The 69,755-nt window shown below is 36.8% G+C and overlaps 9 protein-coding genes across 9 annotated transcripts in view; 4 read left to right on the forward strand and 5 right to left on the reverse strand.

Moving 5' to 3' along the window:
* Nucleotides 1–6,396: 6,396 nt before the first annotated feature.
* LOC113763496 lies at nt 6,397–8,077 on the reverse strand. Its single transcript, XM_027307324.1, has 3 exons — nt 7,773–8,077; nt 7,403–7,467; nt 6,397–7,178 (listed from the first exon to the last, which is right to left on the reverse strand). Exons 1-3 carry the CDS (start codon nt 7,941–7,943, stop codon nt 6,539–6,541), a joined length of 876 nt encoding a protein of 291 aa, XP_027163125.1. The 5' UTR covers nt 7,944–8,077; the 3' UTR covers nt 6,397–6,538.
* Nucleotides 8,078–11,549: 3,472 nt separating this feature from the next.
* Nucleotides 11,550–15,871, forward strand: LOC113763392. The gene is made up of 7 exons (XM_027307177.1): nt 11,550–11,756; nt 11,912–11,933; nt 15,026–15,082; nt 15,177–15,258; nt 15,400–15,495; nt 15,597–15,721; nt 15,819–15,871. The coding sequence occupies exons 1-7, from the start codon at nt 11,657–11,659 to the stop codon at nt 15,862–15,864; spliced, it is 528 nt and encodes a 175-aa protein (XP_027162978.1). The 5' UTR covers nt 11,550–11,656; the 3' UTR covers nt 15,865–15,871.
* Nucleotides 15,872–15,988: 117 nt separating this feature from the next.
* LOC113763391 (extensin-1-like) lies at nt 15,989–17,085 on the forward strand. The gene has a single exon (XM_027307176.1). It carries the CDS (start codon nt 16,005–16,007, stop codon nt 16,575–16,577), a length of 573 nt encoding a protein of 190 aa, XP_027162977.1. The 5' UTR covers nt 15,989–16,004; the 3' UTR covers nt 16,578–17,085.
* A 1,837-nt stretch (nt 17,086–18,922) lies between these two features.
* Nucleotides 18,923–19,926, reverse strand: LOC113762021 (E3 ubiquitin-protein ligase RHA1B-like). The gene has a single exon (XM_027305257.1). The coding sequence runs from the start codon at nt 19,631–19,633 to the stop codon at nt 19,085–19,087; it is 549 nt and encodes a 182-aa protein (XP_027161058.1). The 5' UTR covers nt 19,634–19,926; the 3' UTR covers nt 18,923–19,084.
* Nucleotides 19,927–24,675: 4,749 nt separating this feature from the next.
* Nucleotides 24,676–37,709, forward strand: LOC113761881 (RAB6A-GEF complex partner protein 1-like). The gene is made up of 23 exons (XM_027305048.1): nt 24,676–25,039; nt 25,160–25,267; nt 26,121–26,269; nt 27,991–28,072; nt 28,301–28,716; nt 29,553–29,985; nt 30,073–30,296; nt 30,709–30,904; nt 31,072–31,214; nt 31,291–31,465; nt 31,549–31,602; nt 32,629–32,808; nt 33,358–33,470; nt 33,945–34,124; nt 34,275–34,332; nt 34,754–34,813; nt 35,113–35,154; nt 35,254–35,384; nt 35,495–35,627; nt 35,716–35,793; nt 36,498–36,614; nt 37,103–37,165; nt 37,269–37,709. Exons 1-23 carry the CDS (start codon nt 24,887–24,889, stop codon nt 37,368–37,370), a joined length of 3,390 nt encoding a protein of 1,129 aa, XP_027160849.1. The 5' UTR covers nt 24,676–24,886; the 3' UTR covers nt 37,371–37,709.
* A 648-nt stretch (nt 37,710–38,357) lies between these two features.
* LOC113759495 (ferric reduction oxidase 2-like) lies at nt 38,358–43,952 on the reverse strand. Its single transcript, XM_027302072.1, has 7 exons — nt 43,647–43,952; nt 43,289–43,568; nt 42,960–43,194; nt 40,045–40,384; nt 39,705–39,948; nt 38,898–39,604; nt 38,358–38,812 (listed from the first exon to the last, which is right to left on the reverse strand). Exons 1-7 carry the CDS (start codon nt 43,849–43,851, stop codon nt 38,673–38,675), a joined length of 2,151 nt encoding a protein of 716 aa, XP_027157873.1. The 5' UTR covers nt 43,852–43,952; the 3' UTR covers nt 38,358–38,672.
* Nucleotides 43,953–46,674: 2,722 nt separating this feature from the next.
* Nucleotides 46,675–51,536, reverse strand: LOC113763532 (ferric reduction oxidase 2). The gene is made up of 8 exons (XM_027307365.1): nt 51,366–51,536; nt 51,155–51,260; nt 50,821–51,012; nt 50,404–50,638; nt 48,990–49,317; nt 48,182–48,425; nt 47,352–48,058; nt 46,675–46,982 (listed from the first exon to the last, which is right to left on the reverse strand). The coding sequence occupies exons 1-8, from the start codon at nt 51,499–51,501 to the stop codon at nt 46,843–46,845; spliced, it is 2,088 nt and encodes a 695-aa protein (XP_027163166.1). The 5' UTR covers nt 51,502–51,536; the 3' UTR covers nt 46,675–46,842.
* A 5,743-nt stretch (nt 51,537–57,279) lies between these two features.
* LOC113760350 (probable receptor-like protein kinase At5g24010) lies at nt 57,280–58,749 on the reverse strand. The gene has a single exon (XM_027302899.1). It carries the CDS (start codon nt 58,747–58,749, stop codon nt 57,280–57,282), a length of 1,470 nt encoding a protein of 489 aa, XP_027158700.1.
* A 5,277-nt stretch (nt 58,750–64,026) lies between these two features.
* The window catches only part of LOC113761699 (CAAX prenyl protease 1 homolog), a 6,045-nt gene continuing 316 nt past the window's right edge, over nt 64,027–69,755 (forward strand). The window contains exons 1-14 of the mRNA XM_027304798.1: nt 64,027–64,225; nt 65,163–65,310; nt 65,421–65,505; nt 65,583–65,678; nt 66,502–66,567; nt 66,703–66,801; nt 66,912–67,025; nt 67,163–67,273; nt 67,462–67,524; nt 67,947–68,039; nt 68,653–68,766; nt 69,207–69,278; nt 69,394–69,459; nt 69,678–69,755. The exon at nt 69,678–69,755 is cut by the window's right edge and continues 316 nt beyond it. Of these exons, the coding sequence (XP_027160599.1) occupies nt 64,195–64,225; nt 65,163–65,310; nt 65,421–65,505; nt 65,583–65,678; nt 66,502–66,567; nt 66,703–66,801; nt 66,912–67,025; nt 67,163–67,273; nt 67,462–67,524; nt 67,947–68,039; nt 68,653–68,766; nt 69,207–69,278; nt 69,394–69,459; nt 69,678–69,755 (1,236 nt within the window). The 5' untranslated portion in view covers nt 64,027–64,194. The remainder of the gene's footprint in view (nt 64,226–65,162; nt 65,311–65,420; nt 65,506–65,582; nt 65,679–66,501; nt 66,568–66,702; nt 66,802–66,911; nt 67,026–67,162; nt 67,274–67,461; nt 67,525–67,946; nt 68,040–68,652; nt 68,767–69,206; nt 69,279–69,393; nt 69,460–69,677) is intronic.

The raw sequence follows: 69,755 nt of genomic DNA on the forward strand, positions 1-69,755 counted from the left end.
TCTCCTCAATATGGCCCCGTTTGACAAGTAAGTTTTTTGGGTGTTTGTCTAAAATTTGACTGTAACTCACTGTAGAAATTTTTAAAAAATTGTTTGAAGTGTGTAAATTTTTGAATATTTTGAAGTGTATAGTTTAAAATTTTTGAAAAGTTTTTTGAGATTACTATAGCTAAAAAAAACTTGTAACAGATAAACTTGGCAAAAAACTCAAGTGCCAAATAGGGGTATGGTTTTAGAAAGGGAAAACAACCAAAATGGTCCTTTATATTAAAAAAAATTTTTGGTCCCCCACATTTAAAATAATGTAAAATAATCTATCATATATAGCAAATCGTATCAATTTGGACCCCGATTCTAACTATCACCAAATTTTCAATAAAAAGAAAAAGTGCACACTCAAGTCGCATGCTCATGTTTTCAATGACAAAAAAGGAATAAAAGTAACGTTCTCTTGAAAAAAAGCCTCCCCACCCTCACTTCTACGAGGGAAAGAGGTTTTTTTTCAAGGAAAATATTGTTATTGTTATTCCTTTTATTCCTAAAAGTACAAACGTGTGATTTGGACATACATTTTCTAGCCAAAATTTTGGTCGAGAATAGATTATGGAACCAAATTAATACATTTGTGATTTGTTATATGTGAAGGACAATTTGTGCATCATTTAAAATGTGATAGACCGAAATAGTAATTTTTTTTTAAAAAAAAAAAAGCGTGAGGGACCATTTTGGTAATTTTTCCTTTAAAAAAAAGTAATCAAGAAGAGTAAATTTCTTATTTTTGTGATTAACCCCTATTTTCTTTGAAGTATTGAGCTCCATATATACGACTATATATATATATATATATATTTTTTTTTTTTAGTTTCCAAGCACCAAACTGTCACTTTTTTTTTCTTTCTTTTTTTCAAAAGACAGCAACCTTGTCATTTAGCCCAAAATTGCTTGCTTTATGGTGTCGGGTTGTCAACTCATAAGTTTCTCTCGAGTACGTGCGTCTACCTAAGTCACAAGATCACGATTCAACATGCCTAACTTCAAAAAAGCAACGCAAGAAAACGTAGCTAAGTTCAAAAAAGCAACAAAATTATGCAAGAAAACGTGTAAAAAAAAGATTTGAACAGCCTACTTTTACATTCCATAACTTTTAAAATTGATCAAACCCTAGTTCAAATTCGATTTAACAAATGAATAAGTCATTAAAATAACCAAATAAATTTGAATAAATATTACGATGTTCACTTTAATTACATTCGTTTACATCCTGTGCAGGTAATATTTTGAGCTGCCAATTAAGCAGTTTTGCTAGGTTCCCTTGTCGTCTCCGTCACCGTTCAGACGATAATTTACAACGACAAGATCAATGGGGAAAGCCTCGAGCCGGTGAAACAGTATGCTGAGGGGGACTAGTCTCATACACAGAAATAGCAGGCAGCTGGTTCAAACTGCTCCACGAGATAATTTACCGATAAACTGCAACCGGAAAATGGAAAACCATATACTCCCGCTCATGAGGATTGGAGGGATGATCCTTACAAGTGTGAACGTAATACTAAGATTCAAAGAGACAATGAGTACGAGAAGTACGATGTTGAGAAGCAGAGGGATGCATGTGGACACCAACCTTGTGTCTGCCCATGACGATGCTGCTTTTGCCTGTTTATATATACGGTGTCGTACGTGGTCGCGGAGGCCGACCTCCATCAAGCCCTCCAAGTACGATGCCTACTTTTCTTCATTACAGTAATATGTACTGTCTATTTTTAAGTACATTGCATGCTTATATATATATATATATATATATTTTGGAATGGTGAGTTGGTAGAAACTAGAAAGCAGACGAGGCAGTGGCCACGGAGAGAAAGAAACAGATCGCTAGAGCTGTAGCCGTAAATGCCGCAATAATTAAGAAGATCAAAGGCTCGTTTGGTTCGTTCAGCAATTTCTTTCTCAGGTTACAGACGCTTGCTTTCAAGAAGGTTTGATCATCTCCCCTTCTTTGTTCTTTCCTTTTCCTCAGAAAAACGGAAAACAAAAGAAAAAGACTTTTGTTCGTTGACCATGGTCTTGAAATCTTACATGCCTCTTAGAAGACTTTTGGGAGATGGTATCGAAGGGTTGTATCCCCTAGATTTATACATAGTCCTTAGAATTGGGTCACAATGGCCCTCCATTATGTCAAAAGAAAGTAGTACAAAAAAGAAAAATATATAAAAGGGCACTGCCAAATTCTTAAAAGCGTGAAATATATTCATCTAATCAAAACTGGATTTAGCACGCCTTCTTTTGCCCCATGAAGGCGTGCAGCGGTGTCTCGCTACGTCATGAGTTAAGACTCGCGCCTTCACTACTCATCGGGTCAGGCGATGTGAAAGGATTGAAGCAAATCCCAGATGGGTCAACAGCTGCAGTTAAACAACAAACAGTAATGACAAGGAAACTTCAACATTCCCATCAAGAATTAAAACCAACTCCCCTTCAGCTAATTACTACTAACTTAATTACTATCTGAACTTGGTGGATATACAATACAATTAATCAGCACCAAGAGGAAGTGATGAACTTAATTTATTTTCTTATGCCAACTACAGGCAATGGGGATGTGGACTTATTCATTTACCTGAACATCAAGGAAAATTCAACAATGAATACTTTCAAGAGACAGAGGAAGCCAACAAGTTTAGGCAGGACTGCGAAATGCGGAGAATGAGACAGGCATGCATGTTTGCCCTGTCCATCGGTGTCTTGTTTTAATTAAGTACGCTGCATTCTGGTTTTTTCTGTCAAATGCAAAAATTTTGCTGTTTTCGATTTGCAAAATTTATGTCATCTTAAGAAGGATAGTTTGGATTCTAGATTGGTTGGGTTCTGAAATTTTGACCGCATGCATTCGGGATCAAGGTTTGGATGTTATAGCGGAAGGATTGGATAGAGTAAAGAACATGGCCCCTGATATGAATGAGGTTCAGTTCCTTTTCTTTCTCTTATTTCTTCAGAAAGTCTAGTTCTCTGTAGCAAGTGCCATTTTGTTCCTATACTGCGTCATCTTGCTGCTTCTTCACCCTAAATTATCTGCTGGAGTTGGATAGACAAACAATATTGTTGGATGAGATAGGTGACAAGGTAACCTGCCATATAGTAAAATTTTAGCCTGCCATTCTCAGAAAATCTAGATATACAGTTTCTCCTATATATGGCCGTTGCATTTTATCCTATGGTTAGCGAAATCGAACTCATACATGCTTGGAGGCACTTGCATTGCCCGGTATTGAAGTCGTAAGTTGAACTGCTATTAATTAATCAAAAACTTCAAAGTTACCTATTAGCAGTGCTTCTCATGAGGCACTGCTTTATTAAACCTTCACTAAAACTTACCAAATGATAAATTCCAGGTTGGCAGGGCAACCTCAGACCTTAGAAACACTAACTAATGTCAAGCTCAAGGATACGGTGACACGGGTATATTGATTACCCTTTGAGGCCAAAATAGAACTATTAGCTACTTTTTGTGTTTCACTGCAATTGTTCATATTGTCGAAAGCGCTTTTATGTCTCAGCTAAGATCGAGTCGCAAGTGCTGCATCGACATCATCCTCGTGTGCATAGTTTTGGGCATATCTTTGCAAGTACCCTTTTAGTCCCCCATTCTTTTCCATGTTCTATTAACACGAGTAATTAGAGCATTACTTCCATTAGATGATGCAGTTTTTGTCTGAAACTATCTTTCTTGCGGGCTTATCTTTGGGCAATATGGGCATTTACGCGCCTTTGCAGTTTGCTCTCCAGCCCTCCCCTAAAAATCCTTCCCCTTTGGAAAGCAAAAATTTTCCCTAAAGGATTCATGCATGCATATTACTAGCATCAGATATGCATCAGAATACTAAGAAATGTATTATCCTTTCTCTTTCTTTTTTCTCCCCTTAAATATGCCTTGTTTGGTTGCTTTAGGGTCCCTTCTCTTTTTTTGCAGTGTGCTCAAGTGAGATTCTGATTCTCTTGGCTGTTTGTGGCTTCTGTGAAGCTCAGCTCCTGGCTTCCTGTTTCTCAAAAGTCCTCCAAGATTCAATTCAGTTCCTATTATTGTATTAACAAAGCATGGGAATTAGTATCTGCACATAAAATAGGGATAATTTCAGAAACCTCCCTGAGGTTTCAAACAATTTCAGTACATACCCCTAAGATTTGAATAATTACACTTACCTCCGCTAGAGTTATGAAAAGACATTCTTGCCCTTATCCAATACTATTTATTTTTAAACCTAAAACTTAAAATACCAAAAAAAAAAAAAGGAAATTTGAAGCAATCAACACAAAAGGATTCATAGTTTTGCCCTCTTGCACTAACCTCACATTACATTCCTCTTCGACAACACCCCTTGGGAAACTCTATTCCACAGCTCATAACCCTCCTAAATTAGTTTCATCCTTTAAATTAGTTGATGAAATCTATCTCTTTTGGAAATTATTTATTGGCTATGACTGATTTCAGTAAAGAAGAGAAGTAAATTAATTTGCAAGATGTTGCAGTTCCGAAGGTTACCTTTTGTCATTGATGCTAGACAAAAGTTCTTGGATTGGGCCTTAAAATTGAGATTGTCAAGCTCCTGTAGGACATTACTTGAGATCATATTTGGAAGCTTTATTTCTGTGCATTGATTTTGAAATTGGAAGCAACCGTTGTTTAGAGGCAAAAGGGAATGTAGATTGTTCTTTGCTAGTAAAAAAGGGGCGGTGGGATCAGTGAAAATTATACCCAAAAAAGAAGAAAAAAGCAAGCAAGCAAGCAGAAGTGATGTTGGGAAACAATGGTTGTTAGTATTGAAAGAGTAGTTTAGGGTAATCAATGAACTATTTTGGGCAAATGATGAGTTTTGTTAGCATTAGATTTGTCATCCATCAACTGCCTCAGTACTCTTCCAGTACTTAGTCTTTTGCGAATTCATAAACAGTGACAAACTGCTCCCTTGGATAATATTCTTCATAATTTCTTGAACGTTTTAGACTCCAAAGGCATTTTTCGCTGCTCATTCATTTATTTAGAATCATAATTTGCGTATATAAAATTTTCGGGGATTTTACCTACCGCTAGATATAAATTGTTAAGTAAATAGACACGCACTAAACCAACTGTATATCTACATTACACTAACAAAATAGTACCTTTAATGATATGAGTAAATATTATATATACTGACGATATATACACTTTCAAAATATTGAGAGTAACTATTAAGATTATTCAACTATACATTATCGATTCTCACAAATTCCGGCGGACACGATTTTGATTTGATTCTTCAACTGGTAACTCAATTTTAGTATTGTAATTGTAGTTTCTAAAAATAGCCTGAATCTAAGACAAAAGTAGTAATTTTTTTTTTCCAAAAAAAAAAAAAAAGTACGAGTAACGTTGTGGGAGGAGCATAGATGTATGTCATAACAAAACGAGGTGATGAGCTTTGTACTCTTTGCCATGCATCAGCAGGTGACTGAGTTAACTTTCCGCAGAGCTGAACGAAGTGTTGAGGTTTGACCACGTAGCTAGTCAGATTCATTTATTAACGACATTGACTTTTTTCCTCAATTCTAAGAGCAAAATCCCTTTTGAATCTTATACTAATTGATTCCCAGTTGTAATTAATGAGGTAACCTTCTGATTGTGCGTATTAACTATTCTCAGTGGTACAGAATGTAGCAGGGCCAAAAAAAAAAAAATTGGAATAATTAATGTATCACTTTTTATGATGTGATGTATGTGAGATAAAAAAATGATTGAGAATATAAAAAGGTGGATTGGAAAATGTGTTTATAATGCAAGCGAAATATTATTTGAAAAAATGAAATATCCAAATAAAAAAGCTTATTTCTGTGTACTTACGTCATTTCCCAATGCATATCAAAATTTTATTAGTTTATCTCACATGCCAAAATATATAATCTAATTTAGTGTAGATATAAATAATACAACTCAGGAATTATTAATACATTTTTAGCATGGTAGAACATATCAATATCTAATAGTAAACCCAAATAACAGTAAAGAGTGAAATTTTCAAAATTGAATATAGCAGTAAAAAAGAATTACAGTACCGCACGAGAGCGGCGTCAGTGAAAAAGGCAACCGCTGCAATAGATTAAGTTGGAACTGCAAGCAGGGTTCACCCACAGCACAGACAAGAAAATCCCAAGTCACGAAGGACGCTATTCTCACCCACGTTGCACACCCTACTCTACCCCCATCCAACAACAACACGTCACTACCCATAACTCTTTTTTTTTAATATATAATTAATTAAAAAAAATTCATCAAAACACAACAACAATAATTAGTAAAACCATCAATACCCAAAGTCTAAAATCTTCCCATGAGTTTTTAAAAAAAAAAAATTAAAAGCATTAAAAGAAAAGAGAGAGAGAGAAAAAAAAAGAGAGAACGATAATCCATAAGTTACATATAACACACAACACAAAGACCTAACACACAAACTTGCTATGCTATTTTTCTGCTGCTGGGTATGTAGCAGCATATTATTCCTCTCACTCACATTAGAGACTTCAAAGACCTAGCCTTAATCGGCTTCCGGGCTCTCTTCCTTCCCATTTCTCCATTTTCGTCATCATCAAGTTTGCTGTAGTTATCGTAATCGTCTTCATCATCATCCTCAACATAGTCGAGTACTTGCTTATGAAATTGAGAGGTAAAAGGGGAGGATTTAACGCTAGGCTCAGGAGTATTAGGCCCCTCAGCTGCATCAACCTCGATAATGCTGCTGTTGTTGTTTCTACTTGATGTATTCTCACTGCTACTATCGTGACTCGTATAGGGTTCTTCTTTCATAGCAGCAACAGTAGCAGCAGCAGCAGCACCTCTTTTCTTCCCCCACCGAGGTCCGAACCCCGAATAGTAGTAAAACTCGTAAGGATTCGACGATGATGCTGGTTTCTTGGGTCGAGCCCGGCGGCCACTCTCGGATTTTTTCACCGAAGCCGAAGGTTGAGGAGCTAAGTGTCTCTGGCAAAAGGGTTGCTCGTTTTTCACCTTTTTCCTGCGTTGCCAGCCCTTTCCGTCGATCTTGCAGTCGAAAACCTCATCCTCTTCTTCTTTCTTCGACCTTAATGATTCCTTTTGCTCAAACTTGCCCCCGGCCGCGATATCGTCCAGTTTCACCTTGGGCCCAGGTCTGAGAATATAATTCACGAAAACCCCACCGATGAAAACGCGACCAAAACGCTCGAGTTGAGTTTGAAATTTTCAATCATCAAAGCTAAAATTTACGCTATTTGGAAATATTGCAGATTTGGCATCGGACAACGGAAACCCTAATTATTCCTTCCTTAGCAAAACGAAAAATGCTAAAACAATCTCCAAAATTAATTCGAATTCGTAAAAGGGCATAAAACTAACCTCTGGTCAGCTGCAATGTGATCCGAGAAGAACCCATTTGGAAAATAGCTGTGATCTTTATCGACCTGCCAAGGCATTAAAAAGAAAATGCGAAAGCATGTATCAGCTCGGAATAAAAAGCAACAAGCAGAAGATCCGCAAGACAAATTTACTATCTAAACCTTAAGAAACGAGAGAAATGGTGGGATTTACTGTTTCAAAAACAACCCTAACGGAAGTTTTGGAGAAAACCCTAGACCCAGAAGGCAAGGCAAGGAGAAAAAAAAAAAAGTAAAAATGTAGAAAAGAATAGAGAGGGCCGCTGTTATGGATCTGCGGCGTGTGATTATTGGAGTGGAATATGGTAAGAAGGAGAGATTCAGAAACTAACCAGAAAGGCGGGAGGTGGAGGAAGCGTAGATGGGTCTGGTGGAGGGAAGGTCATGACATCCCATGGCGACTGGTTGAGCTGGCAGACGTGGGTTTGGATAACTGTGCCGGGTTTTAGAGACGAAGAAGCGTATAAAAGAGGGGAAATTTTTGCATGTTTTCTGATTCGCATGGTCGAAGATGTAGAGGAGGAAATGAAATGAGAAGGCTAAGGCTGAGGCTGGGGCTGGGGCTGGGAGGAGGGCAGTTTTATTTCGTTTTGTTGTACTTTCTTTTTGGGGGAGAGAAAGAGAAGGGCGACGGGATAGAAACTAGAAAGAAAGAAAGAGGGCAACAATAGTTAGCACACGACTATTGTTTGGTTCTTTGTTTTTTGCAGGCCTTCTCTCCCTCTGCTCCACTCCATCGAAGTAGATCCAAAAATCTAGTATACATTAATGTAATTAATGTGTTTCTATAATTATTATTATTAATAGATAATTTTTTAAAAAAATATTTTTTGGGGGGTTTTCTTTTTAAATACTATGAATGATGAGACTTGCTTGGCCCTTGGCTCTGTGTGCGTGCTTGGTGTGGAGCGCAGATGTTACAGATGTGGGAGGAGAGATTAATTTGGAATTGATTTTTGGGTCCTTTATCTGTTTGATATTTTCTCTTGCTTTAGAGTTACATCCCTGCATTTTTTAGTATTTGCAGAGGCTTCGTGGGAAGCTGAGATGGAAGACAGAAGACAGGTCAAAGTTGTTCCAACGGAAGTATCTTTGGGTACATGTTACGTGGAATGGATTGTGGCCTTTGGCGTCTCAACTCTTTAAAATTTGTATGTATGAAACATTTATTTCTTTTTTTTTTTCAATTATGCCGTATCCCTGATTTTTTTTTATCATTAAAATTGAAATTCGATTTAGAAAACTTAATCTTGATCACAAATCCTTTAAGAGGTAAACCTTAACAAAAAAAATAAAATAAAATTGGGCTGTTCTGTAAATAATATCACTAGGTTGTGTAAATATTTATGTTTGATCTGTTGAGTGTATGATGAAATCTTGCCAATATATTGTCCAATGACAATAATGTGATTTTTGGAAAATAAATTTGTCAGGTATGTTATGTCCTGTTTTTTCCAGCAACGGAAAGAAACACACACACACACTCAATTAGAACAAACATGGGAGTAACTCGAAAGAGCGACCCGAAGGTAATCTAAGGAAGACCCACAAGAAACACTCATCCACCCAATTGGTGACAGGAAGGTGCTCCCATGGACCTTAAACCGGCATATGACTTTTACCTTACTCTATCCTTCTATCATCAAATTTAAGTACGCATTAAGAACCACTTAGGTTCTATTCGAATTTGTAGCTAAAGATAATTTCTTTAAACTAATTACAATTGAAAATTGAAAAGCTACCCTCTTTTTCTTAAAAGTTTTAGCACCATAATTTTGTATCCTTTTCTCTTACAAAAAAAAAAAAGAAGAAGAAAAGTGCACGCTTCTCTCCCTTCAAAATAATTAAAACGTACTTTCAATGCTTGTTCTTATTAAGCATATAGCACGTTAAAACATCATATCCCGCTCTTAAAACATAGAAAAACCTACAAATTAAGGATGTATAAGATAACTTTTGCCTTTATATACATCCGAATTGACTCGCTTGAATATCCTGCTAATTTTGTACTTTTCTCGACTTTTAATTTCAATACTTTTTTTTCTGAATCATTTCATACTTCTCTTTTACAAAGTGACCCTCCACTTTTGAGTTATCTTTTAATGTAGTGAATGGCCAATCTGGAACAGCATATGCAACCATACATATTTATATTTCACAAGAATGTACGACATAAATGCAAGAAAATTGGTTATTCTACTTGAAAGCCATCTCTTTTGGGCACTTCATATCAATGTACCTTAGGTTGCATAATCTATATAGCTACTCTAAATTGACAAACTAAAGACACGTGGCAGTCATAGATTATCAAATCGAGGCAATTTATTACACTTGCTATATTTTAATTTGGAAGATTATAATGTAAAGAAGCACCTAAAAAAGGGAAAAGGGAAAAATTCATGTCATACAACTAAACTATTGAATTAAAGGAAATAGTAAAAGTTTATGTTTAAAAATCGTTAGGAACACTTCATAGAGAAACGGGATTTGGAAGATCAAGAAAGGCAGCACCCAAATTAACACAGTAAACCTAAAACAACATGGCTTAAATAGGTAAAACAACTTTTTGATTGTGCGAGAAATCATGTCCAGGAGAAGAACAAGACTTTCACAAGATGGAGTCCTTGAAGCTTTATACGAGGACAATACTTTCCATTAATTAATGTAGGGCAAAAAACTTGTGCGGCCCTTAAACTTTTTATGTTTATGTACTTTTGGCCCCTTAATAATTATATATATATATATATATATTTGCTCCCTAATGTTACATATATAATGTATACGCACGTTAACAAATAATGCGACATATATAAGATGCATATAGATAGGTCTCGATGAGAATTATTAAAGGGATTAAGCATTTTAGTTCCATATCAATTTGATGTAGACCAATTCGATCGCTCAAGTTTTAGAAAAAACTAATATAGTCCTTATAGTTTCAATTTTGATATTTGTAGTCCCTCAAGTTTGCAAAATAACAATTTAGCGCCATATGTTTTGAATTTCACTAATTAAGTATAAGACAATATTTGACAGATTTTCAATCACTTTATTAGGCTTTTTGTCGATTTATATCAATTATCAGAACTTAACACATCGAGTACGTAGCAAATGTTTTAAGTTCGGACATGAGGTACCAAATGATGGGAGATTAACATAGCAACCATTTTACTAATAATACAACTTGATTTCAAAGTAGAATCGATACCCCGTATATATAAGTATACAGGACTTTCGTTCTAGTTATTATTTTTCATTAGAGAGGGACTCCAAAATATGACAGTACTAGTTTGCTATCATAACACATAATACCACATTGCACATTTTCTTGTCATCAATTTGCATCCGTGGTATTTACTTTGAATAGTTGGCCGCTTAAAGTTATGAAAAATATTCAAATAATCTTTTACAGTAACTTTCAGAGTATGAAGTATCAACAATAAATCTCGCGTGCAAAATCCAAATAGACACTAAAGTTGGGGCAAAATATACATAATGGTTTTTCAATTTCCAAAATTGTAAAAGAAAGTCAAGTTAGTAGTACTTACTCGTCGGTTAATCCCATGTACATATCTTCTTTGTAGTACTTATTAGTTACCCAATGAAAAAGTTGGCGAACGTTCTAGATGGTTATTCCAAACAATTTTACAGCAGCGCAGCTGTGGTAGTAGTAGTACTAATTTATTTGACGTCACATATTTCCGATGCCGGTCACGTGACAACATGCGGAATGTGGCGGCTTAACGCTGTAGCACCTTCTGGGCAATCCGAGTAAAAAATTTTTTTTAAAAAAAAGGAAAAAGAAAAAGAAAATGCCTTTGAATTCGCGCTTGTCTCCTCATCCATCGGTGGGGGCCATAAACATAATCAATTGGTCCCACCACCAGTTCCCCGTCTAAACCGTGCTGCCCCGCTTGCTTGCCATAAACCATTAAACTTAACACCAAAACTAAAAGTCGTTAAGATTTTTTAAACTATTACTAGTAAATACAGCTTCTTAATTTCGCCGGTTTTATTTGACCACTGGGACCCACACTAGAACCTATACATATATATACCCCTCCTCAAGTCCTCTTACCCAATTAAGTTGTCCTTGTTCGTCGTTTTCCTTCTATGATGTACAGTATCTAGCCAGAACTAGAAGGAAGAGGAAGCCAATTCGCTAGACGTGCCTAAATCTTCGAGGACGAGGACGAGGAGGGAGAAGAAGAAGAAAATGGCGATGCAGGCGAAGATAGAGAAAATGGAGATGCGTCAGCAGTATCGGAACCATTGGCACACCGATCTCTTGAACGCCACTGCGGCAGATCCTGTTTGTACGTTCGAATTTTCTCTCTGTATTTTCCTCGCATTCTTATGGTGTTTGATTTCTCGTCCGGACTTGCATTGTTTCGTTTTCTACGTAAAACCTCGTCGTTTTGGTTTATCTCCGAACGGCTGACTTTCTGATACATGTTTTAATCTTTTGCAGTTTGCTGTTTCGCGTTCTTCTGGTGAGTTCCAAAATTCTCTAGTTCTTCAATCCATGCTTACTGGAGTGTTATAATTTTTTTTTTTCGGTTATTGTTATTTGTTTTTATCGCTGGTCAATGTGATTAATGTTTTGGTTATAAATGTCTTGAAAAATAGAAAACTTTTACGTCTTGCATTTTCGTTTTCATTTGTTGTTCTGCGAGGTAGTAAAGGATGGAAAAGTAAAGGAAATGTGGATTGAATCTTGAATTCTTGCCTTTTAACAAGGAAATAAATGTAGGCGGAAAATCTCAAATTTTTTTTCTCATGACATTTGATACTGAATATTGGATTGCACAGAAGACTTCACGAATTTAAGATTTAGCAATAGTGATAGCTTGAATTAGAATTTAAACGAGAATAAAGCTATAGATCGGACGATCATTATCTCATTCCTTAGGTCTTCAGTAACCATGAGAGTTTTCCGTTCTCGGTTTCTCATTTCTTGTCTGTGCCGATATTGGGTGCAGTGATATGATTCTGTAAGATGTAAATGGCTGTGATAACAGTGTATTGACTGGAACAACTTAGCGCCTAGCTTGTGAAGCTGGCTTAGCTTTTCAAGATACTCGGGCACTGAGTGTGATAATTCAATCACTCTAAATTTCAGACTTTAGTTCTAAAAAACAATATTCTTATTTTTTAGTTTTTTCTTTCATACACAAATTGGAATTTCAAGTTCAGAACTTCGCTGCAAGTGGATCTAACTGCTTCATGTGTCGTTGAAAGGAGATAACATGCATTCTTATGTATCTGCTGTACTTTGTCTAGACCAAAATACAGAAGTGGAACAGTGATTGGTGGAAAGACATTTTAACAAAAGGGAAGTATGTAACTGGATGAGCATTTATTGGAATCAATTGAAAATGATTGTGTAAATACTGTGTCATGTGTAATAGAAATAATAGCAAAGACTTGGGATAAGAGTATGGAGGCTTTTATAAGTTAAGGGAGCAAAAATAAAATTTTCAATGCTTCTGGTGCCTATCCCTCCCCCTGATACATTCATCCTCGAGGATTTATACATGTTGTTAAGACGGCTACATCTGTCTTCAGCATCTGGTAGTAGTATAAATAAGCCATGCCAAACTGAATATTTCAAGCACATAGAATACAATCTTTTCATAGGTTGGTAAATTTTGTCTGCTGTAGGATAAGCTGTTTTTCCTCATAATTTATCATTAATTGTAGATTGAAAATGTAAATACTCTCATAGTTTCTAAGATGGAGGTTAGAATAGCAATTAAGAACTATTACCAACTCCCATGAAGTTCTCAAGCTATACAAATAGTACTTTATCCATCCAAGGCATGCCATAAACTTCTAGATGTGTAAGGTCTATCATGTCAAACATAGAAGTGGATTCTTGAAATCTGTCTTTTGTTTTACCATTTTCTAGATATTGGTTAAGTCTGTTAATGCCTTAGCATTTAGACCTGGCAGATGTCTAAGCTGCTAGACTTGAGAAAGTGAATGCATTGTTGGAAAGTGCCATACAAAATCATTAACTTTGTCCTGATAGATGATGTCCTCATTGTCACTTAAAGAATTTAAGAACTAGAATCTGTGGCCTCAGGGACACGGATGCATGGTTTCAAGAGAGTCTTGTAAACAGAAGTGATTTTATAATTGACACATAACTTTGGTCAGGTTCAGTTGAGCTTGATGACAACTGAGCTGGATTTGAAGATTGAGGGTTGTTAAACTTCCTGAGCTAGAACAAGAGCTATAATAGCTAACTCAAAATTTCTCAAACTTGATGTTCAGATAATCTTTCAGTGCATGAACTCGGCTATGTATATTATGCATCTAATTGATCTGTATGCAACATGACAAAAATATCATCAACATGCACTGTGGGTTATATTATACTTTCTCCAGTTAAGTGTTAATGGGGCAGATAATATGAAATTTTTAAAAAAAAAGAAAAAAGGGAGATAGGGATGTGAAGGTCAAAGCATATAAACTAAGCTCAAGCTTGTTAAATAGAACTTCAAGACGAGATTCAGCTTGAGAATGAAATTGTAATTGAGCTTATGCCAAATTTGTTCAGCCAAGGATAACAATGTGAGGGCTCAACTCCTATGAGGTCAATTACAAATCAATTCAAAAGCTGAACATTGTAGCAGTGATTAATCTGTTGCATACACGATTTTAACATTGTACTTACATACAGAAATTCTCTCCTTTTTATAATTTAAGGGGGAAAGATAAGCTCTGTGGTACACTACATTGAGCAATTGTGTTTCTGAGTAAGAGTTTGTGGCAGCTGCTAATCCAATAATGTCAATATGGTGATTTCCTTCTTTTTTTTTTTGGCTTTGGATGAGGATGACTGCCCTATGTGCTGATTTATGTGATAAGTAAAAGCAATTAATCTTACTTACGCACCTGAAGTGAAAGGCTTTGCCGCTGGAATGAGTTCAAATAACATTTTGTCCTTTTTAGGCCTTGTTCCTATTTTCTTTGAGTTTTAGCCTCCCTTAAGCTTAAGTAATGGTTTTTCTGCTTCTGTTTCTCTTCCATTTTGACCAGATCTTATCACAAAAAATGGCTTCCGGCGTTAATTAACTTGTTATGAATGTCAATTGCTCATCGCCCATCCAGTGAAGGATTATATTCCCTCAGTCAAGATCCTCTGGGATTTGAATTGCTGAATAAACTACTAGGAGAATTGGAATACTAAAATGAGAACTGCATCATAATAGGATAATCAAAACAAAACTGTTACTGGTCAAGTGTCTGAAATTCTGGGCCTCCGATGCACTTATTTGGCAGGCAGGCTTCATGATACATGATAATTTCCATAATATACCTCGTGTTACTCTCTTAGTATCTATTTAATTTGATGGCCAGGATACAGGATTCTCTGCAATCCAATTTAATGGTCAGTCTGATGTTTAAGCTGTGTTTGATGTGGAACACTTGACAATAAAGATTTTGCATTGACTGGTTGGGGCCTGAATTACTGCTACGCTTTTAAGATAATTTATTATTTTTTTCAATGCTTTGTTCCCATGTGCAATTCTTTGTATCTAGTTTCCACTAATAACTTTTCTTTGTTACATTCTAGTGGTCCATGTGCATCATACATGCTGCGCAAGCGAGCTCTTTACAATGATATGTCGAGGTTTGTTATGTTCCATAAAATTTGTTTCTTACAATCTAGAGAAAGGAAGTGAAGGATGATATTGTGATGGCTTTTGTGATATCCTTTCTTACAGGTATACATGCTGTGGAGGCTATATGCCTTGCAGTGGTCATTGCGGAGAAAGTACATGCCCGGAATTTTGTCTATGCACTGAGGTGACTCTGATATGATTTATTATTAAGATTGTTCCTTGATACATTATTTTGTCAGTTAAACATCTAGTATCCATTCAATATCTCCATCTTCTCCTATCTAGACATAGTTATTTCTAAATGTGATTTCTTTCCTTTTTCCAGGTTTCTCTTTGCTTTGCGAATTCAGTTGCCTCAACACGCTTCATGCTACAAGATGAATTCGATATACAGACAACCAAATGTGATAATTGCATCATTGTACACTTGCTTACTCTTTTTTTAGTGGTTCCCTGTGTCTCTGCTAGTACTCACTTCTTTTTCCCTGGAATAATTACACTAAATTTCATTTTCAATTCTAGGGATTCATGTTCTGCTTACAGCAGCTAGCCTGCATATGTTCCCTCATCGCTTGCATTGTCGGAAGTGAGGAAATTGAAGATGCTGCTCAGATGTTGAACTGTCTGGCTGACATGGTTTATTGCTCGTATGATACTGGTGTATTTTTTTTCTCATTATCCATTGCTGCGTACTTCAGCTAATCTTTAAATCATTTGCTAATTCTCTCTGTCTTTTCATGTCAGGGTTTGCACCTGTATGCAGGTATACATGAGATGCTCTAGTCTTTGAAATTGGCATTGTGGTACAGCATAAAGTGCTTGTTTCACAATTGTTAACTTTTCACATGTTCTTTCTTTCGAAAGGATATCACTTTGCATTTGTTATAAAATTAATCTAAGTTTGTCGTGCAGACTCAGCACAAAACTGAGATGGATAAAAGAGATGGCAAGTTTGGATCGGCAGCAGCAGCAACAATGGCAGTGCCTCCTGTTCAACAAATGTCCCGTATAGATCATTCTTTACCCCCTTCAGTTGGATATCTGCCTCCACCAGCCTACAGCTACCCACCACATCAGCAACCTCAGGGCTCTTACCCACCTCCACATTATAATTACTACCCACCGCCTCCACATTTCCATGGATATCCTCCACCTACCCAAGGCTATTACCCACCGCCACAGCCCTATGGGTATTTCCCACCTCAGCCTTATGGATATTCCCCCCCACCTCAACAAGCCCCAGGCTCCCCCCCTGATTTACAATCCCATGTATACCCTCCACCACCTCCACAAAACCAAGGCTCTTCCCCTGTTTCGCACACCGAGGGATACACTCAGCCCCCTCAACAAGCCCAAGCCACGACCCATGCTTCAGAAATCTCACCTTCACAGGCTCAAGGCCCTTCTCCTCCAGTACAATCTCATGAACATCCCCAAGCTCCACCAGAACAGAGCCATTCCCCTGCTGGTGCTGCTCATCCGCCTCCAAGTCATCGTGTGTAAACGGTAAATCGAAAACTTGAGACGGTAATGTGGGTAGTAAGATCCGGGAAAACTGGCTCTTAAAGCCTTACTGGATGACCAAGTATATCAACAATCAATTTATACCATATCTTTCCTTCTGTCTATACTTCATGAGCTGTGTTTTCTATACCGTGCCTATGGTTATTTGATACTGTCAGCTAATTTTGCAGCCGTTGACAGTTGATTCTTTGTAGTTTGCATCCTCAGACTTTGTCTATTAACCAACTTTGCTCCAGCGCCGTATCTGTTTCCTCCTCCTTTCCAGGCGAATAATAGAATCCTGCTGCTTTTTAAACTTCGCCACTAAATAGGCATTCGACTAGCAAGTTGGTGCCTTTTCACATTCTTAGATTAGTGGTTTGCTTGACATGATGTTTTACGGGTCAAGGTCTACCACTAGCCATTTTCCTTTTTGGTTGTTTTCTGCAGGTGCTCTAGAGAATATTGCTTGCAATTGTGAATGTTTAATTTGGTTCGTTAACTTTCATGTAGCTCTCCCAGCCAAAAAAAGTACCGAATGGTGGTATAATTACAATACTCTATTATTTAGTGCTTGCTTGCATCTGACTATCATTGAGAAAATTTGATCTTCTGCCGACAGAACAGATCTCTAGCGAACACAAGAAAGATGGTAAAAACCACAATGCTTAAAAATAAATTCTTATACTATTATACAGTGGTAACAATCGGTGGGACCAATCTGTGGGCAGATCTGATTCTTAGACAGGGGTGGTGGAACCTCTTGGAATCTTTCTACTGTGACCTTGACGTTTGGTAGGAAGAAAGCTGACGATATTTCCGATTAAGCTCCTCGACATATCCCAAATTCACGCACCCAAATAAAAGAAGGCAGAGAAAGTACTCAGTTGCAGTTCCTGAGATAGAGATTGATCAAGCACAGACCCCAATTTAATATTGATCAAGAAACATGCATTTCCCCACATTTGCATTAATGTATCTTTGTCTCCCCCAAAAAAAAACCAAAGCTTCAGCTCTATAAACCGAAGATCCCCAAAAAAAAAAAAGAAAAAGAACGAAAAGAAGAAATTATTAGAAACATGACAGTTACTGCACTACTGCAGTCCTATCGATTGCTGCCCTTTTTATTTCATTGGAGTTCTAGTAAACTTTGGAGTTATTGTCACCTGAATTTGTGGTGTTTGGACGTACATAGACGCAGGGTTCCGCTTAAGCATCTCATTGTTTGGTTGACACAAGATGACGAATTGATTGATATTATTGTCTTTGGAAGTGAAAAATAATTGATTGCCTACCAATGGTAACAATACATGTAGGGCAACGGTTGTTTGAAGCACAGCCGCTGATACACAAATAGAGGCAGAAAATAGGGAAAAGAACAATAGAAAGATTTAGTCCTACTCTCACCACTGCAATGCGTTAGGACAGGATCTAGTTCATATGTTCAATCAATGGGGCGGCAAACCAGGTTCAGTGAATTTGGTGGCGGCATATTGTTTTTCATATGTTCGATAATAACATCCAACACAACAAAGTTAGCCAATACAAACAGTCAATGGTTGGTCTTACTTCAAATCTCCATCTTCCCTCGTGGGTAAATTAATAGGAACTCGGCTCAGATTGGCATGTCGTGGATCAGTACTTTTTATTATTATTATTTTTATCCTCCCCCACATTTCAATTATTGGCCAGTTAAATCTTCAACTACCCACAACCCCCAAACTGAAAAGAAAATAAAGATCTCAACCACCGCAGAAACACCAACATCATAATTTCCTGAATATTTATTAATGCGCTTTTCAAGCAAAGTTGAATCTTTTTTTCTTTTTTTTATCTTCTCGGAGGGTGTAATAGTTCATGAATTGGATACTTTACTCAATCTTTCCAAGCATACTGCAGGACTCCGTCCTCATTTAATCATTTGCCAAATGACACTTACGTACCCGCCGTCTTGAACCCAATTGCTATTTTTGAAAGTTTCATAGATAATATATGGATTAAATCTTATATATACTAACAGCGCATACATTATCACATGAATGATAACTATGCAAATTTTGTATAATTATCATTTATCCAACGCTACACTATCAGTATAAGAAATATTAATCCTAATGTACCATAACAATGCAAGGTAAAAGGTTGATTAAAAAAAATATGATCAAGAAAAACGTTATAATTTTTTTTGGATGAAAAAATGCAAATTGTTAAAGCCAAACACCCCAGTGAAATATTCCTTTCCTTTGAGAAGTAGTGGCCTAGTGGGGGATATATGAATATGAGATGTGTCTAATAGTCGTCACCTGAAATGATTTCGCTGAAGGCTAGTATTAGCACTACTGTTATAAAAGGAGAACAAAAAAGCGTATACTAACTTGTAAGTACATATAAGTATTTAAAAAAAAAAAAAGAAGAAATTGGAAAAGCTTTTGCTTCATATATACAAAAATGTATTTGTCTCGAAAGGGAAAACAATACAGAGAGACAGCAGCAGCAGCCGCCTCAAATTACAAGGCAGGAATAGTAGTAGGATTGTCATCGTAATCATCATCGTAAAAATCATGAGTACTAGTACTACCGAAGGCGGAGGCGGCCCAGAGCCGTTGATTGAATTCGTCTTCCAAATCACGTGGCACAAAAGGAGTCCTACAAAGTGGACAGGTCTTCTGATCGTGGTCCATCCAACGGTCCAGGCAGCTCCGATGGAAAATGTGCTTACAGTTCTTCAACCACCTGATTTCTTCTCCACCTTCGAACTCATACAAGCACACCGCACAACTCTCCTCCGGCGGCTCGCCTCCGGCACCGGCCACCAAATCCGAGAACTTTACCACGGGCAGGAGTTCCCGGATCAGGATAGCGGATATGGGCGGGGTAAGGGGCATCTGGGCCGGGTTTTCTTGAAAATAATACCCCTCAGCTGGTTCAAGAAAATCTGAGAGACCCAGAAACCTAAAAATAGAGAAAAGGACACTCCGGATAAAACCCAGAATGGAAAGTGCCTGTATGAAGATTTTTGGCAAGAAAACTTCTGTATAACCCACCGGAAAACCCATTAAGAAAACTCAGAGCAAGAAAGCAAGAAGCCGGACCGGATTAGTCTCGTATTTATACTACACACTTCTCTAACGCACGTAATATATATGATCTGTGCCAAAGAGACAGAGATGAAGAAGCTTCTTCGGGCTCGGGGGGTTGAGTGTGAAACTGCAAAATGTAGGGATGGATATATAAAGCTAAATTGGAGTACGAGCTAAGTTGTATGGTGGAAGGGATGGTAATCTGACAGGTGGTGACTGATGTGTCCTTGTACATTGAGGGAAGACGATGGCATGACGTGGAACGTAAGGTGCGTCTTTGACCGTTAGACTAGCAGGGGAAGGAGGCTGCTGCATTTTTTTTTAATTATTATTCATAAAGAGGGGCTGCATATGATTGTACTAGGGACAGGAGTTACTTGCAAGTTGCATTAATGCATGCGTCTCACGTCCTATAATTGGTTTTTAGTGCATTTTTACTCTTTTTTTTTTGAAATTCCAAGAAGCTTCTTTTCTTTTCCTTTTTCCTTTTAATTTTTTTTTGTGAGGATCATCCGATCGATGGTGTTCATGATAAATATTTTTTTTAATAAAAATATCATAATAATTTCATTAAATCTATACTGTTAACGCTATGGACTAAGTTAGAGAAGTAGTAAAATAACGAGGGTAAATAAATGCTAGTGTATGTATGTATATGGGTAGAAATCAGACACACTAACGAGCGTTCGTTATATACCATTTAAAAATTTATTGTTGTTTTTTTTTTTTTTTATTGCAAGTAAATTGGGAATTCATAATGGACCCATCCCATCTATTTTTTGGATCAAGGGGCTCGTGGTTCATTTTAAAACTATTTTTAGATAAAAATAGTTATTTTAAATTTGTTTGCATCCTATATATCTAAACTTATTTACACTCTGCTCCAATTTGTTTACACCCTCGACCTAGGAGCAAACTGCACTTTGTGTGCCTAATTGTAAGATCAAACATCTAAACTACTACTAATTATGTGCAAAAATTTTTATATGCACATAAAAAAACTCCGACCCTAAAATTACACAAACATAGGGATTCAGAAAAGCTCGAGAGAGTTTTTTTTTTTTTTTTTTTTTTTTGGGTTTGGGGGTGTACTCTTATAATATTCTATTGAAAAATCATGTGTATGTTCGTTTGCTCTTGGTTAATTTTTAAAACTATAGGTATTCTCAAATTATTCTAATCTTATACTAGCATACCAGGAGCACCACCAGCCACGGCCATGGGAGCCCAGGAGCAAAACTGCTAAGCACAGCAGACCAAGATTGCAAAAAGAAAGGACAGATGGCGTCGGTGATGAGAACCCTGGCCAACCAACAAATCACCCTCTCATGCCGAGAAATGGGGCCGGCCAATATTGACGTGAAGCTGTGGAGACTGGAAAGTCGCCATCTTTTGAACGCCAAAGCCCTGGGCCTCCCCCCATCATCCCTGTCCATGGTTGCCTGGCCATGCCAAGACACCTCCGGTCCGGTTTGCTTCCTCATCCCATTCATACACTATTATCTTCACTCCCCACCCACCAAATTAAGATGTTAACCATTCAATCCTTCCGGCCATCCTCTTCTGCTTTTCTCTCATGCATTGTCGTCCTGTCAGTCATCATGTATCTAACAAAATCCATTGTTGTTGTGGGTCGAAATTCAAAACAAAAAAACAAATTTTGCAACCCTTTCATCATCCATTATTTATTTATTAAACGATTACAGGATGAGAAATGGCATTTGCTAGTTACTATATATGTCCATTGCATGAGATAAAATAGTTAGGAAAACGATATATATACACTGTCATACGTTGGATCTATGATATATGTGTAAAAGTTAAATTTTAAATTCAAATTATTCATATTTGTCATTCATTCAACGCTGACAGTGTATCTATTATCAGTATAGGAAAGATTAATCTTATATATATATATATATCTTCTATGGGCAGTTAATGTTACACACAAGTGTGGTGTGGACCTATATATGGGAAAAGTAAACAGGTCAGTCTCCATGATTTTAAAATCGACCTAGCTAGTTCCTACGTACTAATTAAGAGAATATCTTCTATACACTTGTAATTATAGAAGCATTACTCCAAATACTACACGTACGTGATCCCTCAAGTACTCCTGTGCATGCACATACTTCTTAGTTTGTGGACAACAGGGTAGCTATTTTGGTTTTGGTATCATCACCTGGTAATTGGTATATATTGTAGCCATTCCTTTTTCAGCACTTGTAGTTGTAGGGACCGGTATCTACAAAGTTAAATGCAAGTGCAAGGAAGAAGGAAGAACTTATTCATGGATGACCCTCAGATTCATTCAAGAGCCAATCCCTTTGTCGCCTCTGCAAAATCAAAGAGCAACATGATGGCTACTACTGGAGCAATATGGGCCGGGGAATTATCACAATTCAAACATGTTCGTTAAAACCTACAAAATCAAAGAGCAGCATGATGGCTACTATCCATCCGGAGCAAGATGGGGAATTATCACAATTCAAACATGTTCGTTGAAACCTACCTTGCAAGAGCGGTCCTCACCCGTAATCCTTCACAAAAATTGTTTTATCTGTCACTTCTCTTTCTCTCGCCCGGACCTGCCCTCACAGCCCTCGTGCATGCATTATCTTATCTCCAATGTTCCTTCTATTTAAGTGGGCTTCCACTTCATTGACTCCTCATTTGTATTTTCCACTTTGCTGGTTTTGCTTTGCTTTCCCTTGTCTTAATCAGCTCCCCCATACGCATGCAGCAGTTTCCCTTCTATGGAGTTTTGATGTAACATGTTCCTACTTTCTATCCATAAACAAAAGGCTTCTCCATATGGTTTCCTTACTTTTGCCGGTCTTTCTCATCTTTTTTTTTTTTTTTTTTTTTTTTTGTTAACTAGGAAAATAATGGGATTTAAGAAGCAATGAGCTAGGGAAAAAGAAAATATGATCCTAAAATCTCTGATTATATATTGAGATCTCAACCTTAACCATAAGAGCAAGATCTCATCGGTCTTACTCATCTTGAAGTTCGAATTAATTCTGAAATCTAGGAATGGAGTATTTAAAAGTGTAAAATCGATACTTGATAAGGGGGGTTTTTTTTTTTTTTTTTTTTTTGAAGAATTGGTAAGGGTAAATTCGATACTACATAATGATAAATGCTTACATGGCTAGTGGCGAGTGATTTAAGTAAATACTTAGGTGATGAGTGGTGATTGATTTTTTCGTTAATTTCAGCACTATGATAATTAAGGTTGCGATTCTGTGTTATTCTATGGAATGGTTGCATAGCAAGTGAGTATAAAGGGAGAGGAGTGGGATTTTTGCTTAAACATTATTTAATCACTTTCTGAACTTTCAATTTTACCCTTATAGAAACAAACGCATGTTTATAGTTATTTATCTTGAAAACATGTTTTGCTTTAACTATTTACTTTCAATAACTAATACTAAGCATTACAATGATTACCATGGGAAAGAAATTTAAGAGATCAAAATTTGATTTAGCAATAAAAATTCATATAAAATGTATTTACCATAAATATTATGCATCTCTTTATTGCACACGGATGGAGAAGAGTGGATTTGAGAGCCAAATAAAAAACCTCATAATCACTTGATTAATGTTCCTATCAATTAGTATAAGTTGGGTTTTGAGGATTTCAATGTTAATTACAATGCCCTGGACCACGTGGGATTAGGCCCGTCTTAAGGTCCGGCCCATAAATATTGGTCCAATAAACTTACGGAATAGTTTTTGTTCTGCTGTGGAACCCAACAAAAAAAAGAAAAAAGAAAACAAAGATTCCAACGCCGAAGAATCCAGGCCATGAGCGACTTTGGATCTTTTGTTGTGGTCCTCTAAACAGGGTCGAGACTCCTGAAAATAGCATCTACGGATGTCCCAAAGAAGATTGACCCGGAACGGTTATAAGACATTTAACCCCAACTTCTTGTGTTAATCCGTCTTTTTGTTTTTCTCCAAGTATTTGCCGATTGATACTTTCATAGTTTGATGCATTTGATTAGGGATGTAAATAAGTCTAATCAAACCAAACAGTCTAGTGTTTAAACTTGTTTGATTCTTTTATCGAATTTCAAATTTTATTCAATCTTGGCTTATTTTGTTGTTCAATCAAATTTGAACGAGATTTTTTTTTCATTGTATTTGAAAGTCATTGAGAACAAAAAACTGTGCAAATTAGTTAGTGAACCAAATTCAAACGAACTTTTATTAAGCAAAACTTGATTCGAGTGTCGAGTAGTTTAATTCATTTTTTAAACATACAATTGATCCCCGTATTATTTAACAACTTTGTAGGAATAATTCCTATTGATCGTGACCTTATTCTACGATATTTATGTGTCTTCCCAAAATTGAGGATAAGAATTGCCAAGGCGCCCTCTCTCTCTCTCTCTCTCTCTATTTGTTTTTGTACATATGTTATGCTTATCGATGTTTAGTCCCTAATACTCTAGATAATGATCATTTAAAATAGAAGTTGATGCTCCACTAAATTGCCCCGAGCGACCGAAGACGAGAGTTAAAACATAAAAAAAAAAAAAAAGCTTTCTCCATATTTGACTCAAGCGTGATTTTATTTGTACCTCCAATTAAAGGTAAATAAACTTCCATCATGTGCATAAAATAAGTTTTGTTGGATATTTGTAAAACAAATCTAAATATAATTTCAAATTTTCAATGCCAGTTTTGAACTCTAAATTATAACATTCTTCCAATAGAAATATGCTAAGAAGTGGAGTTCCCCTTTGCCTTTTGGCACCAACAAAAAAAAAAAAAAAATTCTTTTAACCACAAACTAATTTAAGGGAAGGAAAAAAAAGAGGGGGAAAAAGAAAAACAAAACAAAAGAGTTCACCTCTACCTCTACATAGACAGTTGGCATTTGGCGGTAACGTAATACTAACAAAAGATCTATGACGGGAAAATAAAAGGGAGGTCCAATTGGAATAAAAAAAGTAGATTAATTAAATAAAAAAGAAAAAGAAAGATGGGCAGTTGAAAATCGAAAATCTCAGATCCACTTTCTCCACCTGAGAAAATAGTGGCGGTAGTAGTCTTCCTCCTCCATCAGCGCCACCGCCGCAACAAAGCTATGTGATTCGGATCTCCTCGTCCTCTCTCCCTCTTAAACCCTAATTCCTCTTCTCCTATTCTCATCTTCTTTCCGCCAATTTTGAGTCCCTACATTCCACTCTATCCACCCGCCTATTTGGGGCAAAGATGTATATGGCATACGGATGGCCGCAGGTGATTCCATTGGAACCAGGATCATGCCCTACTTCTTTCTCCGACCACATTGTCTACTTCAAAGTCCTCAATCGCTTATTGCTCGTCGTCGCTCCTTCTCATATCGAACTCTGGTCTTCTTCTCAGGTCTCACATTTCTCTCCTTTTTCTTTTGTATGATTTAATGCTATGCACTCTCACTTTCTGGAAATTGATGACTTTTCATTTCGATTTTTTTATTTGAATTTTGCGCCGGCGTTTGTACAGCATAGGGTGAGACTGGGAAAGTCCAAGAGAGGCGTGGATTCGATTCAGAAAGAAGGCGAGAATTTGCGGGCAGTTTGGAGTCCGGATGCCAAATTGATTGGCGTAATTGTAAGAATTTGGAAGGCCTTTTATTAATCAGCCAGCATTGGGCTTATCACTTTTTTGAATGGCAGCATTGAAAATATTACTTGGTTTTGCTGTTTGGAGCATTCATTTGTTCAGTAAAATTTAAGAAATTGGGTCATCAAATAATACAGTGAAACTGAACATCCACACTTTCAGGAATTCAGATATTAAGTTGGTTTGCAGGAGTTAGCATTGTACTTATGATAATATAATAAGTAAAAATAATATATTTATACTGGGTTTGGTCATATTGGCTAAAATTTGAAGGATTTTGTGGAAAAGTTTCTTATCGTTAGGTTGCTCTGGAGTGAATACTGGAAATTGATCTTCTGAAGTGCACTGTGGAATTTTCTTCATCTGTTTTATGTATAATGAGTATATATCGTTACACTGCATTTCATTTAGTAACCTAAATTCAGGAAAACAACCACCAAATAGAAAAAAAAAACAAAGCAGCAAACTCTTGGAAGAAGATAAAGGAGGAAAGAAAAGGGGGAAAGGAAGATATTTCTAGGAGGAATATTCAGGAAACAATAAAATCTTCACATATTTATTCATATGTCAATAGCAAGAGGAGAAGTTTTCGAAGCCAACAAATCTTCAATACTTTCTTCATACGGCACTTTATGCACTGTGAATGGTGGTGCAAGGCTGGTTGATTGCTGTTATTGGAATGGGATTAAAATGTAAATAGCTGTGATCTTTCATTTAGCTTTCAAAAAGGGTTGGCTAAAAAGTCTCACTTTAAATTCATGTCACTATTGTGTACTTTGGTTCCTTCTTCATAATGTAATGCTTCATTTGTTTCTGGCGATTTTTCCCGCCTTCTTTGCAGACATCTTCTTTTTATCTTCATATTTATAAGATCCATTTCACGGACAAGAAAATACAAATTGGAGGAAAGCAGCCATCTGGTTTATTTCTTGCTACCATTTCTTTACTTCTAAGTGAGCAGATCCCTTTTGCAGACAAGAGTATGACATTGTAAGTGTGTGTACACAGCTCCCTTGGAAATTGTAATTGAACTTCAAGCTTCAAAGTTTTCATTTCCTTCTTTGATGGCAGAATATTGTTTTGAATATGCATTAAATTTGAAATGTTTTGCTGTATAAGCTTCTGACAACCAAAGCAGTAAAATAATATGGTCTAGCAATTTGTTTGGATCATAACATTCAAGGGCTTAGATATGCTAATGGCTTATTTTCTAATATCAAAGTTCTTTGGGAAGCTGCACTAAGGGTTGCAGGCTATATAAAATGTTACTTGGAAGGTCAAATGCATGCATTCTGCTTTCTGGTACAATTTGATGGAAAGATGTTGCATATGCAAGGTGAATGCTGCTCTAAGTGTATGCATAACCAATTGGACACCTTGCATCCCTCTGGTCTTCTTGAATGTTTGGCTGTGATCATACTGCTTCTCAAAAGCAGTCAGACAGTTGGATGTGGTGTGTTACCAGGGATTCTTAAATCATTTTCCAGGTGTTTGAAACTCAACCTTGTAGGCTCTAAGGGTACATGTCCTAGCTCCTAAAATTTCTTGTGTCTATTCTAGATACTAAACCTTTTTGCCAGGTAAAACTCGTAATTTAAAGTTAGGCTTGTTGAAAGTTGTATGAGCCTCCAAAATTTGTACATATCTGAATATGCTGAAGTGTGCGGTGCTATTTTGTTTCAACAACACTCTAATCCAAAAATGATTTTATTTAGTATAAGAAGTTTGGATGCGGAGTGATGGATGATTAGACATTGTTTGAAACTTTTGAGTTTTCTTAAAAATTAGTGTCTGCTTTAATGTCATTGTTAAAGCTATTTATAAGAAAGAAACTGCACTTTCTGCTGTGATTTGTTTTTGTTGTTCTTTTTAATAGCTTGATGTTTTCTTGGGGTTTGGGTCACTGCTGGTTTTGAGGGCTGATATACAGATACGAAAAGTGTGTATTTGAGACTTCAGGGCCGAAAGTCATTTTCTGTATGTCATTGGTCCTGAAATTTGGACCTTGGAGAAGAAGGATTTCATTTGTATATTTGTCAACATGCTATAGTTTTTAATGCCAATAAGTCAAAGAGTTACTTGAGATAGGGAACAAGATCTCATAAGATCTTGCATGTTAATGAATGTCTAGGCTTGCAGAATTGTTTACACAAGCCACTAATGTTTTTACAGTATACCTTAGAAGAAAGATCTGCTAAGTTGCCAGTTATAGTATAAGATCTTGTCATGATATATATATATATATTGGTGTACATAAGCTTTCAGCTTTCAGACATCACTGCAACTGATGTTATGAAGTACTTTTCAGTTGCATATTTTAAGCTTTAAGCTTTTGGACTTCTGTGCACCTGATATTACTAATAAAGTCCTTTCCTGCTATAGATTGATGGTTGTGTTGCACCAAATACAACTTATCATTGAGTCGAGTAAATCTGATAAAAGGAATCGTGGTTACATGTTTACATGCGCAAGAATCTACTCAATTCAAAGGATCAAGATATAATCGAAATGTTGATACTCCAAAATTTTGGTTTTTGGTTATGTTTCACATACCTTAGAGGCAAATCACCAGAGAAATTCACAAGTTCATATCAGTGCTTCTTGTAAGAAACGGGGTCCAGAAGTGGACATATGATGTTTGACAATCTGATATATTTGTGTATTTCATTCCAGATGAATTTCTGATGTTATATTATTTTTGCCGTTGTCAGGAGCAACATTATCTGTGATAACAAACATATGCTTGTTGGACTTTCTGATGGATCATTTTATAATATATCATGGAAGGGAGAGGTAATGTGAACGTAGCAGTTCCTCCAAGTCTTTCAAATGCACATTGAAGAAGCATCTTTGTAGCTTAGGTGCTGAATTCATTTTTTAGCACCATTATAAAATGCTGTGTCTATTCCCTTTCTACTTGCTTAACATGATTTTAATGGAGATTGGAAAGCATCCAGAAACCCGCATCTCCCTCTCAAAAAGGTTCAACCAGGTTATCATTTAACTTATTCTGTGATGCAGTTCTGTGGGGTTGTTGATCTTGACATTCCATTCTCTGATGGAAGTGGAGCTGATAAATTGTCTCATTCTTTGGACAATGGTCTTCCTTCTAATGGAGCACGAGGTGTTTCTCTGCCCAGGAATTATATGAGGAAGAAGTCTGCTATTGTGCACATGGAGTTTTCCTTCTCACTGAGGTTACTGTTTTTGCTCTTTTGTGATGGACAACTTGTGTCATGTTCTGTAAGTAAGAAAGGATTAAAGCAAGCTGATTTAATTAAAGTCGAAAAGAAGCTGGCATCTGGTGATGCTGTATGTGCCTCAGTTGCTTCAGAGCAACAAATTCTTGCTGTGGGTACAAAAAGGGGAGTTGTTGAGTTGTATGACCTCACAGATTCTGCTTCCCTTATTCGTGCTGTTTCTTTATATGACTGGGGGTAAGTGGCTTTACATTTCCATGGATATTTGGGCATATGACCTAGTTGTTTGATGATACTTCCTTGTTATTAGGCCAGTGCTTCTTTACTAAATGTCTCTGAAAGTGGCATTAATCTCTAGCCAGTCTGTACAGCTTCCTGCTTTATTCAACTTTGTTTTCTATCACTAAGGAAATTATCACTTTTGACCTCTATGTCAAAAAATCATTAGTAGCTTCTAGCCTGCTACTATTTTACTGCATTATTTTTATGGGTAACTTTGCTGCTCTTCACTTGCAAATTGTTGGATCTACAAAGTTTTCATTAAGACAGTGGTACAAATAGCTGACTGGAGATTCAGATAATTTATTTCCATATTCCAAGTGCAATCTTTGAGAAGCAAAATGAGATACACTGTTATATGATCCAGTGAGATAAACTAGTTACTATGATTCTAAAGCTGCAGATGTATGTTAAGACTCAAAGTAGGCTCTCTGTGCTTTTGCAATCTGTTTATCAACCACTTGCAAGGAAAAAGATATTTCTACAGATAACCACAAGGTTTAACAACTGAAGTCTCACCATGTTTTTTGAAACTCTGAAAAATATTTGCCCATATAGTTGTTGAATGAGAAAAGTTTGGGGGGTTCTTGTATCGTTTCAAAATCTGAATACAGAACTATAGTTTCTTATATTTTCTTAAACTGTGCTTGTCCCTGGTGTGGGAATTAGGGAAATTTACCATTAGTTCGTCATTCGAAGTGCTCCAATGAAATAAATTTTCCTGATCGTGTGATTAGCAACACTAGGTTCATGTTTCCTTCTTTCTATTTTTACCTTTTTTTTCCTTTGGGCAGATATTGCGCAGATGATACTGGACCTGTCAGCTGTATTGCCTGGACTCCTGATAATTCTGCTTTTGCAGTTGGGTGGAAATTAAGAGGGCTTACAGTTTGGTCTGTTTCTGGATGTCGGTTGATGTCAACAATTCGTCAAATTGGTTTGATCTCAGTGTCTTCTCCAGTTATTAAGCCAAACCAGGATTGTAAATATGAGCCTATGATTGGTGGCACCTCACAAATGCACTGGGATGAGTATGGATATCGGCTTTATGCTATTGAGGAAAGATCTTCAGAAAGAATTATTGCTTTTCCTTTTGGCAAATGTTGTCTTAACAGAGGAGTATCTGGAACAACTTATGTTCGTCAAGTTATTTATGGGGAAGATCGGCTGCTTATTGTCCAGTCTGAAGATACTGACGAACTTAAAATCCTTCATCTTAAACTTCCAGTTATGTGCTAAACTAGGTCATGAATAAGAATTTATTTTTATGCTTATTAAAGAAGGTTATTACTGATATATCTTTGTCCATGTCAGGTTTCTTATATGGCGCAAAATTGGCCTGTTTTACATGTGGCTGCTAGCAAGGATGGGATGTACTTAGCAGTTGCTGGACTTCATGGGTTAATTTTATATGACATACGACTAAAGCGGTGGCGAGTGTTTGGAGATATTACTCAGGAACAGAAGATCCAGTGCAGAGGCTTGTTATGGCTAGGGAAAATTGTTGTGGTCTGCAACTACACAGATTCCTCCAACATGTAAGTGAACAATGCACATATTGCTGTGATTTGAAACTATGGGCATGCCTCAGATATTTCTGAAGAAGCAGTGTATGATAATAGAAGTTGATTGGAGTGGAGAGAAAATAAGATGTGCACATGATTTTTGTCAACTGGATAAAGCAAATGAAAGAGTTCTTAGGAACTTAATTTTGTGGATCTTAAAATGGCTGAGCAAAGCCAAAATGATTACACTAGGAACCAATGATATTTGTCATATTGTAAAGGTCTAACAAAACCCAGTTTTTTACATTCAGGTTATAGTATTTCCATATTTTATGGTCTCATGTTGGGTAAAAAAATCATTGCTCGTAGAACCCCAACTTCAAAATTTTTCTATCTTCAATGTTTTCTGGTTTCTTGCTTATGCATTCTCACTGCTGAATGGCAGATATGAATTGCTTTTCTACCCAAGATATCACCTTGATCAAAGTTCGTTACTTTGTCGGAAGCCATTGCTTGCAAAGCCAATGGTCATGGATGTCTACCAAGATTATCTACTTGTTACCTATCGCCCCTTTGATGTCCATATATACCATGTTAACCTGTCTGGAGAGTTGACACATTCTAGTACCCCAGATTTACAGGTAATACTTGTTTCAAGATAAATTCTGTAGATAATCTTGCTTCTAAGTTGATATGAAACATTTAAAATTTTAATGCATGTGAGTCAATTACAAATTGCTTGTTAAGTGAAGGTATCACTGTAAACAATTATTCTTCTTGCGTTTTTAAGTGATAAAATGACAAACAGCTTTCTACAGTACGTGAACTCTCAATTATGACTGCAAAGAGCCATCCTGCTGCAATGCATTTTATCCCAGATCAACATCCTATAGATTATGTTTTGAGGAAGGATTCCTCTTCATCAGACCACTTGGCCAGAGAACCTGCTAGGTATGTGCATAGATTTGAAGTTACTTGCTGGATTTGCAAGTTTTCAAGTGATGGTGATTTTAATCTGTACATTTAGATGCTTGATATTGAGAACAAATGGGGAGCTTTCCTTGCTCGATTTGGATGAAGGGCGGGAAAGAGAACTCACTGACTCTGTGGAGTTGTTTTGGGTTACCTGTGGTCAGTCAGAGGAGAAAACAAATTTAATTGAAGAAGTTTCATGGTTAGATTATGGCCACCGTGGAATGCAGGTAAAAACTTTTTGTCGCACTTGAGTATTTACTGTACTTGTGTTTTTTCAGTTTACATGTCTCATGGGTGCTAAATGCTGCAGGTTTGGTATCCTTCTCCTGGTGTGGACCCTTTTAAGCAGGAGGATTTTTTGCAGGTAGTATGGCCCATTTGATTACTGTTGCCTATGAGGCATATGTTTTATTCTGTGTCATTTTTTCCTGTGAAGGGCCTGTATTTTGATTGTCTATATAGTTGAATAGCTTTTCATTTGATTTAAAGGCAACTGATTGGGCTCCACACCACATAAGTCCAAAGATTAGGTGTTCAACAATATATGATCTAGCAGTCCGTGATGTTAGATTTTCTATATTGATAACTTGTAGAAACTTGTAACCATGCAGCTATTGATGATTTTATCGTTTTTGGCTAAGGTGTCTATCTTAATAATATTGAGGTTGCTGGGTTTATAGAAGCTGGAGGCAGGCAAAGAATGCTGGAACTTGGATACTTTCCTCATAGAACTTAAGTGTTAAGAGAGGCGGTTTGGAAGGAGTCTTTGGCCATATCTTTTAAGATTAAAGGCAGCATAATATTGAGGAACGCCAAAGACTATTGAACTTGTACATTATTGCACACCAAAACCTTGCAATTGGCACTTTAATTTTTTTTATTATGTAGGAATTTTAAGAAACCACATCATTCAAGAGGTTCCATCTAAAAAAGTTTTGATCAATCTGAATGAGATCTGTATATCTTTAGTATTTTCCATCTACTATCATCTGGAACTTCCCCCAAGTATCTAAAATTTCTTGGTCAAGTGTCATATATGCTGCAGTTTTCTATTAGTTGACTTATTTTAGCCTTATGCTATCCTCTGGCTCTGATCTTTTTTCGTATTAAGATAATGATCCTATGACTGTCCACATGGCATGGTTCTGGTTCATGTGAATCTTGTGTTACTGTTTCTTCAATGATATTGGGAACTTTGGTTATGGTCTATTTGGTTTGCAGGTCAGCTATATTAAGCATTCAAAACATACTAGTATTCATACATGAATTGTTTCTAGACATGTAGACCTACTACTAAAAGATTTGTTTGTCATGCCTCAGGGTTGGAGTGTCTTGTATCTTTGCTCTTATTGATGTTATTTATCTGAATAATGTTTTGTGGAATCCTCAGTTGGACCCAGAGTTGGAATTTGACCGTGAGGTATATCCTCTTGGTCTACTTCCCAATGCTGGAGTTGTAGTTGGTGTATCCCAGAGAATGTCTTTTTCAGCATGCACAGAGTTCCCATGTTTTGAACCATCTCCTCAAGCTCAAACCATTTTGCATTGCCTACTTCGGCATCTTCTTCAGGTACAACTTGTATTTTCTTACATATGACATTCTGCATTTCCACTGACAGCTGGTTCCAATATGGGATAGAGGAAGAGGATTGTGTGTGGTAGCTAGGATGATAATCACAAAACTCTTGTTTTACACAAATCTCTCTAGAGCAGGATATGTGAAGAGGATTGGTGGAATGTTAAAATTGAAGTCAATTTGCAGTAATTATGAAATTGGTCTTGCAATAAGTATGTCACTCATGATTATATAGAATAGAAAAAAATAAATGTCATGTATGGGTGACAAATAACAGCTGGAGCTGGTTAAATTGCTATAGTCTTAGTCAGCAGAATGTCTTTTGGAATGCTGGCCATTTTTGGAATCTTAAACAAGGACAAAGAAACTCTAGAATTTTATCTTAGTCTGCACAGATTGCTGTACTTATGAATTGTTTTTTTGAATTTAGAGATCCAGACTGTAGCTGGATGCATATAATTGCATTCCTTGAGGTTTTCGTGGTGTATATATTTCTTTATTGAGTTGTGCTTGTAATATGTTTGATTTCTTCCTTTTCATCAGAGGAACAAGAGCGAAGAAGCTTTACGTTTGGCGCAATTGTCAGCAGAGAAGCCACATTTTTCTCATTGCCTTGAATGGCTTCTTTTTACAGTATTTGATGCGGAAATATCCAGGTAAATTGAGTAGAAACCTCAGTGGTTCAGTCTTTTTCAGTTCTCAAAATTTTGACTGAGATAAACTTGCCTTTTTGTTCCTTCTATTCTGTGCCTATCCCGAAATGGTCTGTTTACCTTTGTGTTTAACTGGTCTTCTTTTGGTAAGGCTACCTTATGGTTAATTAAAAAGTTTGATGGTCTTCCTTTGGTAAGGCAAGCTGATAGTTTTTTAACTTCGGTATCTCAATCTTAGATATAATTCCAATTGGTCAGACAGCTTCATGAGATTAAGTTAGGCATCTTTTTTAATGAGGAGCAAGTGAAAAATTTGATATCGAGTCAATAATTTCACTTTTTGTATTTTAATCAGTTTGGATTATTCAGTCTAAATGAGAAGAGAATATTCTTCTCTCTGCCCTTGGATGTCGTATATAACTTGGCTGTATTATTTCTGGCTAGTGTCTCAAAACTTCTTGTTTTAATGTTCTGTAGGCAAGCCAGCAAAAACCACGCACCTGTTCCTAATCATGCTTCTACCTCCTCTCTTTTGGAGAAGACCTGCGATCTCATAAAGAACTTTCCAGAATATTTTGATGTGGTTGTTAGTGTTGCTAGAAAAACTGATGGCCGACATTGGGCAGATTTATTCTCAGCTGCTGGGAGATCGACAGAGTATGTATCTGGCTTTGTCTTTATAACATGCACTTTACAGCAAAGACTGCGTAAAAGGATGGAGAAAAGAAATTTTTTTTTCACTTTAAATCAAAACTGGCCAAATTACAAGGCTCCTGGTTAATGACAAAGTGGCTTTTTATCTGTTAGGTTATTTGAGGAATGCTTTCAGCGCAGATGGTATCGTACTGCAGCTTGCTATATTCTTGTGAGTGCCACTTGCAATTACCCTGAAAATTCCTGAAATCCTCTCTGTAACAGTTTTCAGATATTAGCAAATCCAAAGTTTCAGCTTCTGCTTCATGTGTGCAAACATTATGCAATGAAGATTTTTTTTTTTTAAATTTGGTGAACCCAACATCAAATAATATCGATAGATGTCTTATCTAGTAAGTCAGCGACTATCTATGATTGGCAAAAAGGTTCATCTTCTGCTTGAATAGAGCCAATAAATAGATTTGACCTTCATGGATTTTGAAAAGACTTTCTTATCTGGTGTTGACCGTGTGATTGCTTGCACTTATTCTGTAAATCAACTAGACACACTGAGTTTTTCCCTAGGAAATTAACTGTATATGCTGCATGGAAATGGTAACAATGTCTAATTTTATTGCTGCCTATTCTATCAGGTTATCGCTAAACTTGAAGGTCCTGCTGTCAGCCAGTACTGTGCATTGCGTCTATTGCAGGTTACCTTCTGATCCTTTCAGTTTTGTTTCCCATGAAGTAAAGGCTCACATGGGCTAACTCTGTATGTTCATATCTTGTCAAATATCATATGAAGAAATTATTCAAGAAACTACGAAACATCTGCACTCATTAGACTCCTCCCTGGTCATCCAAAAGCAAATATGACTTATACTTGTCAGACAGATTCTTTGTCGTGTCCTTCTAACCCTAAGGTTTCTTTGGTATCTTGGTTATGTTAGTTTTCTTTCAAGTTTTGCGAGTTTTAATTACTATATAAAATTCATCTGATTTTCTGCAGGCAACGCTCGATGAATCTTTGTACGAACTTGCTGGGGAGCTGGTAAGAGTTTTATCGAATAGACATCTCTTTGTATGAACTTGATGAATCTTTTATATACATTTTGCGACTAGCTTAACAGACAACTTTTTTTCTTATCAGGTTAGGTTTCTCCTTAGATCAGGGAGGGAATATGAACCTGCTAGCCCGGGTACAGAGAAACTCTCGCCTAGATTCTTGGGTTACTTCCTTTTCCCATCTAGTCAACAGCGGCAACATTTGGAGTCAAAGAGGTAAAAGGCAGCCTTTAGTATTTTGTTTAACAGCAATTGTATCTGTTTATGTTTTCCCTGCATTAACTAACTATTCTATTACTTCGTCCTCTCTAAACATGATGGAGCAGCTCATTTAAAGAGCAGAGTGCTCATGTTGCTTCTGTTAAGAACATTTTAGAAAGCCATGCTAGCTACCTAATGTCTGGGAAAGAGCTTTCAAAGCTTGTTGCATTCATCAAAGGCACACAGTTTGACCTAGTGGTGAGAGGATATTAATATTTCATTCACAATGCAAAATTTGCCACTGTTGGTTGTATTACAATTCATGTAACAAAAAAATATGTTTCAGGAATTTCTTCAACGAGAAAGATACGGGTGTGCTCGCTTAGAAAATTTTGCTTCAGGGCTTGAATTAATTGGGCAGAAGGTACAAATATCCATGCATATTCTTGTGCTTTATTTAATTTTTTTTTTTGTATTTTGACTCCTTGTGGCGTATTTGGTGGTCTATTCATCTTTTCTTCATTACATAATTAAGATAATCATATAGCTCATTGCCTTGTTCTACTTAAATCCTCCAATTTCGTTTGCACACACTTCCAGCTCTGATAGTGAAAAACCTCCAGCTGGAAAAAAGATTCTTATTTTATTGGTGTGGTCTTCTTCTGTTTGTGTAAGTTTCATACTAATTGCTGCTTCACTTTAGTGGCATTTCAGTAGTGCCCTTTTTTCTGGTGTTCTTTCCCCTGAAAGTGGCGTGCTTATGTTGCAAAATTTTATATGCCTTGCTGTCTTAAGTAGTGCATTGAAAGAAAAAGATTAAAATTTGGCAATATTTTGTTCCTTTCGTAAGAACATATTGGCATCCGTTTTTCTGCTTTTGCTTGAACCATATTACTGCTCGGCATATTGCATTTTGACATCTATTTGTAAGTTTTGTCAATTAGTCCTAATTGAATGTCTCATTTGAAGTCTTGTTACACATCAATAATTTTTAAGAATTCTTTGAAGCAAAGAGCAATAGTTCCTTTACTGCTGCCATGGGAAGAAAAGTTCGTTTTTTATTTGCTTCAGGTTCGTTTTTTCTTTTTTCCTTTTTGCTTCTTCTGATTCAGTCGTCATTTTTGCCAGCTTCAAATGGGAACATTACAGAGCCGGTTGGATGCAGAATTCCTTTTGGCACATATGTGCTCCGTAAAGTTCAAAGAGTGGATTGTAGTCTTGGCTACACTTTTGAGGCGATCCGAGGTTTACTAAACATAATCAATGCATGTGTTTGAGAATTTATCCTGTTCTGCGTGTCTGCTAATGTGACAATTAATTGGTTGCTTTAGTCAGTGCATTTTCAGTTAACAAGTACGAGACAGTTCAAGATGTTAATTTTCTTTAGATTTAATTTTCCTTATTAAATTTCACAAAGATTGTATCATGCAGTACCATTTCTAACAGTTATTTTCTGTAATTTCTCTCTAATTCAAACAAAACAATCACTTTTAGAGTGTGAATAATTGTTTATAGATACTCCAGTGCAATAGTTGGGTCAATTGTTGCTGTTTTTTTTTGGTGATTCACGTTTGACACTTAGAAAATCACTTCAAGTTCTCTTAAATAGGGATAATCTAGTGATTTTAATCACTTGAGGAAGATAAGAAAAGAAATTATGTAGTTAGTATCAAAGGCTGCAGCAGCCAGATTGTTAATTGTTTTGAATTAATTACCTTTTGACATTTACTCAGGTTCTCTTTGATTTGTTCCGCCATGATCTGCGGTTGTGGAAAGCTTATAGCATAACCCTACAGGTATCTGAGTCATTCCTTTACGGATGTAAACGTTTGTTACACTCTTAGTTTCTTTTGGCTATATCTCACGTGCCTCACCATCGGTTTTTCATTTTCATTTCAGTCGCATCCTGTATTTTCTGAATACCATGATTTGGTTGAAGCCTTGGAAGAAAGGCTTTCATCTGGTTCATATTCTTCTAGTACAACTTCAGATGAGAAATGAGCTCTTTGGATGCTTCGAAACCTTTTGCAACTGGTCAACCATGTTGCTTCAAATGATGCAAATGCATGTGGCACTGCCTTCGAGTAAAACCTTGTTGGCCAAGAAAGTGACTGCCACCACCTACAAATGAAATGCCTTGTATCGTGCTATTGAGCTGTGTAATGAGCATCGTCATGGAGTGATGGAATGAGACTGCGTCTCTCGAAAGTCATTGTAAGTTTTACTTGTAAATAAGCGATACCAGGGTAGTAAATTACCTCTTAGCATTTTCCTTTCTTCAGAGCTTGTATCATTCTTCCCTGTGCTGGCTTTTGGGGTTTTCTATTTTTTTAGGTTTTGAAGGGGGGTGGGGGGGGGGTGCGGGGGGTTCTGCGGCAACCATTTTGGGTAAAGAGAGACAGAGAGTGGTTGTTTTGTAGGGGGAAACTGATTGCTGAATAATTATGATATGATGATTTTGCAATACATTTTGATTTCGTGCCATCACCACGCTTTATGAACTTGTTTATCACATGAAAGAAGTTCATGACTTTCTTTCCGGCAGCCTATGTTACCCAACCTAAATGAATTCTATGTTTCAATCTGGAAGTCAAAGAGTACAAGTAGTATCAGGAGTTTCTGGTAGTTAAACGATTGTCCCTGAATCCTAACCCAATCTTATGGTTCTGTGGCACATTTTTTGTTGATTTCTGAACCTATGTTAACGAGTGAACGATCTACTCAAAACTGTGGTACTCGCACAATTGATGCTTTATCGTGTATTGTCGCGCTTATCATTTGGTCTTCGCAATTTTTGTTTCCCTTTCGAAAGACACAAGGCTTTTTGCATAATTTCCTTCTCTTTTGTAGGAAGAATGTATGACCTTTTAATTCATACGGTTCTGGGTTTTATCTATAAATTTTGCTTAGCCAGCTTCTGAAGACGAACTTTGAATGCCAGTTATGAATTCTCCATTAGATATTGCTCGACGGTGGAAGAATTAAACCTAGAGTAAAATATTTGATCTTTTTATAAGATGATAAACAAGGAGACTGCATCTCTGAAATCTAGGCCGCTCGGCGGGCATCCAAACTTCTTCAACATCGAACTTAGTAACGTCCGTATGGTACTTAGCTTTCGACCAGAAAATTGGGGGCGGGGAGCGGGGGAGCGGGGAATACAACAATCAACACTAATAACGATGACATAGAATTACTAGCTATACACACACAAACACGTATTTGATGGGTCCCTGGTTCAGCTTAGATTACTATTCAGCTTTTACATACATGCATCTGGTATCCAATCCGAGGATCAGGTAATCACCAACTGAAGCTGATTGATTCAAAGTGAAGGTTTTCTGCTAAACCGGATGAGCAAATGGCGGCTACATCATGCCTCATCTGCTTAGGGCCGCACACGAGAGCTCCAATGCTTGATCCCTTACTCTGCAGCAAAATTCCTGCAAGAACACTTCCGTCATACAATGATAAATCAAAACCCAAAACGAGTGTTCGCCAATCATGGGAGTTAAAAGATTTGCTTACGCTTGAGGTCGGGTCTTGCTCCATAGTGCACCTTCATAGATTTGACGAGAGATTGATGGGGAAGACTCTCTAATTCTCTATCAGCAGCATCATGCATGGAGCCGGATGATCCTCCTGTTGTTGAATCTTCCAAATCCTGGATCTGTTTGGTTTCCTTGACATTTTGGTTCTTGTTCCACAGAAAAGCAGCGGTGGCCGTGATCGCGATTGAGAAGCATATGATGAGTGTAGTTAGCACGGTCCTTTGAGTCATCAGGTTGACCTTGTTGGTGTTGTGATCAATGGGGTAAATGTAGTAGCGAGTAATGATACCCAAAATGAAAAGGAAAATGACGAAAGAGGATGAGATGATTGCGGCGAGCCAAAGCCAACTATTTTTGCCCAAGTTGGGAGATATGGGAGAATCTGATGGCAGTGGCCTGAAGCGAATGATCCGGGCAGGTTCCGCTTTCTCCAGCGGTTGCACCTTTTCTCTGGTTACATAAGCCTCTATTTGTAGGTCCAAATTGCAAGATCCTGCAGAAGCACCAGAAACTGGAAGGAGAAGGTCTAGCATGGAGAGATGCGAGGAGTTCCTGAATGTGCTGATCAGCAGTAGCTTGGGAGTCTTGCATTTTCGTGCTGAGCTCATAAACATCAAATCTCTGATGATAGAGATGAAAGGCGTGATTCCACTTCCTCCGCTGACCATCACAAGCATGTCATGCCTGCATTTAAAGGGTTTTACCAGTTCACAAAAAACGCTCACGGTGCAACTATAGTTATTCTGATTACTGCTAAAATACTGATTGGACTGGACAGAAAAACCTGAGAAAGTGAGTTGTTGGAGGTCCATAGGGTCCTTCAATAGAAGCTTGAAGACGATCAACAGAAGAAGGCGATGAAATCAGGTCGTAAAGCTTCTTAGTCCAACTCCCTTCGCATTTAATCACCACACTGAGCGTGTCTGGTTCCAAACGACTGTTGGAAGTAACGGTGAACGGATGCCACTGCAGCTTAGAAATGATGGGGATACTCACGAACATAGTGCTTGTTGGAGTGTAGTTCAAAGCTGTATCGACATTTTGATGACATTATTGGGTGTACACATTTAATCAGAGTATTTGACAAACATAACGGTAAGAGAATGGTGAAAAACTTCATTTACCTCGGCTTTTGGAGAAGTTGAGCTCGACAGTTTCACAGGGTAGAACACGAGCAGAAACTAGACGGACCTTTTGTCTTGATTGTAAGAACCTCAGGAATCGATCGATCACGAAGAGGTACATCCCAGGAAGCATAATGCAGATGAAAAAAAGGCCCTTGTGAAGGATGTAGAAAATGATGAAGAGGATGTAGAGGTTGTGAGTGTAGTAGAAGACTTCAAACATGCGTCGTCTGATGCTTGGGAAAGTTGTGCTCCACATCACTAATCCAGACAGCAAGCATAGCTCTCCTGCTATGTTGTTTACATAGGTTTGATCCCACATCTCATCCCATTTTAGCGCCTGCAAATTAAGAACAACAATGTTGCAAAATAAATGCCTTGTCAAAACACATGGTAATAATGTAATCACCTATCTACTTCTTCTTCTTCTTTTTTCCTCAAAAAAATTTTGACAATATCATTGGCTTCCATATATAGCATGTGAATTTAGGCTAGCTATTGGAATTCGATTATGGTTCATAATGATTCCAGAGATTTTACTTCAAGTGGATGTGGGTAATATCCGGTTACTAAAATAAATAATATTTAAAAACTATGTCTATGAAATTAGTACGTTAATGATGCAAGTAAATAAATTGTGACAAATGATCTTGAATTTAAAACAGTACTCTTAACTATGCAACTGGGAAAGGATGACGGTGGCATGACATGTTTCTCACGTAAAAAAAAAAAAAATGACGTTCAATTGGTCTTTGTTTTCAATATGAGGATGATATTGCTGAATGCTGCCTATCGCTGTCCATGGAGCAATTGTCAATGAAGGCAGGAATTTCTGTCTCTAACAACAAAATGGCTTTATTAAATTTGATTTGATTTAGGCATAAGTAGCTAGATTGATTGACTTATGATCACTACTTCAGTGTTAAAAATGGTCCCAGGTTCCAGAAGCCAATGATCGATCAACAAGAACATGACCTCGCACTTCTTCAAAGCACCTCTGTCCTTTTGTGATGGTGCCAACAACCAAGAAAGTGGAAAAAGCCTCTTCTTTTTTTATTTTTTCTGTTTTTCTTGAGGCCAATATGCACCCTTTTCTATTGCACAATAACCACTCAGCGGACTAAGCAAGATTATGATCCTGCAGGTGACGAGTAGAAATTTTGCATGCACTGCAGGTGGGTAGCTAGGCTTCCCATGAAAAACCATATGGATACTGCTCTCTGAATGTTGTTGGAAATCGAAAGAGAAAGACAACTGAAACACTGTTTCATTTCTTTTCTTCACAAATTAATTGACACTCCGTGGGCAGCGTACTCTTGTAATTAGGTTTCCATAGAAATCAATCTTAATCGTAACGTGTTTGGATTGCTATTTTTAGGAGTTTTTGTAGAAAAATATATTGTAGGAATTTGATGTACGTGAGATAAAAAAGATAATTGTAGCATATATTCACAGAGGAAAAATAACGTGAAAAAAAACTTTTTTTACAAGAAATCAATCCCAATCCTACGTGCCAGCTTCAAGGGTTAATGAAACTTCACAGAATCGTCACAATCCAAAGTTAGTATTAGTAAAGATATAGCCAACACGACACGTCTTATTCCAATTTCGTTATTTTTCATTGCAAAATCCAAAAGAGCATCATGATGATGTACTGCTTTGCTTTTAGGAGTGACCCCAACAGGAATCGCATTCTTGATCTTGACACAAAGTGTAAAAATCACCTAACCTTTTGCTTTGATTCACATTTGTGCTAACATATTTCTTAATCTTTTCAATTAAGTGACGTTAGGTGCCACCAAAAGTTGAATATGAGATCCAAGGAACAATGATCACTAGGGTCTGCACTCACTGTTGATCCAATAATTGCTGACAAAGTTTAAGGTCTTAAGGGTAGGTAGTAGCTAGGAGTCTTCTGGTCACCTTATTTTGATTTAGTCCATCCTGAGTTTCCACCTTCCGAATATTGAGATCATACATTTCAATGTCATTTCTTTTGCATTTATTTCCACCAAACGTTGCCCCTATGGTTTTTTTTTTTTTAATCCCAACTAAGAGCAATCAATTATCATATGCTTATTTGTGAAGTGAAAACCAATTTTATCAACCTAATAAGTGGTCCAAAACGTAATGTTTATTCTTCACAACCAAAATTCATCATCTGCAATGTTATTATTCACCCTATGCTGACTGACTACAAGGAGTTATCTCCTTCTTGAAGTTGATCTGAATCAAATCTTCAATCTCTATCGCTTAATTATTTGCCAAAGGGAAAAACAAATTTAGAAACTCAATGCCATGAGGGAAACGAACAACAGTTAGGATCTCAGTTATGCTTATTTCCCTTCGTTGTGTTTACATGGAAATTCTACGATCTCTTCTGGGTATGATTCAATAAACTCTTACCATATTATTCGATAATTTAAATTTTTAAAATTATATAGGGTTGACATCTATTTTTAGACATCTAATGATGAATTGATTCTTATCGGTTTAATATTCAAAAGGTACCATAGAACCCCCTGTATTTTCGTTTCTTTCTATAAGTAAAACTAGAACTTTGCCCATATATTGATTTCATTCTTCACATAAAAACAATTTTCTAAAATAAGTAAGTTAAAAGAACGGGTGGGGAAATTACGTTGGGAAGACAAAATTTTTTGACTCTGAACACACACCCCCCCCCCCCCCAAAAAAAAAAAGGAACAAAGAAGTTTCATTTCCCTTTCACAATGCAAGGAAATGGATATTTTATGCATTAGAGTCGCATATTCTCCGGTTAAAATATCTCATTTATTCTTTGTCATATAAATCTTTAGTCAATGGACTGGACTTTAAAAATATATATATATTTCAATTATTCTAAATTTAGAAAAAAAAAAAAAAAAGATGATGGAAAGAGGGGAAAATATTACCTCTGATAACCGATGAGTGAGAGCCCAATAAATGAGATAAGAAAAGCCATGAGCCGTAAACATGGTCATGGAAAGGTGTCCAAGCCAAATGTGGTACTTGATGCTGGCCTCTGAAGTTAAACCCAAGAAAGCCAATATTGATGATCCCCTTGTCACCGGAAAGAAGAGAAATGTCAAGCATACATTCCCCGCCAGACCAATCACCAAAGCAAATCTTTCCAACTTCGCTTGCCACCTGAAAATTTAATTTAGAGGCCACCAATTAATCACATCACTCTATAATTATATTCTAGCGACGCGGATCATTAAATACAGTAGATTTTTCTTACAGCTTATCTCCTCGAGACATGGCTTCCATGTTGATCTTCTCGTACCAGAAATGCATGAAAGAAGAGAAGTACCACAGGCAGAGGAGGATGAACATGGCAAAAAAGAAAAGCTCTATCCAGTTAACAATTCCGAGGCCTTTGATGATCATGGGCCGCCTCAACTTCTTGAACGGATCCTTTTTCCTGTCACTGCTCTCCATTCCCTTTCCCAAATGAGTATATATGCATCCCATAACAGCAATGAACAAGATAGGAAATGTAAAATCCAGCAGTATTGGACCTGCAGCAGAAACAGAAAAAAAATCTTTAATTTTTGAATATATATATATGTATGAACAATGATGAATCTGCATTTAACCTTGTAATCCGAAGTAAGTTGAATTGGTGCTGGCCATGATGTGAGGAACCCATTTGTTGTAATACGTATCAGTTGGCATGATGCACCACATCATGATATAACCAAGAAATACAATTATACATAGTCCCACTATTGCTCCGCGGATGATGTTGGTTGCTTTTGCTCCTCCTCCATGAGAAGCTGATAACATCTTATCCTCTTCCATTGGTTTGTGTGAAATCTGGGGTTTTTGGTGGTGGAATGGTTTGTGTGTGTGTGTGTGAGTATCTGCTCTATAGGAGAAGAGAAGTCCTTGTGGTGTGGGGTTCGCGTCACAATGATATGTATATATATATATATGTGTTGAATTGTAGTATGTGTATATGTGACCTGCTTAAATCAGAAGTAGTGTGTGAGTGTGTGTGTGGGGGGTTGGTGGGGGTTCCGGGGGGGGTAATTGGTGAATGGTGACTTGATGATATGGTCATAACAACGGTCACCAATAGACATACAACCAGATTTGTTTTACCACATTTCAAAGGTAAAAGTAAAGAAGTAAGTAACATAAAAACTTTTTGTTGTTTCTAGACTACTACTTGAAAGAGATATTTTACTGTACCTAGATTTCATAGCACGTAATCGATTTTTTTTTTTTTTGTTTTTCCAAAACAATGTGTATTAGAGGAAATACTTACATGGTTAATTTCTTTAAATAAAAAAAAAAGAAGAAGAAGAAGAAGAAGAATTTGTTAACATGGTATGGTAAGAAGTTTGATGAGGGAAAATGTCATTGATTCCATTTCAATGTAATGAAATACTTAAATTTCGATAGAATTAGAAGTGGCTGGCTGCATCGTTAATTAGTTTTGACGCTTGGTGTAACATAATATTGTGCTTTTCAGAGTTTAGTACAATTGGATTAAAGCTCAAGCCATTTTCCCTGATCGAATTACTTTTACCTTTCCACTTTTTTTTCTTTTTTTTTTTTTGTGTTTGGGGGGGGGGGGGGAGAGAGAGAGGGGGTAATACAATGAATGGTTAGATGGTGATGCATGGCTAGGGACAGAAATAGAACTTCATTTTTTCGATTTTAAGTTGAATCGAGATGCGTTTAGCATTGGATAATTCTGTGTTTTTTACTGTAGATTGAGACCAATTCTTGACCATTTAATTGACAAGCTGTTTGCAGTTGAATGAAATGAAAACCTAGAAATCAACTGTAGCTGTCAAACTCTAGAAAATTTTGCTTCGATTAAGGATAAATTACAAGTGAAGCTTTTATTTATTATGATCTGCAGAATATGCAATTAGGTGATGACATTGACGACTTTGTCTCTCTTTCCATTTTGCAGCCATCAGCCAATGTCATGTGTGACACTTAAGTCCCTAAACTTATAAATACCTCTCAATTAAGGAAAATTGTTGATAAAATCCTGGATGCCGTTGGTGGTCGAAGTGTCCCATTTTATAAGTTTAGGGACTTAAGTGTCCCATTTTGAAGTTTAGGGATTGAAGTGGGTAATCGTCCAAAGTTTGGGGGGACAAAGTGGAATTAACCCTTATTATTATGTGAAGTTGCTGCCATTTCCCGTTTTGTTTCTTAAATTTTTCCTATTCAAATCAGTCAAATATAACGATTTCCTACTTAAATCTTGATTACGACTAATCTGAACAACAATTCTCCAGTAATAATCATTAGCTATCACAGTATGCGTTTGTCCGAAAAAAGAAACAGAAAAACTTTTGTTAAGATGGTTTTTTGCCTACCAACTTGGTAGCTTCTTAATATTTTTTTTCTTTAATGAAAACTCTGGTCCTTATAAGGAGAATATATAAGCAACAGAAGAAAAATTTGAGGATCAAAGAATAGAACTAGGGATGTAAATTAATCAAGTTATTTGCCTCGGGCTCGCAAGTAGCTCGATAAAAAGGTCCAATTGAGTTCGAGCTACTTGATAACATAATCGAGTCGAGTTCGAATAGAAAAAATCAAAACTCGAAGACACGTAGGGTCTTATCCAATAGTATATTTATAATAAAATTTTTAATTATTTATTATAAAATCATGAAATTTACTATAAAAAAAAATCAAGTTTGAACTAGGGTTCTCCAAACAATTTTTCACAATATTCATGATTGACCCTCGCATCTTTTCGTTCAAGATTCCCATCCACCCACATTTACGTTCTGAAGGCCTCAGGGGAAGCCAGGAAGAATGAAAAAAAGCCCATTATGACCCAATCCAGAAGGCAAAAGGCCCAAAAAGGTTTTCCAACCAAGCAATCATCTTACGAACGGGTCCAATTGAAATCCAACTTGCAACCCAACCCATCTTGATCAACGCTATTTTGTTTTCTTTAACTGTGGAAAGAAACACAACCGTAATATGAAGGAAAAGCCACTGGGCCTTTGGTCCAGTGGTCATCTCAAGCCTTCTTAGGCTTGGTAGTGCGGGAGGTCAAGGGTTCGAACCTTACCTCCCACAAAAATTGTCACATTATGTGACGGTCTTCATTGACCAATTTCGATGGAGTCCCCTCCCCCCTAGAATAGGCTAGCTTAGGTTATAGGAATTCTATCGCATCGACAAAAAAAAAAAAAAAAAAAGTAATATGAAGGAAAAAAAGAAAAAAAAAATAAAAACACAGTGATCCACTCATCTTCTTGGGTGGTCATCTAAATAATCCTTTCTATCATTTATTCTTTTACTCATTGGGTGGTTACCTATCCTCCATCGTATCTATTTACTTTTTATTGATTAATCCTACATTTTAAAAAATACGATACCTAAAATATATCTTATATCTTAACAAGTGACCAATGGCACCCGTTAAACAAACACTTGTTAAAATTATAAATCTCGAAAGTAATATTTAGATAAAGATATTTTACAAATAGAGCAATTGCCATATCCATTAGAGGGGGTTGCCTTTTGGGAGCAATGCTGATTTCTTTTTTCCTTGATTAATATTATGGCCATCATGTTACAATTTGCAGGCAGTTCACCTCATTTCAAATAAAATATAAACTTTCAAGTGATTGATCTAAAATTTGGAAGCCTCTCATGAAACATGAGGAGGAGTTCTATTTATTTTTCAAACAAGCAAGCAATTTTTTCACATTCAACATTCGCATTTACATTTTGAAGCACTCAACTCTGCCCAAGTGCTAACAAAAGGAAACAAGAAAAAAAGGCAGAAGATTGTCATATGATCGATCACCAGCTGAAACTGATGGACTCGAAATGCAAATTAGCTCCCAAACCAGAAGAGCATATGTTTGCAACCTCATGTCTCATCTTCTTCGGTCCACAAACTAGAACTCCAACGCTGGATTCTTTGCGCTCAAAAAGAATTTCTGCGTCAGAACCAACCTTAATATATCAAAACATGCATGCACGTAGATTATGTTGACCAAAATCAATGGGAACCTACAGTAAATTTTGCTGAACGATAAATGGGCAGAATAATTATTAACCTGCACTCTTCTAATCACATTTATACTTATAAAAAAAAAAAATACATGTAACACAAGAGTTGTGAGATTTAAGAAGCGAAAAAAGAGGAAAGGAGCGATTTGAATTTACGGCCTCTAATTCCTACGGTTTCAGGCCATGCGATTTTTGTTCGCCATATATAAGCTGTTAATCAAACCCATGTGTCATGCTTTAGGAATTTACCTGCACTAGTATAATATAGTCAGTCATATTGCAATTAGTTGACTTACTCTTTAGGTCTGGCCTTTCACCATAGTGCAGATTGGTAGAGAGGACCAGTGACTGCTGGGGTAAGCTTTCTAATTCTCTGTCTGCATTATAGAACCATGAGTTGGGTGACGCTACGGGAGTTGCCCCTTCCAGGTTCTGAATCTGTTTGTTCTCCATGGCATTTTGTTTCTTGTTCCAGAGAAAAGCCGCGGTAGCTGCGATGATTATAGAAATGCACATGAAAAGGATATTCAGCACAGCTCTAGAAGACCATGAATAGACATCGTTGGTGTTGTGATCAATGGGATAAATGTAGAATCTCGTAAGAATCCCCATGAAGATAAGATAGATGATAAAAGATGCTGATATTATTGCACCAAGCCAGAGCCAGCTGTTTTTGCCCAAGATTGGAGCAACTGGTGAATCTGATGGCTTTGGTTTGAACCAGACGGTCCTGAGACTCTTCTTGCCTTCTGGTGCAGGTTGTTTTTCTCTCGTTACGTAAGCCTCGATTTGTAAAGCGAAGTTGGAAAATTCTGCCGGGGAACCAACAATAGGGAGGAGCAGATCTAGCATGGTCAAGTCTGAAGAATTCTTGAATGAGGGGATGAGGAGAATTGAAGGAGTCTTGCATTTCAGCGTGTCGCTTGCGTACATAAGCTCACGAATGATGGAGATGAAAGGAGTGATTCCGCTGCCTCCACTCACCATCACCAGCAATTCATGCCTGCAACCAACAGAATAAGAAATTATAGGTAAAAAAATCAAGTAGCGACAAGTGTCTTCATTGGTCCGGATGTACTTACATTTTTCTTAGACACGGAACAGGAGTAAAGGACACTGTTTGTACCTTAGGAAATCAGTTGAAGTTGGTCCATAAGGTCCTTCAATGGACACATCAAGATGATCCACAGAAGAAGGGGAAGAAAGCATCTCATGGAGCTTCTTTGTCCAACTCCCGTCACCTTTAATGATGACACTCAGCTTTTCAGGCTCCAAATTACTGCTTGAAGTAATTGTAAAAGGGTGCCACTGTAACTTCGAGATGCTCGGTACATTCAAGAACAATATGCTTGTTGGAGCATAGCTAAGACCTGATAATAAGGGTGGAAAAAGTTAAAAATCATATTAATTTCGCTTTCATCAATTTTAGAGAATGCAAAGAATCAAAAGAAAAAGGAAGAGCGCGTAATTACGGATGGTTGCTCATAATGTCACGGCACCAATTTTAGTTCCATAACATATTTTCTATGAATGAACAAATTCCTCTTAAAAATAAACACATCATTTGGACAGTGAAGGCCATCGTTGTCATTCAGAAGAAACCTGATGTAGAGCTGAAGTTCGTGATCATTTGCTATCACCTATCATTTGGTTTTTTCCTTTTTTTTTTTTGTAATTAAAAGTTTGGACAGATTCAACTCTATTCACAATCATGGATCAGGACATACTCTTAAAACCATACATCGCTTAGAACGATTCTTATAGATACTCCACTAACATAGTTCTCGCATTTGCAGCAAAATTCAAATATACAACCTTTTTGTGAGGAGGTTATCCGCGCTTGTCAATTAAGCCAACTTGTGTTGGCACATTATTTGGTAGATTAATTTTATTTTTCTTTTCCCCCTGTACAATTGGAACATGCACTTATGTACCTTTGGTCTTGGAGAAGCTGAGCTCCACGGTTTCACAGGGTAGAATTCGAGCGGAGACTGAACGAACGTTTTGGCGAGATTGCAAGAACCTCAAGTAACGATCAATCATGAAGAGATAGAAGCCAGGAAGCATGAGGCAGGCAAAAGCGATGCCAACATGGAGGACGAAGAAGAGCACGAAGATGATGTACAAGTGATGAGTATAGAAGAAGAGCTCAAACATCTTTCTCCTTATGCGGGGAAATGTCGTTGCCCACATGGCTAGTCCCGCTACCAAAGCTATTTCTCCGGCCACATTGGAAATGTCTGCTTTAGCCCATTTTGTCATCTGAATTATTTGAGCAAAAATAACAAAACAAAGAAGAAAGAAAAATAAGATATTAGTTATACTAATTATAAGCAAAAGAAAAGCATACGTGAAGAAGGTAACCTTTGACATATCTCACAGACGAATACAAAAATTGGCAATTTTAACTTTTTGTTCTCATAAGATTGACGAACCCCACGATAACACCCTGTAAGCTAGCAGCCCACCACCCTTGAATATGATACATCAAAGTCGATTTGTCAAGCAACTCCCAGATGGGACCTTACTTATCTTTTTGCTTTTTCCAGCAAACAACAATATATGCCCATACGTAATGCGAGACTGCAATTTGCATGGAAAACGCACCAAGCCTAAAAGATATGTAAAGAAAAGCAACCAAGAGCCCAAACAAGAAACAAGAACAAATTTAGAGCACAGACCAGTTTCTTCTGGTTTGGTCAGTGGGGTGATGCATGCTAGCTAGCTATTAGTCTCCCCAGGTCCAGGGCAACCCATCCCTGCAACTTGTTTCTTGTGGGCACAATCACCCAAGTTGCTCCTTCACTCATAGTGTCAGTGCTCAGTACATCGACTGTTGCACTATTTTCGTTTAGTTATTGATTTAAACAATTGGAAACTTCTATTCTATTCAATTATATAACTTGTTCAATCGCCTGTGTTTCCGGAAAAGATAGTATATAAGAGTAATCATTTATTTTATTCATTGAAGATAGAGTAACCGTTCAATTAACTTTCAAATTAACCAAAAAAAAAATCGCAAATAAAAAGAGGACTCTATGTACATCTGCATATCAATTCTTACGAAAGAAACTAATTAAATTGGACGAGATAGTCAAACAATTTTTTCGAATATAAACCATTGCATCACTTGTTTAAGGCTGTCACCACCTCAAATTGTTGGCACTGGCAGTGAAGCGAGTTTGTTAAGGGTGTTTTAAGGTTGGATGCAAAGGGCACATTGAACAGGACTAGTAGAATGCTTCAGTCATTATATATGACTTTGTTCATTAATTCAGTTGTCTTAATTGTATTTAACGTTTGTATCAAGTACAAATAACTGGTGGAGTACTACTACTTAATAATTACCTCGGATATTTGATGTGTGGCAGCCCAGAAGATGATGTAGCAAACGCCATGAGCGGTGAAAAGGGTCATTACAATGTGGCCAAGCCATATATGATACTTGATGCTTGCTTCGGATGTCAGGCCAAAAAGTTGCAGCACCGATGAGCCGCGGGTCACCGGAAAGAAGAGAAATGTTAGACATAGATTCCCTAGCAGGCCTAGCCTTAGAGCTGCACTGCCCAGCTTAGCTTGCCACCTGCCACACATATCACATATGAATACGATTAGTGTATGGATTTATATGATCCGCCACCTTTGTCCGAACAATCTCAGCTTTTATTTCTGCAACTTTATGCTTTTTGGAAAGAATAATAATAATAATAAAGAAACTGAGATGGATGGATTTCTTAATTTCTAATTAAGTTAAAGGCATCTTACACTTTCATCCCACTCTTTGCAGCTGACTTCGGAGTGATGCTAGCGAAGCCATTGCGCACGTAAACTGTGTAGAACCAAACGAGAAGGGCAATGAACATCACAAGAAAAGCCAACTCAATTCGAGAAACAATTCCTAGTCCTTTGATGATAACTGGCCTCTTCCATGCCACTATACGATTTTTACCATCACGTCTGTCGATCAGAAAACACGAAGAAGAGTTGCAAGTCAAGCTTCTTCTTCTTCTTTTGTTTTTTTTCCCCCCGCGAAGCCAAAAAAAATAAAAAAATCTGCTGCAAAATTTACTTAAATCCTTCTTGATGTATCTAGAGTTACCTCTTTGAATCATGCTCATTGCTTCGTTTCTTTCCTAAATGGAGAAAGACACAGCCCAAGGCAGCAACGAAAAGAACAGGAAATGTGAAGACCAAGAAATTTGCACCTGTAAAAGGTGGTTATGAAGAAGATGAAACTGCTTATATAAAATTGAGAAAGAACATCGAGGAGTAGAGAGGATCGGAGATCAATAAATCATCAATAAATAAACCTTGTGATCCAAAGTAAGTTGTATTAGACTCAGCTCGAATCTTTAGAAGCCAGTTCTGTTTGAAAGTATTGGTTGGCACCATGATCCAGATGAAAATATATCCAGCCGAGACCACAACAAGCAGTGCCATTATCATTCCTTGGACGACACTGTTTCCTCCAGCCTGAGGAGATCTTGTTGCCACCCTTGTGTCCATGGCTTCGTTGATGACTATCACTACGGGCCAATATTCGTAGCGGGGGGAATATCTATGGAATTGCAAATCGATAGAAATAGCCTTGTATAATGGATACAAGAAGTTAATGGCCTTATATAATGGATAGACGTCGTGTAGAATATTATTTCCTAGTGTGTGAACCTACAAGAGAAACAGTAGCATACCACTAATATTCCTAAACCATGAAAAGCATGATTCACGCCCCTGCAAGGGTGATGGAATGTATACACGTAATCTTCATTCTTCCCCTAAAAACAAAACCTGCGAGTGCAAGAGACAGAGAGAGAGTGTGTAAAATAATTAATTAATTTTGGACACAAATTTTTTTTGGCAATAGTTGTGTATGAGCATGGCAAACAAGCAAGCATAGGCTTTTACCATATGCTAAGTAGATACCAAAGAAAATCATTCAACTGTAGTAAAAATTTGACAATATATATTGTAACATCAAGGTTAAGCATTTAACTATAATACTATACAAGCTCGTTTGGATTGCATCTTTCATGATTTTTCAAGAAAAAATTATTGTAGCGATTTGATATATGTGAGGAAAAAAGGTTATAGAAAAATATGATCACGAAAAATGACGCAATTTTTTGACAGAAAATGATAATCCAAACAGGGTCTAATTTCACTTATACGTTTATTTTTCCACTGATTACATGTTTTTTTGACATTATTTGGGGGTCAACGAAAGGGCAAAGAAAGGCACGTGGTTTGCTTTACTACGCTTCATTGCATGCTTCATGCATTATTTTCGCGTCAGGGGATAGCTTAACAGTAGCAGCACACTTGTATCTAAATCAAACAGTTTAAAAAATGGATACGTACGTATGCACCTAATGCAAAAGAGAATAACTTGATCGTGTGGTTGACGCCATAAGTAGACTAGTATGGTACTTGTATAATTGGCATATACATAGAGGTCTGAAAATGCCAATGCCATTTATAGTATGGTACTTGTATATATATTTTTTTTTTTTGCGTAAAACCAACTCTATGGGAATCGACTCTAAGGAGTGGCCCAATTGAGGGGGGATCCTGACGGAAACTGAACTACCATTAGATTAGACCGGTGCACAACTCACCCGTATGAATTTAGAATTAGGAATGGCAATAGGGGCCGGTGCCCGCGGGGGGCTCTCGGGGCGGGGGCGGGGGGGAATTTTTTCCCCTTGTTTAGAAATACTCCCCCGCCCCGCCACCCGCAAAAAAAAAAGTATATATATATAAATATATATATAATTATATATAATATGTAATTTAATTAGTTATAAACTTATGATAATGATATTATTAGTTAGATGTATTATATAATATATATTAGTGTATGTAATATAATTAATATTATCAATTATATGAATAATTAGACATGTCTACTAATAGAATTTATTAAATAGTTATACTAAATTTACTAATACATTTATACTAAATTTCTAATTACACTTAATAAAATAACATTTTTTTCTCAAAAAAAAGCACAAACACAATAATGAATTAGTGATTGTATTTGTACCAAAAGTGAAAACTTGACTATTTTAGTTGTATTTATTTCATCATGTTAGATTGTATTCAAGGGGACCCGTTGCCATCCCTATTTAGAACAATACTCGTGTAGAAACACATTGATGGGATGCAAGATTTGAACCCTTGACCTCCCACTCCACTATTAATGTGGTGGCCATCTCTATATTCACTGATCAAGATCTTTACTACCATTGAAATGCATCAATATATATATATATATATATATATATATATACTCAAATCAAATACGTCCATGTGTTTACACTCGAAAAGAGGAAGATAAGGTGCGAAGTCCTGTCCGTCAAAACTTACCAAAAAATCAAGAAAAGCTAATATGTAACGATCCATTCAGTCAATTAGAACCATTAATTCACTACTGCTTTTCTTCCAAGTTTCACAGATGAAGGGCTTTCATCCAGCTTTTCTTCTGACAAAAAACACCATAGATTTCTGACATGTTTAACAGGCATATATGTAATGCTGACGCAAAAAATGAAACATACCACTAAATGGAAGCTAGTGATCGTTAGGCAATGAAAGATCTAATCCTGGCGAAATAAAATGAGGACCATCAAAGTGGAGGCACCGCCCCAAATCTGAATTTCACGGCCTATGGCTAGCTACATTCGTCTCTGTTTCCACAGATGGGGCGGAAGGATAAAGATTTGGCTTTTTTAGGGGAAACAACACTTTAAAAAATTGCCACTTAGCAAATTGGAGGGCAATCGCCTATTTGACCAATATAGTGGGATGGCTAATCTGGGATGTGCGTGTTGCATTGTGTTCGTCCAGGAGTAAATACGGCAGTCCTCGTGTTGGATGTGTGCCTGCGCGTGCCCAAAAGCTGATGTGTGGAGCAGATGTTGGGTTGACACAATTAGACATGCAATTTTTCTGTAGGTTAATCTTTTTATCTCTTAATTGTTTGCCCAATTCTCTTTTACTTAAATCCTACAGTTTCTTGATGATTAATTAAATGCCCTGAAATAATTGCTACATCTGCCTACGCAAGCATTGCATGAGGACACTGTGATGATTATATGTTGTCAGTCGTCACTTTGAAAGTGGAAGTGATGCTTCAGGACACTTTCCACAGCAAAAAGGCATCTACGCTCCATCCTCTGGGAATTCAGTGACGTTTCTAATCATAGTTGCTAAATCTTGGGAACCTAGCCAGGTTTCGTGCGGAAATCAACGGACCCATGTGGCAGCACCACCCGCCAACGATCAACATGGTCGCACTAGGATTGCAAACGAGTTTAGCCTCCTCGCGAATCAACTGGAACGAATATAGTGGTACAATTATAGGAAGAGTACAGTGGCAGCTGTGAATTAGCAGTGTGAAATTTGACAGATGAGGTATGGATGTATCATGCTAAATCTTGGAATGGTACATTTGGAAATTGGAATAACAAATAATGACACTCTTAATTTTAACACTGACTCACGCATTATATTTAGAGAGATGTGCATTCATTTTTTTTAGGGGTGGCAATTGGCTCAGAAGTGGATTGGCGGATCGGATTGAGACCTGAATATAACAGATAACCTGCTGACCCGAATACGACTTGCCAATTCAAAACGGGTCAGGATACCTGATCCGAACCCGAAATTTTGGGTTAGCGGGTCAACCCGAATGACCTGAAATATAATTTCAATTTATTAATTTACCAGTGTAATTTCTAACATAACCAATTTCGCACAAGACTAATTACATTATCAAATAATAAAAATCTCGATAAAACAATTCCAAACCAGATCTGAAATAAATTAAAACACTGTAAAGGTATTTTATCCTAAACTAGATCTAAAATAAATTAAGATACTATAAAAATAGAAAATAATGTTATATATCATTTGTCCAAACATAATAATTTCAACTTCACACAAGTTAAACAAATTCATTTAGAATTAAGTGGTTAATACCTTTGGGGAAAAAAGAATAACTTAGTTTAGTTAGATAAAAATATTTTTATATTTATTAAATTATTTTTAATTCATAAACGGGTTATCGGATCAACCCGTGGGTGACCTGAATTCGACCTTTTTTTTTTGAGTTCATCGGATTCGACCTGATTCTAACCCGAACCCACGAAGTTTCAACCCAAACTCATTAATTTGGTGTTAGATTCGTGTTATATTTTTAAATCATGTCGAAAATTGCCACCTACTTTTTTTAATTCATTATAGTAGTTTTGAAATAAGCATATATTGCAAGCACGATTGAGGGAGAAAGAAATCAATGGCTCATGATCAATGGTTTGGCATCGCGCTCACTAATGTTCTTAATTAAGAATTCAACAAATTAAGTGGAGTACTAAACTTTTAAGTTCATTTCTTTGAAAATAGAGTATTACTCTTTGATTATTCTTTATTGCTAAAATTTCATCCCTAAAATCATAGTCCAAAATATGATCTAATATTCTAATGTGTTCCCGCATCTAAAAGGCCGGGAGCCCAATAATTGTTCAGCCAGCGTTCCATAGCCAGGTGATTATATATCATTTTCCCCACAGATACACTTTTTTAGTCCCCATCCACATTTAAATTTGAAGGCTGGGCCTGGGTCTAACCATAGAGGCAAACCAGAAGGAAAATGAAGGACCCACTCCAGGGGCCTCCAGGAGGCCAGAAAGTTTCAATTTTGCCAGCCACATTCTACAAGATTGTCGATTCACCCGCTGAAACTGATGGACTCGAAAATGCAGACCGGCTCTTAAACCTGAAACAACGCCTGTTTACAACCTCATATCTGATTCTTTGTGCTGAAAATGAGCTTCTGAATCAGCATCAACGTTGTTAGGAGTTGGGGAAATTAGGACAATCTATTCAATTATCCTCGAAGTAAGATGAAGACTACAATGAATGAAAAGAGTTCAACAAAGATTTTTTTGAAAAAGATATCCAAAACTAACACAAGAAGGAAAGAAAATTTGTGCAGACTACCCTGTCTGGTGGATCTTGAAACACGGGGAGAACTTGAAAACGACAAAACATGTGCTAGTTTAGTATATCAGATGGCAAATTGGCGCAATCCCACCATGCAAGCTGAATATTTTTACATGGCAAAGTAAGAATAACTAGAACCATGTGTCGAGGGATTGATTACATGGCAAAGTAGTCAATAACTAGAAGCAAATGACTGGAGCAGAGCTACATAAAGATGAAAAAGAACCTTCTGCCATCTGTCACTCAACTAAACAAACAAAAACACTGAGGAGATCTTGCAGTTCCAATTCCAGAACAGGATATGCTGTGGTGTAGGTATAACTTGCAAGCATGGCTCTGTCTATAGTCTTTAGTTACTTCAAAGTATATCTAGCATTGAACTAGTCTGTAGCAAGTCAGCAGCAGCAGCTCTTCTTCTTCCAGAACCACAACATATGACGCAAATAATACATGCTACCAATGTTTATCTTTGCGTCTAAAATGTTCCATTATAGTAAGGTGTGATCCTCTTTCATAAATCATGATGACATAGATCTAAAACTTTGCAACTACTACTGGTGATGCTGACGTAAAGACGGAGAAGGAGCTCTACTGTAGTCTATATACCATGCCAAATGCTTCGACCATATTCGAAGCAATTGAACCATAAGATTATCAAACCATCAGCAGCCAAGGTAGAGAATACCATCTGGCAACACAAAGCCAAAAGCCTATCGGACCCAAGATCAATAAGGAACCATAATTCACATCACACTTCATTAAGGTCCTACACAGCAATTAGTGCAAACTGATTTCCGCTAGAAAACCAAACATAAAGAAAACACAGCAACCACTCCAAAAGAAGAGGCATCAAAAAATGCATGATCGATTGCACCCACACTAGAAAAAAATATACTGATTCACAGGATTAATAAAAGCAATGAAGTTTCCTTTTCCAAACTGCTTGAACATTCATAGGTAAAGGTAATTTCCAACAAATAAGCTATTGAGTACAAAGCATAGACATCATTCCCCGGAAAGTATACAAATATGTTAAATATCTCAACACTGAGTGGAGTACAGTTTGAATTTTAGACAAATCTACAGCTACTCTGTATAAATAAAAGTTCTCACAAGAACAAGAGAAACAAAAAGCCATGAAGACGTTTCATATACTAGTCCTTAAGATCTTCAGGGATATATAAGGTACTTGATTTAGGACTCACTAGGCCCACAAGGGCATCAGAGTTTACCAGATGACTGTTGGCTGCCATACTTCAGATTAATTTCAGAGACATCCACAGGTAACCTTAACCATCCCACTGTGTCCCTGCCTCCAGACCTCCTCCTTTGCACTACCACGGATGCAGTTAGCAACAAAAACACTGCCGCTAGTAAAGGCACTATGACACCGGCATTTCCTCTTCTCCAGCTCTTCATAACTGACTCAACACAGAGCTCGCCATCAAAACTACCCAGTGAATTGCTTATCTTGAAGACCTCAACCCCATTGAGGATAGCATCAACAGCATTGGTCAAGCTCATATTGGACGGGCCAACACTAACGTTCAATGATTCGGAATTCAACCCTTCCACTACAAAATCAGCATAGAAAGGCGAAGCAAGCAACATGTTTGTCATTGCTGATAAATCCAAGTCCTCATATGCCAAATTCCCATTTACATAAACATTAAAGTAAAGCATATAAGGCCCAATGCTTGCTATATCGCAGAAATGCATCCGAACCAAGTACTTGTAACCCTCAATTCCTGGAAACACCCAGGCTATGTTCGACTTGGGAATGACATTATTCGAGCTCTTAATCACCCGGGCTGAGTTATAAACATTGTCCGGCCCAACTTCACGCGTTGCCCCGCCCATCTGATACTGAATCCGGCCACTGAAGTGGATTTCCAAGGAGCCCTCATGACCGGATTTTTCCAAAAATTCACCATCAGGGACCCAAGTCCTCCACAGAGAATCATTGAAAGGTGTCACCTTTGGACCTCCTACATTCACTCTATAAACAGTTTCGAACCCTTTGTTCAACAATCCATTAATCCTCTCATTTTTCTCAGAATTTACAAACTGGGCTACGTCAGCGACCAAGTCATGGGGTGCAGAAATCACTTCAATTGCGTTGACAAAGGCAAAATTCGATCTTTTCTTTGGCACAAACGTAATATCAAGCTTATCGGAATCAACCCTTATGATATACTCCTTGATTACTATACCGTCTTTCGGGGAATTCTGGATGCTAAAATCGCGTAACAACAAGAACCCATTTGCCAAAACGTGGAATTGAACAGCGGAGAAGTCGAAAGAAGTGGAATTAAAGAAAGGAGAGAAATGAAGGCGTACCAAGTGGTGGGTCCCCCCGCGGTGGTCCTGAATTGGGAAGCTGTACTTGCAGGGACTACTGAAGGCTCTGGCAGTGCGGTAGAGAGGAGAAGAATTGGAAGAAGCGGGGTCGGAGTTGGTGAGTGGAATAGTCCGGGTTGAAGGGGTGGTAAAGAATCGGGAGGCTGAGGTGGAGGAGTCGCCCGTGAAGCGGCGGTGGTCGAGGTCGATGATGGAGGGCTCGTGGGAGCCGCAGCTGATGAGGTAATGATCGATTGGGTGGAAGGAGGAGGAAGAGGAGACGAGGGTGGTGAAGAATAATAAGAAGAAGGAGGAGCTAAGAGCGATGGCGGGAGCAGTGAAACTCTTCATAGCTCAGGTCAATTTGATGATGGAATTGGAAACTGGGAAAGTGGAAAAGAAAGGCGTCTGGATCATTCAACTCTCACGAAGAAAGATGAAAATACAAATTAGAAAGCAAAAGCGTGTTCTGGCATTTTAACAACATCTGATTTCTGAGCTGGAGGCGTTGAAGTGAAGAATGTGGACCCCACGCGCTTGAAGCATTCGGTCATCTTACAGGATGAAATCTTTCATCTGATTTTTTTTTTTTTAAAAAAAAAAAAACTCGGTTCTTTTTTTTTACTAAAGCCATGATGACTTTTGATCATTTTACAAACCTAAACCCCGAGAAAACCACAAAAGCCGGCAACTCTTAAGGTTCCTCAGGAGACTTATAAACTAACCCAAACCCCCCCCCAACACTCGATGTGGGATAACTACCTTAAGCAGGGCAGCTACTACTAAGACCTAAAGAGACCTCACTAACCCCGGACAGGCAGTTGTCTTTTTTACCAAAGCCATGATGACTTTTGATCATTTTACAAACCTAAACCCCGAGAAAACCACAAAAGCCGGCAACTCTTAAGGTTCCTCAGGAGACTTATAAACTAACCCAAACCACCCCCCCCCAACACTCGATATGGGATAACTACCTTAAGCAGGGCAACTGCTACTAACACCTAAAGAGACCTCACTAACCCCGGACAGGCAGTTGTCTTTTTTACCAAAGTCAGGATGACTTTTGATCATTTTACAAACGTAAACCCCGAGGAAACCACAAAAAAACTCGGTTCGAATTAGCTATTTTTCAAGTGATTTTAAAAATTTTATTGTAATTGTATATATGAAAAAAATTATCTTTTGAGGTTGTTTTTAGAGGGTTTTTATTTAAACATATTTTTAAACATTTTTAAAATTTATGAATTTTTGAAGCATATTTAAAAAATTTACATCACTCACAACTGCTACCCACCGTCGCCACCTCCACTCTCCTCCTTTTTCCTCTCTTCTCTTCCTCCTCTCTTCTCTCCCTCTTCCCTTGCCGTCACCATCACGTGCTTGAAGCATTCAATCGTTTCACTAGATGAAATCTTTCATCTAATCCTTCCAAACAAAAATTCATTCATCTAAGGTACTATCTGTAAAAATAAATAAATAAAATGTAATGTATAAAAACTAATCTAAATTTAAATTTAATATATATGTTATGCATCCAATGATTATAAAATATACACCGCCATTATGTACAAGATTAACTAAAAAAATAAGGGAGAAGAAATTGTGTATGTTTGCGTGTGATAGTGGCAATAGGAGGCAACGGAAATTTCTTCGATTACTCATGAGTCATGCATGACAAGGCTTCGAGGTCAATACATAACAAACGAGCAGAGAGGCTACTAATTCTTAAGCCTTACGCGGCTCCACTGTACATTCCACAATCCCAGACGGACAGACTTTAGTACTAGGGATAATTTCAGAAACTTCCCCTAAGGTTTCTAATAATTTCACTGAACTCCCCTAAAGTTTAAAACTTTTTACTTGCCTTCCTAAATTTGATAGTTTTAGTAACAAAACCTTAAAATAGTATTTGATTTGATCAATTTTTTAAATGAATATCCAAAAATACTCTTGTATAATGAGTTTTAATTTATTTTCATGTATAATTATATGATTTTTTAGTATAATTATAAGGCAAAGTTGCCAAATTTTTTATGTCTATTTCTACTATTTGATAAACAACTATAATAATAATTTTATTATTATTATATGATACTTTTTATGATATTTTATTATCGATTTAGATTTATAAGATAGAAAAGAAAATGTTGAAATAATTCATTTAGATTTTATAAAATTTTCGAATAGTGGGATTATCATAATTTAATAGTGATTTTGGGACATTTTTTTATTTATTGTTAATTTTAATACCCAAAAATAGAAAACAAATATCAGCAAAAACATTTGATTACATATAAAATTAATTCGTCAAAAAAATCACTAGTTCGACATTTTGTTATAATAAAAATTAAAGGTAATAGTTGTAGTTCTATAGTTTTATTGCCTAAAAACTAAAAAAAAAAAGAGAAGGAAAAAGAATGAAAAAATAATTTTAAAACTTATTTTAAGTATAAGCATACCAAATAAGGGAATTTCATTAAAATATTTAAGGGTAAAATTGTAGTTTTAAATGATAAGAGAGGTATGTATAAATTTTCAAACCTCAGGAGAGCTCAGTGAAATTGTCAGAAACCTCAGGGGAGATTTTTTAAATTATCCCTTAATACTAATACCGTGCGGACTTCACTAGTATTAGAATTAGCATAGGATTTTTTTTTTTTTTTGAATTTTTGAAATATTTTTAAAAAGTTTACACCACTGATCACCACTATCCACCATCACCACCTCCTCCCTCCTTCTTCTCCCTCTCTCTCTTCTCCTCCTTCTCCACCGTCACCATGACGCGCTTGAAGCATTCAATCATTTTCACTGGATGAAATATTTCATCTAATCCTTCAAAAAAAAAACTTTCATCTAAGGTATTGTTTGTGAAAATAAATAAATAAAATATTAATGTATAAAAATTAATTTAAATTTGACATATATATCATGTATTCAATGATGATAATGTATACACTATCACAATATACAAAATTAACTAAAAAATAAAGGGGAAGAAATTGTGTATGTTTTATGTGTGTTAGTGGTAACAGGAGGCAAAGGAAATTTTGTCTATTACTTGACTCTGTTTGGATTAGATGTTTTTTTGGGTGTTTTTCAAAAATTTTACTGTAACTGTTTATATAAAAAACTTTACTGTAGATATTTTTTAGATAGTTTTTAGAGGTATTTTTAAAATATATCTTGGGGCATTTTTATAATTTATAACTTTTTTGAGATTTTTTTAAAAAAAATTTACACCACCCCCTCTCCTCCTCCTCTCTCTTTCCTCCCCCTCCTCCTCCTTCTCCTTCCTCTTTCCTCTCCCTTCTTTCTTCTCCCCTCCTTTCCCCCAACCCCAAAACCCTCTCCCACTCGCTAGTGGTGGTTGCGATTCTAACCACCACTCTAGTCGCGACCTTCTTAGTCGCTACCAGAAAGATAGCGACCAAAAGCCATGAGTCGCGGCTTCTAACCGTGACCTTCTAGTCACGACTAGGAAGGTTGCGGTCAATAGAGGGAAGAGGGAATTAGGGCAAGGAAAAAGAAGATAGAAAGGAGAAAGACAAAAATGAGGAGAAAGAAAGGAGGATGAGAGAAAGTGAAAAGATGGGAGGAAGGGAGGAGGGAGAGAGAAAGAGAGAGATAAGCAAGAGAAGGGAGAGTCGTACGTGTGGGGTTGGTGGTAAGGAGTGATGGGTGGTAGTGGTGGTGGTGGTGGTGTTTTTTTTGTGTGTGTATATTTAAAGTTATTTTTTATATATTATATATATATATGATGTTTTTGGAATTGTTAATATGATATTTTTTGAAATGTTTTTGTTTGTATATATATTATATATGAAAAATTTATTTTTCAAAAATTGAGAAATCCGAACAGAGGCAAGGCTTCGGGGTCAACAGACTCAACACACAAGAAGCGAACAGAGAGGCCGACTCCACTATACATTCCACAATCCAACGGACAAAAACCTTTCTACTAATACCCTCCTGACTTGACTTCTTCTTTTTTTCGGATGAAGGGGTTATCCGGGCCATCGGGTAGACCGGACCCGACTAATCCCTCTCGACCCGAAAGGAGAGGCCCCTTCGCCTTGGGCACGTTAACCTTGGGACTCGATCCCTGGTGGAAAAGATGGACAACGGTCATTGAGGAGCTTCAATGACCAAACGAGTTGCCCAGGTGGGGCACCCTGCTGACTTGACTAGTAGTACAATTAGCATGGGGAATAATCCCTATACTTCACTCCCCAAAACATAATAATGAACTTAACTAAACAGGCAAAAAATTCTAATGGCCATTAAACTATTATCTCATTGAATAATTTTTTGTCATAAATTAATCACTAAACTAATTAATAAACACATTCGTGACCATTGAGTCGATTATTGTTCTTAATCTACAAAATAATGAAAATCATATTTTGACAAAAAAATACTCATGGTAGACATATATATCCTTGCATATTGACACATGTTCTAATTATTTTGTAGATTAAAAGCAATAATCAACGAAATGGCCACATGTGTGCTGATTAGTTAATTTAATGGCTAATTTGTGACAAAAAAATTGTTTGATGATTAAAAGTCGATGTGAACAATAGTTTAATGGCGGTTGAGTTTTTTTAAACCTAGCTAAACAAACCAACCAAATAACAACAAATGGCATCAACTAACTAAATGAAATAAATAAAACACCCAAGCTTGGTTTTGCTTCCCTACACAAATCATCTCTCAAATAATTTTGGACTGCAAAACCATGTATGGGGTTTGTTTCTTATCATTCAAGATATCAGGCCACCTTTTTTGCTGAATTAGTAGCGACAATGCAATTTATCCTAAATCAAATGATGGGAAAAAATTAATAACGTATCACTATTGAAAATTTTGCATCAAATGATGGGACAAACAACATAGCACACCTTAGGGTATCATTAATATTTTATGAACTTCGACAGTAGAATTTAATTATAATTATGCTAGTATTTGATCTTGATGTCTCCAAGCGGAGGAAGATTTGGAAATTGATCAAGATAATTACTCCCATCAAAAGTGAGAATCTTTTGTTTTGTTACTATTGTTTTTTCGTGATGCATAATTATTCGATCATTGGTTTAAAGGGCACTAGAATTAGAGAAAGGACAAACTAAAAATTAGATTTCGTTGTTTGGCAATTAAAATCTTGATATTTACTTTGTAAAATGTAAACTAATTTTTTTTTATGTATACAACAATTTTTTTTAAGGTAGCTGCTCATATGCAACTGCATAACTCATAATCACCTGATAAAATGACAAAAGTATTTTAACCTTGTCTTCAAATTCATGCCTTTGAAAGTAATTTCCAAATTATAAAATTTACATATACATATTAACTCCTATAAAGCTCTTTTCAAAACTCAATTGCTTATTTGCATTCGTCATATGTAAAAATGTATGGAACGTTAAATTGAATGGTAAGATAAAAGAGATTGTAAATAGAGTATACTGACTTAAAAAAATACCCTTTTCCTTATTATTTTCTCCTCCCTTTTTTTCCGTTGAGGATTTATATATTCTCATGGGCGTCTAAAAGATATTTTATTTGGGCAGATAGAAACCGAAGAGAGAGAGGGGATTCATCAACAAAGAATACACTTTTGCAACAATTACACTACTGTTGTTTTATACACGTTATAAATTCCTCTTCAACGAAATTCAGGCCCAACAAAAACCTCTCGTCCTCCTCCTCTTTCTTCTTCACCCCTACAGCCTAAAAAACAGGGAAGCTTCAATCCCTTACTACGTTCCAGACAAGACTGCCCAGAGCTACTGAGCCATGGCGTTCCCTTTTATGGAAGCTGTCGTTTGTACGTTTTCTCTTTCCATATGTCTTATCGACTTTCTCCTCTTCCCTGGCCTGTATTTGAGCACATTTTGTTTGTATTGCTTCCGAAAATTAGAACAAGAACTTGATGGTCGATGTTTATTTTGTCAAGAAATCGCTTTATTCATCTCATGCCCTTTATAGAGTTAATAAGTTGACGTTTGCTTTGAAGTTTGGATTTTATCTCTGGGTTTCCGCGGTTGTGGGATTTCTTGAATCTTTACTGTAGTTGTTGCGTTTCTGCGGGTTGGAAGATAGGTTTAGGGTTTCACTTTAATGTCTTTTTTTTTCCCCATATTTCCTTTCCTTCAATATTTTCTTTTTTATGTGATATAGTAGCCCTATTTAATTGCTGTCTTGGAGTGAACTTTATGGTATTGTCTTCGGGTCGATTGAAAGGAACACCTATATATGCATGTGTGAGAACACGCTTAGATCACTTGTACAAAGAAAGAAAGAATCTTGCACATAACTTTACAAAAGTGGTAGTGCAAACAGTAGAAGTGGCTGAAGACTTCCACTTTCCGTGGAGTTCTTTAGTAGAATGCGTTGACTTTATGGTTTGATTACTTAGGACTGTTGGCTTTGTTGTTTCATTGTGCAATAGTTCATTATCCTTTACCTTGTTCATCTTCTTGTAGAATGAGTTCCGTAATCTATGTCTTTGTCTTTATGAAGTTCTGCCTGTTTGTGCCATCACATGGTGACTGACTGATTGGACGGTCTTGTTTCACAAATTTAATTCCAATCTTGGATCTATCTTTCAAACAAAAAATGTCTTCTGTGTACTAGTTCGTTTAAATTGCATTTTTATCCCTTCTAAATAGGTGTGAAAGAATAGTTCGTCTAAATTGCATTTTTATCCCTTCTCAGTTCTCATTATGTCCCTTTCACCCCTAATTTTGTTTCAAAATATTCAGGTTTTATGATATTGATGTACTTATTCGAGAGTTATCTTGATTTGCGGCAACATGCTGCCCTTAAGTTGCCTACGCTACCAAAAACTCTGGAGGGTGTAATCAGCCAAGAAAAATTTGAGAAGTCTCGAGCATATAGCCTTGACAAAAGGTATCAATTACTTCCTTTCGTTTCTAAAATGCTTCTGTCTCAAATTTTATAGAGATTATACTTGCTTCAAACAGTGTTTTTGTTATTGATTTTGTTTACCTTTCTTGCAGCAACTTCCACTTTGTTCACGAGTTTTTTACCATTCTGATGGACTCTGCAATTCTGTTCTTTGGTATTTTACCTTGGTTTTGGAAGGTGAGTAGACTTGTATTCTTTGGAGATCTTCTTTGCAGCTGAAATATTTCTGTTGACATTACTATGACTGGCTGCAGAAATCAGGAGAATTTTTGGTTCTTGCTGGGCTTGATGCGGAGAATGAAATTTTTCACACGCTTGCATTTTTAGCTGGTGTTATGTTTTGGTCACAGGTAAATGTGAAATTTTTATTTCAGTCGCAGTTTTCTTGAACTAGTACTGCTTAATGTAAGATTGAATGTAGATTAGCCTTTCTACCTGCCAACTAATTACTAACAAGTCCGACATAAATATTTTTGGGCCCTTATTTTTTGGGAACTTGACTTTTGGAAAATTAAATACTGGTGAAATCCTGTATCAAAGAAAGCTGTGCAGACTTGCTCTTGAAATGTTGATTCAAATAGAATATTTGATTAAGCTGCTCAAATTGGCTCAATAATTATGAACATTTATCTACCTTATGTTTGACTGTTGATATCTTAATCCTAATTTTTTTTCCATTTTTTAAGTGGTAGAAACTTCTTGCTGTGCATATGTAGAGCTTAGTAAGTTTTAATGTCAAGAAACGTTAATATTTGGGGAGAAAAGATTAATTATGACGACTAGAAATCTAGTGTGATAGAAAATTCTTTTTCACCCCTCTGCACATTTATTAGCTAGATATCTGAAAAGGACCAACTTTGGAAGCCCAAATCTGAGAAACTCAAAGGAAGTTATATGGTGGAAAAGAAACTTTATTTCCTATCAATTAGGAAGACTAGAAAGCCTCAATACGGATAAGACAGAAACTTCTTTCCTATCCCTCTGCACATTTATCAGCTAGATGTCTGAAAAGGGCCAATTTTGGATGCCCAAAGCAGAAAAACTTAGTACTACAATTATCATGAAGAGTACCTGGCCCTTGTGGATATTTACTTGGAAGTTATTTTTAATTATTGTTAGCTTTTGATCGTTTTGAATTCCTATGCGAACTGCTAAAATTGTTGTATAATGCAGATTACAGATTTGCCATTTTCGTTGTACTCCACATTTGTCATTGAGGCAAGCCATGGTTTTAACAAAGTATGTACTCAGACCTGTCATCTTTTATGAGTTTTAGTTATTATATTTGTGTCTGTCACTTGCAAGTTCTTTATAGTTTCCTGGGTTCATTCTTTGATGGCTGTTGAATCTCTTTTTTTAATGTGCCTGGTGTAGCAAACAATTTGGTTGTTTTTTAGAGACATGATAAAAGGAATTGCTCTAGCTGTGGTGATTGGTCCACCTATTGTTGCTGCCATCATTGTAATAGTACAGGTACAATGGTCCTAGGGTTTACATTATTTGGTTGTTGCACTATATAATGCATGGCTGCTCTTTCTAGTGCCTTAACTAAAATCTCTAATGATACTAACTTTTTGTCGCAGAAAGGAGGTCCTTACCTGGCAATATACTTGTGGGGATTCATGTTTGTTCTTTCCCTCGTGATGATGACGCTGTATCCCATCTTAATAGCCCCACTGTTTAACAAATTTACACCAGTAAGTGATGCAATGGATTGTACCTAATATAGAGTTGTAATGGTGCTGTTAAAAAAAGAAGAATGGGAACATTTTTAATGAGACCTTTATTTTGCAAAGTCTTATGAATTTGGTTGTGTATTTCTTTGAACAAGCAGCTTCCGGATGGAGAGCTTAGAGCAAAAATTGAGAGTCTTGCTTCCTCCCTTAAGTTTCCTTTGAAGAAACTGTTTGTTGTTGATGGATCTACAAGGTCAAGCCACAGCAATGTAAGCATTTTACTTGTTGATGCATAGTTTCTTACATTTTGCCTAAGTTATATCATTTTGGAGGTTCTGCAGTATAAAAAACTATGGAGTTTGAGATAGTCCTCTATTGTGCTTAGCTTTTATTTGTATTTTCTGTTAAAATTATCTTGTCCTCCTTTGAATTTTGTACGTGTGTGCATTTTTTGTAGGCATACATGTATGGGTTTTTCAACAACAAACGCATTGTTCTTTACGACACACTGCTTCAACAGGTGCGGAGGTTACGTTTTTGGAACTTGTAGTTAATGACCTTATTTACATCTACTACTTAGCATTTTTTGTTTAGTTTGGTGACAGTTTGTATAACAAAATCTCTGGATATTTAAATTGTTTCAATGTGCAAATGCAACCTACTTTTTGCGTCTCGACAAGGACTTACTAATTTGAGGAATAATAACTAATAAAGTTGTTATACTGGTTTAACCTGAACATTGAAAAGCAAGATTTTCTAATTTTTCTTTATTGAGTGAGTGGGTATGCAATAATAGGGTTTGGAGGTAAATTTTTGTCTAAAATATTCAATCAGAACAAAAGTGAGATTGAATCTGTATCCCCCTCCCCCGTTTCTTGGAACCTGATTCTTGTTTCCATAATCCTTTTGATTACATTTTACTTACTGGACTGTGTGATTTAGTGCAAGAAAGACGAGGAAGTAGTTGCGGTTATTGCACATGAACTGGGGCATTGGAAGCTAAACCATACAATGTACTCTTTCATTGCTGTTCAGGTATGGGATACACTGTCAAGCTAACAATCTTGTTTGTCATCTGGTTCATTGTTTTCTCCTTTGTTACTTGGGCAGTTACAATTTTTTGAGTGATTTGCCATTCTATGGAATGCATGAAGAGAATTGGATGTTTGCATATCTCTTTGGTTCCTGAATGTAATTAGAGCCAAAATTCCTGAAGTTGCTTGAATTTTTTTATCTTTTTCTGTTTTTTAATGCTGGAAATTGTTTACTAGAGGCTGCTATGTAATTCTTGTAATAGGTCTATGCACTGCCTAATATACTATATGCTGTTTGGGTAGTGGGATGATGAGTAAGAGATAAAGGTACTCTTTAGCTGATTTTGCTCATGGGCAAAGTAGTTGCCTGCATCTATTGGTTTTCTTATCTGATGTTATCTTTACTTATATTATTTTTTCTTGAGGTAATAGCTAAGGCATTACTCGTTTGTTTTACATGTCTGTGTCATGAGAGGCCAATTTTTTAACCTTTAGTTGCAATGTCTCTGTTGTATATTTGTTACTGTTTGGTTCACAAAGTTTCTTATATGTGTCCTAAATGTTTGAAAAACTGATGATATAGATTCTGCATACTGTCTTTCTATGTATTGCAGATCTTAACGTTCTTGCAATTCGGAGGGTACATCCTTGTGAGGAACTCCAAGGATTTGTTTCAAAGTTTTGGGTTTGACACACAACCAGTTCTAATAGGGCTCATCATATTTCAGGTAATAAAATGCCTTGCAATGGTTTCTTGATAGGTGATTTATGCTCAAGCTGATTTCTTGGTTAACCATTTGCAAAAGCTACCTTGATGGTAGTCTTAATCTGAAATGTGTTGAAGGTCAAAAGTCCCATCTGCTTAGGCAATGCGATGAAACGATAATAAACATTCCTAGTCAGTGCAGATCCATTAAGGTTAAAATAGTGACTGAGAACTTCTAGAACAGAAAAACGGTGTCTTAAAAATTGTTACCCAAACGAATTCTTCTTTTTTTTTTTAATGCGTGGATGAAGAGTACAAGTCTTGGATTATCATAGACCATCATATGTACACACATATGCAGCTTGACTTACCTTAGTGTTAGATAAATACAATAGCTTTCTAATAAATTGTTTCTTCGAACAAGAAAACTGATAGTTGTTTACTTGATCTTTTTGGTCGTAGCACACTGTGATACCTCTGCAGCACCTTGTTAGCTTTGGTCTTAATCTTGTTAGCCGATCCTTTGAGTTCCAGGTAACTTTCAATCTGCAAATTGAATTTTGGGTCATTGCTGTATGACGGCTCTTTGCTGTACTTTCTTTTGAGCATTGGGATCATATCTTACTCACTTTTTGCTGTGATTCCAAAGGCTGACGCTTTTGCTAAGAAGCTTGGTTATTCATTAGCCCTTCGAGCCGGTCTTGTTAAATTGCAGGTAACTGCCCTTCAAATTCTCTTTAATTACCTTTTCCTTGTAAAACGATGATGAGGGGGGTTTTTTTTTGCATGTCATGTGCTGAAGTGCATTGGTACAAATAAGTGTGATATGATTATCACATGGCATGACTTTTTAGGTTTTTCATTCATGCAAATGTCTAATGTCTGGTGAGGATTGGTTTCGTGAATTCCTGACTTGGTATGATGGCTTTGTAGGAGGAGAACTTGTCTGCTATGAATACGGATCCTTGGTACTCGGCTTATCACTACTCTCATCCTCCCCTTGTTGAAAGA

The sequence above is a fragment of the Coffea eugenioides genome, chromosome 2 (assembly GCF_003713205.1).
Source record: "Coffea eugenioides isolate CCC68of chromosome 2, Ceug_1.0, whole genome shotgun sequence".
Lineage (NCBI taxonomy): Eukaryota > Viridiplantae > Streptophyta > Magnoliopsida > Gentianales > Rubiaceae > Coffea > Coffea eugenioides.

Bases quoted from the DNA above. Each gene is read 5' to 3' on its own strand.
- LOC113763391 (XM_027307176.1), top strand. From the start codon at position 16,005: ATGGATAAAAGAGATGGCAAGTTTGGATCGGCAGCAGCAGCAACAATG.
- LOC113762021 (XM_027305257.1), bottom strand. From the start codon at position 19,633: ATGGGTTTTCCGGTGGGTTATACAGAAGTTTTCTTGCCAAAAATCTTC.
- LOC113763392 (XM_027307177.1), top strand. From the start codon at position 11,657: ATGGCGATGCAGGCGAAGATAGAGAAAATGGAGATGCGTCAGCAGTAT. The intron at 11,757-11,911 runs GTACGTTCGAAT...AATCTTTTGCAG, and splicing joins CACTGCGGCAGATCCTGTTT to TTTGCTGTTTCGCGTTCTTC. The intron at 15,722-15,818 runs GTATGATACTGG...TTTTCATGTCAG, and splicing joins GCTGACATGGTTTATTGCTC to GGTTTGCACCTGTATGCAGG.
- LOC113763496 (XM_027307324.1), bottom strand. From the start codon at position 7,943: ATGCGAATCAGAAAACATGCAAAAATTTCCCCTCTTTTATACGCTTCT. The intron at 7,468-7,772 runs GTTAGTTTCTGA...ATGCCTTGGCAG, and splicing joins CTCCACCTCCCGCCTTTCTG to GTCGATAAAGATCACAGCTA. The intron at 7,179-7,402 runs GTTAGTTTTATG...TTATATTCTCAG, and splicing joins CACATTGCAGCTGACCAGAG to ACCTGGGCCCAAGGTGAAAC.
- LOC113759495 (XM_027302072.1), bottom strand. From the start codon at position 43,851: ATGGAAGAGGATAAGATGTTATCAGCTTCTCATGGAGGAGGAGCAAAA. The intron at 43,195-43,288 runs GTAAGAAAAATC...TTAAATTTTCAG, and splicing joins ATGTCTCGAGGAGATAAGCT to GTGGCAAGCGAAGTTGGAAA. The intron at 39,605-39,704 runs GTTTTTCTGTCC...CTTTAAATGCAG, and splicing joins CCAACAACTCACTTTCTCAG to GCATGACATGCTTGTGATGG.
- LOC113761881 (XM_027305048.1), top strand. From the start codon at position 24,887: ATGTATATGGCATACGGATGGCCGCAGGTGATTCCATTGGAACCAGGA. The intron at 29,986-30,072 runs GTTATGTGCTAA...TGTCCATGTCAG, and splicing joins TCCTTCATCTTAAACTTCCA to GTTTCTTATATGGCGCAAAA. The intron at 35,628-35,715 runs GTGAGAGGATAT...AATATGTTTCAG, and splicing joins GCACACAGTTTGACCTAGTG to GAATTTCTTCAACGAGAAAG.
- LOC113760350 (XM_027302899.1), bottom strand. From the start codon at position 58,749: ATGAAGAGTTTCACTGCTCCCGCCATCGCTCTTAGCTCCTCCTTCTTC.
- LOC113763532 (XM_027307365.1), bottom strand. From the start codon at position 51,501: ATGATAATGGCACTGCTTGTTGTGGTCTCGGCTGGATATATTTTCATC. The intron at 48,426-48,989 runs GTACATAAGTGC...CCTTATTATCAG, and splicing joins CAGCTTCTCCAAGACCAAAG to GTCTTAGCTATGCTCCAACA. The intron at 48,059-48,181 runs GTACAAACAGTG...TGTTGGTTGCAG, and splicing joins ACTTCAACTGATTTCCTAAG to GCATGAATTGCTGGTGATGG.